At 41.8% G+C, this 71,196-nt stretch overlaps 1 pseudogene; it reads left to right on the forward strand.

The window, feature by feature from the left end:
- The first annotated feature begins 6,924 nt into the window (after positions 1-6,924).
- Positions 6,925-7,255, forward strand: LOC138085700 (large ribosomal subunit protein eL33 pseudogene; annotated as a pseudogene).
- Positions 7,256-71,196: the final 63,941 nt, after the last annotated feature.

Consider the following 71,196-nt stretch of genomic DNA (forward strand, 5'->3'; position numbering starts at 1 on the left):
GAGAACTCTGCAGTTAGAGATGGTAGTTCCTACATCCCAAAAGGATGCCGAAACCTGTGTCAGACACCTCTGACAGCTTAAAGCTGCTTCTTCTACCCAGGGTACCATCAGGAAGAAATAAGTTTCCCCCTCTATCCCTTTTGAGTTCTTGTGGCTGAACTAATCATAAAATTGACACAAGAGAGATTAACAGAAGAAGAGATGAGCTTAATTCACGTTCATGGAGGTTTCATTGAAATGGGACCTAAGAAGTAGCCAAAGAAGACAGCTTTTATACTTTTTAGACAAGAAACAATAAATTTGAGACGAATTGGAAGGAGGAAGAAACTTAGGTTTGGGTGCTTAATTAGTTAGGAATTTAAGCAAAGTTTGGGCTTGGGTGGAAGATTAGTAAATAAGTAATAAAGTTTGTCTACATAGGCTTCTTGGCTTTGAATGCCTTGTCTCTGGTCATAAGGATGTCCTACCTTTTGGAGAAGGAAATGGCACCCCACTCCAGTACTCTTGCCTGGAGGATCCCATGGATGGAGGAGCCTGGTGGGCTGGAGTCCACGGGGTCACAAAGAGTCGGACATGACTGAGCGGCTTCACTTTCACTTTCTACCTCTTAGTATAGGGAGGGCACTTTTCATATGGGAGATTTATTTCCTACTTTCAGGGAGACAGAAAGGAAGGTCAAAGTGTCCCTCTTGTGTAATCCATTTCTTAAGTAACTTTAATTCAAAAATAATATGCCATTGAGACATGTTTTGGGGTGGTCTGCCCTGGGCCCCAACAGTACACTCACACATGCTGATTATGTCCTATGTCTATCTTTTTGTCTTTAGGGTCTACTTAATAAACATGTAATGAAAAACCAACCAGAACTTGGTAAAAACATTTTCAGAAATGATTGCCTAAAATCTCTAATTCATAGGTTTTTCAACTTCTCTTACTAAAAGTTCAAAGTTTCTTAATGGAATACTTATTAAAGCACACTGGGATATAGTCCCTTCTTTTCTTGGAACCAAATCAATGCCTCAGTCAGAATTTGTGATGAACCAACATGTACAAATCTTCAGATCTGGCTTGAGGTGGCCTATAGGCCCCAAAAGGAAAGCACCATTTCTCATGAAGTCCCAGAAACAGGATGGTGAGGCCATAAGATGCTGTCTCTTTTTACACACCAGTTCTGTAGTCCAGGTAGAGCTGCCATCCATTTGAATCGCGGCAGACAGGTTTTTCCTAAGTATGGCTAACGGAGTCACAAACTATAGCACCCCACTCAGTACATTTGCTTTTTTTCCTACCAAAATAAAACTCTCCATTAAAACTGAACAGCAATTGGACAATTTCTAATCTTAAATCTCTAATCTTATGCATGAAAGGCAACCTGCAATTTAGAGCAAGATTTAAAGAGGTAGACACATCTCTTAGACTTTTTTCTTACCAATCTGCTTCAATAGATGGGAATCTTTGTTTAAACTGACTCCAGATCTTTCTTTGTATTTGAAGAAAACACTAGTCTTTTGTGGTTTCTCCATGTCCCAGTTGCAACTTCAGGAACCCTGATAAGTGCCATCAAAGTTGTAATTTATAACTTTTGGGAGGTCCAGGCCTCCTCTGAGTGAGACATTTATCGGTCTGTGTTATCAAACCACTTGTTTCTTTCTTGTTGCTCTATGTGGTAAAGAAAGCAGTTTTCTGCTCCTGGCAACTTGGCAAAACACTGAATAAGAGAGCAGGATTATGGTCATAGCAGGTGCGTACAGCAGGGTTCTTCCCAAACTCCTTCCCTGTGGTCCTTTTCTAAATAGGAGTCATTGATTTCCCTATTCAAAGAGGCTGATCTATTTTGGCCCGGAATGAGACAGAGAGTAGCTTAATGAATACATTTAGTGTCAGAATGCAGCAGATTCTCCTACTTTCAAAAGTTTCCAGGACTTCTCTGGTGGTCCAGTGGTTAACAATCCACCTGCCAATGCAGAGGACACTGGTTCAACCCCTGGTCTGAGAAAATTTCACACGCTGAGGAGCAACTAAGCCTGTGTACTGTAGCTACTGAGCCCGTGAGACGAGAGCCTGTATTCCTGAACAGGAGCAGACATTGCAAATAGAAGCCTGCACATCACAAGGAAGGGTAGCTCCCCGCCGCCCTCCCCATCCACCAAAACTAGAGAAAGCCTGGGCAGCAACCAAGACCAGCACAGAAAAAAAGAATCAAAAACCAAAAACCCACACAGAACAAAACAAAATAAGTTTCCAAATTATTATTTTTAAAAAATTGTCCATTTCGTTTTGGCTGTGCACAGGCTTTCTCTGGCTGCAGCAAGCAGGTTCAGTAGTCGCAGCTTGTGGTCTCCAGAGCTTGTGCTCAGTAGCTGTGGTGCACAGGCTCAGGTGTCCCACGGTATGTGGGAAATCCTCCCCAGACTAGGGAAGGAACCCATGTTCCCTGCATCGACAGGGGGATTCTCAACCACTGGACCACCAGGGAAGCCCCCCAGATTACTTCTACCACGGCCATATTAATTTCTTGAAATTAATTTTTACTTTTATCTAGAAACATATAGCTTTAAATATTAAATTATTACAAAAGTCTCATAAGGAAAAATAGCTACCCTTGTCCAGTTAACTTTATTTTTTAGTTCTTTCTTTTCTTTACTGTTTATCTCTATTTTTCTGTGGATATGCATATATGTAACTGGGTGGATGACTTAACTATGGGCTTTCTCATTAGTTAAATGAATATTGCTTTCCTGCCAATTCCTTCTTTTTGCCAGTACTCAAATTCTTGGTTAAATCCATTTCCAGTATTATAATTATTATGACTATATAAATACTGTTCATTGCAAAGCCAAAAACTATTCCTCCTTTCCTGTAAACATTTTGATATTATTAGGGCTAACAATTGCTCCTCCACCCCTCTGCCCTCTTTTGCTTAAATGTCTTGGTTCTAATAGTCGGATTCTTAACACAATTGTTCATATAGTTAAATGTATCAGATAACTTCTTAGATAACTTTCAGACAACTTTTCTGCCTCCATTATCCTGATCCAAGCAAATGTCTTATTCTCCGGGCCAGATATGTAGCTACAGCTCTGGAACTTCCCTTCATAAACCTGGAAATTGCCTGTGTCTGAGTCTGATACCTAGATGACATGACTTTCTCTTTTGGGGTTTATTAACTACCTCATTTTTCACAGATCACATTTTCAAATAGCTTCTTGAAAAAAAATACATGGGAGAAAAGTCTTTTGAGACTTTTCAAGCCTGAATTTTCCTTTATCTTCATAGCTGATAGATAATTCAATTGAGTATAGAATGGACTGAAAATGTTTCCCCCCCCCCCTTAGAATTTTGAACACATTGTTCCATATTTTCTAGTTCCTTATATTACAGCGGAGGAATGGCCCTTCTTATTTATAGTTATTTTGATGTAACTTTTTCTTTCACTTTAGAAACCTCTATTCATCCCTGGTGTTCTGAAATGTTATCATGATGTGGACTGTTTCTTTGTACTGGCATTCAATGAGCTCTTTTAATCTTGAAACTCAAGTCTTTTGGTCAAAGAATTGTTCGTAAATTATTTGCTTGATGAATATTTTCCTTTCTCAATTTTCTATTTTCTATTTCTAGAATTCCACTTGTTCTCATTGTTGTTTTTCACCTTGAGGATCTTTTTCAAATGTCTGTGAATCTTTCAGTTCAGTTCAGTTCAGTTCATTCACTCAGTTGTGTCTGACTCTTTGCGACCCCATAAATTGCAGCATGCCAGGCCTCCCTGTCCATCACCAGCTCCTGGAATTCACTCAGACTCACGTCCATCAAGTCCGTGATGCCATCCAGCCATCTCATCCTCTGTCGGCCCCTTCTCCTCCTGCCCCCAAACCCTCCCAGCATCAGAGTCTTTTCCAATGAGTCAACTCTTCCCATGAGGTGGCCAAAGTACTGGAGTTTCAGCTTTAGCATCATTCCTTCCAAAGAAATCCCAGGGCTGATCTTCAGAATGGACTGGTTGGATCTCCTTGCAGTCCAAGGGACTCTCAAGAGTCTTCTCCAACACCACAGTTCAAAAGCATCAATTCTTTGGCACTCAGCCTTCTTTTCTTCACAGTCAAACTCTCACATCCATACATGACCACAGGAAAAACCATAACCTTGACTAGACGGATCTTAGTTGGCAAAGTAATGTCTCTGCTTTTGAATATGCTATCTAGGTTGGTCATAACTTTTCTTCAAAGGAGTAAGCGTCTTTTAATTTCATGGCAGCAGTCACCATCTGCAGTGATTTTGGAGCCCAGAAAAATAAAGTCTGCCATTGTTTCCACAGTTTCCCTATCTATTTCCCATGAAGTGATGGGACCAGATGCCATGATCTTCGTTTTCTGAATGCTGAGCTTTAAGCCAACTTTTTTACTTTCCTCTTTCACTTTCATCAAGAGGCTTTTTAGTTCCTCTTCACTTTCTGCCATGAGGGTGGTGTCATCTGCATATCTGAGGTTATTGATATTTCTCCCAGCAATCTTGATTCCAACTTGTGTTTCTTCCAGCCCAGCGTTTCTCATGATGAACTCTGCATAGAAGTTAAATAAGCAGGGTGACAATATACAGCCTTGAGGTACTCCTTTTCCTATTTGGAACCAGTCTGTTGTTCCATGTCCAGTTCTAGCTGTTGCTTCCTGACCTGCATGCAGATTTCTCAAGAGGCAGGTCAGGTGGTCTGGTATTCCCAGTGATTCTGGTATTCACTGTGCATCTTTGGCTGTTTGTTAAGGTTTGATTCAATCACTAAAAGTTAATCAGGGCTCTGTGTGCATATGTAGGATTCTTCTGGTGATCTTCACTGTAGGGCAGTGGTTCTCAATAGGGACAGATCCCATAAAAGGCATTTTGGAAGTTGTGAGAATTTTTAAAAGAGTTATTGGGGTTCTGTGACATAAAAAGAGATGTACATATTTGGTCTTTGCTCCTGGTTCCTGACACGAAGCTCCAAAAGCCTTTCCAATTTCCTGAGTAATAAGCATGCTAGGAGTGTCTTACTCACAATGCAGGATGGTCACCATAAGGTCCAAGTCATGATTAGAGGCTTGGAAATTTCCTCATCTCCTATCCTCTGGGGATAGAAGAGGGGTTGGATATTGAATTAATAACGAATCATGTCTACATGCAGAAGTTGCTATAAAAATTCCTAAACTATAGCATTCAGAATGTTTCTGGGTTGGCAAACAACACTGAGGTGTTGGGAAGCTGTGCGTGTGTGTTAGTTGCTCAGTTGTGTCCTACCCCATGGACTGTAGCTTATGGATGTAACCCTCCAGGCTCCTCTGTTCTTGGAATTCTCCAGGCAAGAATACTGGAGTGGGTAGCCATTCCCTTCTCCAAGGGCTGGGAGGGTGACACATCCCAAATTCCTTGGGGACAGAAGCTCCAGTGCTCAGGACCCTTCCAGAATTCACCTTATGCACTTCTTCATCTTGCTGTTTGTCTGTATCCCTTATCATACTCTAAAAAATAAACTTTTAAATGTCAGCTAATGTTTCTCTGAGTTTTGTGAGCCACTACAGAAAATTATCAAACCTGATGAGGGGGTTGTGGGAATCCCAATTTGATCAGAAGTACAGGTGACAACCTAGGACTTGTGATTGGTGTTGAAACTGGGGGCAGTCTTGTAAGACTGAGATATTAACCTGTGGGGCCTGCACTAATTCTGAGTACTTAGCGTCAAAACTGAACTGTAGTATGCCTAGCTGGTGTTGGAGAAATTAGTAGGTGTGAGGGGGGCCCTCACACATTTGGTGACAGTGTTACGAATGTAGAGAAATGAGGTGGCCTGCTAGTATATAGTATATGGGGGACAAAAATGCTAGCTGACTTGCCAAACAGTCCCATAAAACAAAGACTGCCATAGGTCTAGGGTTGCCAGATAAAATAAGTCCACTCAGTTGAATTTCAAATTTCAGATAAGCAACAAATATATTTTTTGTATCAGTGTGTCTCAAATATTGCCTTTTTATCTGGCAACTTCCTCTGTGTTTTATTTTACTCTCTTAATGTGCTCCTGGACAGTTATGAAGTCATTTTTAGTTATTGGATTCAGGATATCAACACTATTTAATATAAAGTGAGTGAAGTGAAGTCGCTCAGTCGTGTCCGACTCTTTGCGACCCCATGAACGGCCTATCAGGCTCCTCCGTCTATGGGATTTTCCAGGCAAGAGTGCTGGAGTGGATTGCCATTTCCTTCTCCAGGGGATCTTCCTGACCCAGGAATCGAACCCGGGTCTCCCGCATTTCAAGCAGACGCTTTACCGTCTGAGCCACAAATATGACTCACACACCGATTATTTTTTGCATAGATTTGCTGTACCTTGAGATTTCCATAGATTTTCATTTCTTCTTTTTTTTCATTTCTAAGAGTACCATATAAAACCAGGGGTGACTGGGCTTTGTCTTGTTTTGAACTTAATCAGAGGTTGTTGTTCACCATTTAGAGAGACATATCACGGACAATAGCCCTGCTTGTGATCAAATACGCTGATATTGGTCTGCAGTTGTAGTTGTCTTACTCATGGGGATTCAAATATACGAAGTACAAAGAATCATGAGAGACTGCTAGTAACAATTACACTCCAACAAATTGAACAACCTAGAAGAAATGAATAAATTTCTAAAAACAACAATCTGTCAGGACTGAACCATGATGCAATAGAAAATATGAACAGGGTAATTACTAGTAAGGAGGTTGAGTGATTAATAAAAAAAAACCTCGTGAGGCTCAACTATTTGCTCCTACTGAGACACTGGTGTGGCTCCAAGGCTCTACCAGCTAATGGTTTCTGTGGATTCCAGCAACAGAGAGGACAGGATCGAGGGTATATGGGACTGATGGTGCTGGTCCCCTGACCTTCAGCCTGCTGGGAACAAGACTTCTAAAACAAAAAATATGTCTGGAAGGCTGTGGTCCAAGGCTATTGTTGCTGGTTTTAATCAGGGTCTATGGAACCAGAGGGAGCACACAGCTCTCCTGAAAATTGAAGGTGTGTATGTCCAAGATGAAATGGAATTCTATCTAGGCAAGAGATGTGCTTATATGTACAAAGCAAAGAACAACACAGTAACTCCTGGCAGAAAATCCAACAAAACCAGAGTTATCTGGGAAAAGATAACTCACACTCAGGAACAGTGGCAGAGTTCATGCCAAATTTGGAAGCAACTTTTGTGCTAAGGCCATTGGACACAGAATTCATGTGATGCTTTTTCCTTCAAAGATTTAAATTTATTGAAAAGTGAATAAAAGTGTGGATTTAAAAAAAACAAGCTCAGTTCAGTCACTCAGTCGTGTCTGACTCTTTGCGACCCCATGAATCGCAGCACGCCAGGCCTCCCTGTCCATCACCAACTCCCGGAGTTCACTCACACTCATGTCCATTGAGTCAGTGATGCCATCTAGCCATCTCATCCTCTGTCGTCCCCTTCTCCTCCTGCCCCCAATCCCTCTCAGCATCAGAGTCTTTTCCAATGAGTCAACTCTTCACATGAGGTGGCCAAAGTACTGGAGTTTCAGCTTTAGCATCATTCCTTCCAAAGAAATCCCAGGGCTGATCGCCTTCAGAATGGACTGGTTGGATCTCCTTGCAGTCCAAGGGACTCTTAAGGGTATTCTCCAACACCACACCTCAAAAGCATCAATTCTTCGGCGCTCAGCCTTCTTCACAGTCCAACTCTCACATCCATACATGACCACAGGAAAAACCATAACCTTGACTAGACGGACCTTAGCTGGCAAAGTAATGTCTCAGCTTTTCAACATGCTATCTAGGTTGGTCATAACTTTTCTTCCAAGGAGTAAACGTCTTTTAATTTCATGGCTGCAGTCACCATCTGCAGTGATTTTGGAGCCCCCCCAAAATAAAGTCTGACACTGTTTCCACTGTTTCCCCATCTATTTCCCATGAAGTGATGGGACTGGATGCCGTGATCTTCATTTTCTGAATGTTGAGCTTTAAGCCAACTTTTTCACTCTCCACTTTCACTTTCATCAAGAAGCTTTTTAGTTCCTCTTCACTTTCTGCCATGAGGGTGGTGTCATCTGCATATCTGAGGTTATTGATATTTCTCCCAGCAATCTTGATTCCAGCTTGTGCCTCTTCCAGCCCAGCATCCAGGGCCAGATGTCTTCACTGGTAAATTCAACCAAACATTCAAAGAAGAATTAGCACCAATCTTTCTCAAACTTGTCACAAAATAGAAGAGGAAGGACTCTTCCAAACTCATTTTATGAGGCCAACATTACCCTGATGTCAAAATAAGACAAGGATTCCACAAGAAAAGAAAATTACATGCCAATATCCCTGATGAACATAGAGGGAAAATCCTCAACAAAATATTAGCAAATCAAATTCAACAATACATTAAAATGATCATTCACCATTATTAAGTGGGATTTATCCCAGGAATACAAAGATGTCTAATCATCCACAAATCAGTCAATGTGATATACTACATTGACAAAATGCAGGGTAAACATTGTATGATCATCTCGATAGATGCAGAAAAACCCCTTTCTTTAACAAAATTCAACTTATGATTAAAAACTCAACAAAGTGGATATAGAGGAAACATGCCTAAACATAAAAAGGCCATATATGACAAGTCTATAACTAGCATCATACTTAATGGTGAAAGCTGAAAACTTTTTATCTAAGATCAGGAACAAGACAAGAATTTACCCTCATCACTTTTATTTAACATAGTATTGAAAGTCTTAGCCAGAGCAATTAGGCAAGAATAAGAAATAAAAGTTGTCCAAACTGGAAAGGAAGAAGTAAAACTGTCACTATTTGACATGATATTATATGTAGAAAACTCTAAAGGCTCCATCAAAAAATTGTTATCTAATGAACAAAAAATCAGTTATCTAATGAATAAATTCATGATATTTGTAAGATAGAAAATCAGTACACAAAAATGTGTTGCATTTCTAACAGTAATAATGAGCTCTTGGAAAGGGAAATTAATAAAACAATTCCATTTGCAATTGCACCAAAAAGAATAAAATATCTAGGAGTAAATTTAGCTAAGGAGGTGGAAGACCTATGTACGGAAAAGCACAAGGCATTAATAAAAGAAATTATAGAGGCTTCAAATAAATGGAAAGATATTTCATGCTCATGGACAGAAATGATTAATAATGTTAAAATGTCCCTAATACTCAAAGCAATCTACACATTCAGTGCAATGCTTATCAAAATCCCAATGACATTTTCCATAGAAATTGAACAAACAATCCTAAAATTTGTATGGACTACGAAATACTCTAAATAGCCAAAGTAAACTTGAGAAAGAAGAACAAAGCTGGAGGCATCATGCTTCCTGATTTCAAATTATATTACAAGCAATAGTAATCAAAGTAGTATGGTATTGGCATAAAAACTGACACATAGATCCATGGATCAGAATTCCGATAAAGGGATCAGAATAGGAGCCCAGTTTATAGCCATACTACCCTGAATGGACCCAATCTTATCAGAATAGGGAACCCAGAAATAAACCAGAAATAAACGGTCAACTAATTTATGACAAAGGAGCCAAGAATACACAATGGAAAAATTGGACAGTCACATGGAGAAGGGTGAAAATGGACCAATCTTACACCATATACAAAATTAATTCAAAATAGATTAAAGACTTAAACATAAGACCTGAAACCATACAACTCCCAAAAGGAAACATACGTGGTAAACATGACATCAGTCTTGATGATGATTTTTGAATCTGACACTACCACCAACAACAAAAAAAAAACAATGAAAACAAAAATAAACAAGTGAGGTAACATCAAGTTAAAAAGCTTCTGCACAGTAGAGGAAATCATCAACAAATTAAAGTCAACCTACTGAACTGGAAAATATATTTGCAAATCATATATCTGATAAGGGACTAATACCCAAAGTTATATAAAGACCTTATAAAACTCAATATAAAACTCCCCACAAACAATCCAATTAAAAAATGGGCAGAAGATCTGAACAGACATATTTTCCAAAGACATACTGATGATCACCATGTACATGATAAGAAGATACTCTATATCATTAATCATCAGGAAGATGCCAATCAAAACTGCCTACCCACATCACCTTATACTTGTTAGAATAGATATTACCAGAAAAAATCAGAAATAACAAGTTTCAGTGACAAAGTGGGTAAAAGTGATCCCTTTTGTGCTGTTGGGAATATAAATTGATACAGCCACTGTGAAAGTTCTTCAAAAAAGTAAAAATAGAGCTACAATATTATCCAGCAACTATACTTATGGATATTAATCTAAAGAAGATGAAAACATTAACTCAAAAGGATATAGACACCTCCATGTTCACTGAAGCATTGTTTCCAATAACCAAGATATAGAAACAACCTAAGTGTCCCCTGGTAGAGGAATAGATAAATAAATTGTGGTACATGAATGCAATGGAATATCATTCAGCCGTAAAAAATGAATGAAATCTTGCTATTCGTGATAACATAGATTGACCTTGTGGGCATTATGTTAAGTGAAATAAGTCAGAAAGAGAAACACAAAGACTGTTTTTTCTCTCTTATATGTGAACTCTAAAAAATAAAAGAACCCTCCCCACCCCACCCCCCACTCCCCCGGCAAACAAAACACATTTAGAGAGAACAAATTGGTGGTTGCCAGAGGTGGTGGATTGGGTAGCAGGAGAAATGAGCAAACTGTTTTATATTTTAGGTTAAATAAATTGAACTTAAAGGAGAGAACTGTCTTCCCCTGAGATAAGAAGAGTGAAGTTAAAAGTGTGTGTGCAGCCCATGCTTCTCCACATAGCCGGAGATAGGTAAGCCACTGATCAGAGAAAGGATTGGGAATGAGAACACGGGGAGAGGAGAGGAGATCTAAACGAAATGCTCTGGGCAGTATGGAGGGAAGAAATCATTAAGAAGAGAGAGGCCCATCAGCAAGGGCCTACTTGAGTCTGCAACCTCTTATAAGAATCCTCTACAACAGAGGAGAAGAAGCAGAGAAAGTTGAGTCGAGTGACCGTGAGTTAGGAATTGACATGGTAAGCCTGGCCAAAGAATTTCAGGAGGTGAAGAAATACCAGACAGAGTACTGAGGAGTTTTCAGTGGACTCTGTTTAGCTAGAGACTAATGAATAAACTGGGTTGGAAGTTGTCCGCTCCAAGAGACTCCCCATGGACAGAGGATACTGGCGGGTTACCCCTCATGCAGTTGCTGAGTCAGATATCACTGAGCGACTAAACATAGGTCAACACATCTTCTTTGCATCTAAAGATGGTGAAGCTCTATACAGTTAGTAAAAACAAGACCTGGAGCTGACTGTGGCTCAGATTATGAGCTCCTTATTGCAAAATTCAGACTTAAATTGAAGAAAGTAGGGAAAATCACTAGGCCATTCAAGTATGACCTAAATCAAAGTCCTTATGATTATACAGTGGAGGTGATGAATAGATTCAAGGGATTAGATCTGGTAGACAGAGTGCCTGAAGAACTATGGACAGAGGTTGGTAACCTTGTACAGGAGGCAGTGACCAAAACCATCCCAAAGAAAAAGAAATGCAAGAAGGCAAAGTGGTTGTCTGAGGAGCTTTTACAAATAGCTGAGGAAAGAAGAGATGTGAAAGGCAAGGGAAAAAGGGAAAGATACATCCAACTGAATGCGGAGTTCCAGAGAATTGCAAGAAGAGATAAGGCCTTCTTAGATGAACAATGCAAAGAAATAGAAGAAAACAATAGAATGGGAAAAACTAGAGATCTCTTCAAGAAAACTGGAGATATCAAGCGAACATGTGATGCAAAGTTGGGTACAATAAAGGACAAAAAAGATTAGCTTAGGGCCCAACAGAAGCAGAAGAGATTAAGAAGAGGTGGCACGAATACACAAACGGACTATACAAAAAAAGCAGTTAATGACCAGGATAACCATGATGGTGTTGTCACTCACCTAGAGCTGGACGTTCTGGAGTGTGAAGTCACTTGGGCCTTAGGAAGCATTACTCTGAAGAAGGCTAGTGAAGGTGATGCACTTCCAGCTGAGCTGCTTAAAGTCCTAAAAGATGATGCTCTTAAAGTGCTGCACTCAATATGTCAGCAAATTGGGAAAACTCAGCAGTGGCCACAGGACTGGAAAAGGTTAGTTTTCACTCCAATCCCAAGGAAAGGCAATACCAAAGAATGTACAAACTACTGTACAATTGCACTTATTTCACATGCTGGTTATGCTCAAAATCCTTCAAGCTAGGCTTTAGTAGTACACGAACCGAGAACTTTCAGATGTACAAGCTGGGTTTCAAAGAGGCAGAGGAATCAGAGATCAAATTGCCAACATTTTTTGGATCATGGAGAAAGCAAGGGAGTTCCAGGAAAACATCTACTTCTGCATCATTGATGATGCTAAAGCCTTTGGCTGCACAGATCACAGCAAACTGTGGAAAATTCTTCAAGAGATGGAAGCAACAGACCACCTCACCTGTCTCCTGAGAAACCTGTATGTGGGTCAAGAAGCAACAGTGACAACTGGACCATGGAGCAACTGTCTGGTTCCAAACTGGGAGAGGAGTAAACAAGGCTGTGTATTGTCACGCTGCTTATTTAACTTCTATGCAGTGTACATCATGTGAAATGTCGGGCTGGATCAATCACAAGCTGGAATCGAGATTGTTGGGAGAAATACCAACAACCTCAGACATGCAGCTGATGCCACTCTAATGGGAGAGAGTGAAGAGGAATTAAAAAGCCTCTTGATGAAAGTGAAAGAGGACAGTGAAAAAGTTGGCTTAAAACTCAACATTCAAAAACTAAGATCATGTCATCTGGTCCCAACACTTCATGGCAAATAGATGTGGAAAAAGTGGAAGCAGTTGCAGACTTTTCTTTCCAAAATCACTGCAGACAGTGACGATAGCCATAAAATTAAACAATGTTTGCTCTTTGGAAGGAAAGCTATGACAAACCTAGACAAAGCATTAAAAAGCAGAGACCTCACTTTGCTGACAAAAGACTGTATAGTCAAAGCTATGATTTTTCCAGTAGCTATGTATGGATGTAAGAGTTGTACCATAAAGAAGGTTGAGCACCGAAGAATTGATGGTTGCAAATTGCGGTGTTGGAGAAGGCTCTCACTGAGGGTCCCTTGGACTGTAAGGAGATCAAGTCAGTCAAGCCTAAAGGAAATCAACCTTGAATATTCATTGGAAGGACTGATGCTGAAGCCCAAACTCCAATACTTTGGCCACCTGATGTGAAGCGTAAACTCACTAGAATAAAGACCCTGATGCTGGGAAAGATTGAAAGCAAAAGGATAAGAGAGCAGCAGAGGATGAGATGTTTAGATAGCATCACTGATTCAATAGATACGAATTTGAGCAAACTTAGGGAGAGAGTGCAGAGAAAGCAATGGCACCCCACTCTAGTACTCTTGCCTGGGAAATCCCATAGACAGAGGGGCCTGGTAGGCTGCAGTCCATGGGGTTGCTAAGAGTCGGAAATGACTGAGCAACTTCACTTTCACTTTTCACTTTCATGCATTGGAGAAGGAAATGGCAACTCACTCCAGTGTTCTTGCCTGGAGAATCCCAGGGACAGAGGAACCTGGTGGGCTGCCATCTATGGGGTTGCGCAGAGTCAGACATGACTGATGCGACTTAGCAGCAGCAGCAGCAGCAGCAGGGAGATAGTGGAGGACAGAGGAGCCTGATATGCTATTGTCCATGGGGTGCTAAGCACTCCTATTGTTTGTCAGGATTCATGTGAAGTAACTGAAATAATTTATGAAAAGTGCTTAGCAAGGTGCCTGGCACAGAATAATTGCTTACCAAATGGTTGTTGACATTGTTCAGTTGCTAAGTTGAGTCCAACTCTTTTCGATCCCATGGACTATAGCATGTCAGTCTCCTCTGTCCTGAATTTGTGGCTAGGCTTCCCTTATGCCTGCAATGAATCCACCTGCAATGCAGGAGACCTGGGTTTGATCCCTGGTTTGGGAAGATTCCCTGGAGAAGGGAAAGGCTACCCAGTCCAGTATTCTGGCCCGGAGAATTCCATGGACTGTATAGTCGATGGGGTCACAAAGAGTTGGACATGACTTTCACTTCATTTCACTTCACAGATGAGGCTACTGAGACTCAAAGATCTACAGATGACATCACTTGCATAAGTGAAGAAGAACTAAAGAACCCCTTGATGAAAGTGAAAGAGGAGAGTGAAAAAGGTGGCTTAAAGCTCAACATTCAGAGGCATCCGGTCCCATCACTTCATGGCGAGTAGATGGGGAAACAGTAGAAACGGTGTCAGACTATTTTTTTGGGCTTCAAAATCACTGCAGATGGTGACTGCAGCCATGAAATTAAAAGACTCTTACTCCTTGGGAGGAAAGTTATGACCAACCTAGACAGCATATTAAAAAGTAGACATTACTTTGTCAACAAAGGTCCATCTAGTCAAGGCTATGGTTTTTCCAGTAGTCATGTATGGATGTGAGAGTTGGACTATAAAGAAAGCTGAGCGCCGAAGAATTAATGCTTTCGAACTGTGGTGTTGGAGAAAACTCTTGAGAGTCCCTTGGACTGCAAGGAGATCCAACCAGTCCATCCTAAAGGAGATTAGACCTGGGTGTTCATTGGAAGGACTGATGTTGAAGCTGAAACTCCAATACTTTGGCCACCTGATGTGAAGAGCTGAGTCATTTGAAAAGAAGGGATGCTGGGAAAGATTGAAGGCAGGAGAAGGGAACAACAGAGGATGAGATGGTTGGATGGCATCACTGACTCAATGGACATAAGTTTGGGTAAACTCCGGGAGTTGGTAATGGACAGGGAGGCCTGATGTGCTGTGATTCATGGGGTTGCAAAGAGTCAGACACGACTGAGTGACTGAACTGAAGTGAATGTGCCCCAAGTCACTGAGACAGAACCATATCCAGACAGACGGGCTCCAGAGCTGGGGATTCCACCTGAATTCAAATACTATCCCCTTAAAAACTAACCGAGAATTTTAAGTAGAATTGGGCATTAAGGGAAAACTCTCTGGAGGTCATCCTGGCTAGGGCTGTGTGAGGAAAGCAGGCCTGCAGAGGCGACAGTGCGGCCGGAAGGACTTGGCTCCCTGCCCCAGATGCACACAGCTAGTAGTCTCAGTGGATCAGTGTGTCTGTCATACGGCTTGCCATCAGGTGACCCAGGTTCAAGTTCCTGGTCTGCTACAATTTCCCTGTGTGGCTTCGAGTGGTGGCTAATTTCTTACTGCACACTGAGGGGGAAGATTTGACTAGACAGGCCGACAGTTTTTCTCAACTTTATAATGCTGGAATTCCATGTATTACTTTCCCCAGAGGTATTTGTGATGTGGAATACAAGGCCTTTTCCTGATGTCTCAGGGAGGTGTTTTTTAGGTCAGTTGTCCCTTCCTAATGCCCTGTATTTGAGCATCTTGAGTTTCTGTCTACCCAAGGGCAGGCCTCTCCTGTGCTAGGCTGTGGAAATAGAAGGGTTAAATACCACTCCCTGCTCTGCTTCAGGCTGAAGGGTTCTAAGGACCGACTCTGGTTTCAGCTCTGCTGGCTGGCAGTTGTGACTCACTGTGATTAAGTAAACACTCGGGAACGGGCACCCCCAGACTTCTCCCGTCAGATTCATTACTAATTTTTTTTTTAATCCTTTGTTTGGATACAAGCTCCTTTGAGCTCATCTTTGGAATGGAAATGAAAGCATTACAGTGGAACAGGCAGAACAGGAATTGCTCATCAATTGAGGTACAACTAGAATATGGAATCCCTGGGCCTTGAGCCTGCGTTGTTTAGCCCTGGCTTACTGATCTCCTTGCCTCCCTGTCTTCTTCCCTCCCTGTCGTCTTCCCTCCCTCTCACTCGTGTGGTCTACCCTCCCTCGTTGACCCCGCAAGGTAGCCCCACTCCCCCAGGAGCCTCAGGAAAATGAGACAGCCCCACCCCCCCACCCCCGCAAGAAGTGACCATCCCTGGGGACAAGAAGTGAGTGAGTATGTGTGTGGACGGGGAGGAACAGGAGCTGGAATAGCGCTGCTGGGGCAATGACCGCAACAATATTTCTTCTTTGGTTCCTCCAATCAGATTGCACTTCAACCTCAGCTGTCGTTCCAGGTGAAGACTGTAGCTTAGATTTTAGCTTTCTCCCTATCTCTGTGGTCTGACGTCTTTTTTTGGGGGAAGGCCAAAGATTCATTCTACCTCTGGATTTCGTTCTCTTTGTGTCTCTTCACCTATCTGAAGCTCATCTTCCTCATCCACTCCCTACAAACTACAAGAAAACAAACAAATGAAAAAGCAAATAAGCGTCTCCTCCCTCACTTAACCGTCACTTTCTCTGCCTGTCCTTTTGCAGATTTCTTGAATGCATGAGTCTGGCCTAGCTGTCTTCACTTCATCATCTGCTGTTTATATCTCATTCTACAGGGCGGTGAACTGTCCTCATGGCCCCCCGTGACCTTCTCATCACTCAATCCCAAGACCTTTTTTTAGTCCTCATCCAATTTAACCTTTTGACAACATGTGACATGCCGGACAGCTGCGCTTTCTCTCCTCTTGGCTTCTGTGACCAATCTTTTTACTGCTTCACCTACCCCTCAGAAATAATCACCTCTTTCTCAGTCTCTCTTGCCACTTTTTCTTCCCTGGCATGGACACAACATATATGTGTACCTACACATGTGTGTTCGTTGCTCAGTTGTGTCCGACTCATTGCGACCCCATGGACTGTAGCCCACCAGGTTCCTCTGTCCATGGAGTTCTCCAGGCAAGAATACCATTCCCTTCCCCAGGGGATCTTCCTGACCCAGGGATTGAACTCAGATCTCCTCATTTGTAAGCAGGGAAGTACTGAGCCCCTGTCTTCTCCTGAAAAGAATTTAAACAGACTACAGACATATACACTTCATTAGAGTAGCAAAAAAGGGAATGAGATGGAAGTGGTGGGGAAGAGTACATTGTAGCCATAATAAATGAGGAATGCAAAACTTTATCCAAATGTACTATAAGAACATTAGTCTACTCAACAAATCTGATTGTGTGACTCTCCCATCAAAAAGTCCGTGAGTACTCGTTATTGCTCAACTCCTTAGCCTAGCCTTTTATTTGTTTATTTATTTGGCTGCCTTGGGTCTTAGTTACGACACACCGCAGGATCTTCGTTGTGGCCCACAGGCTCTCCAGTGGTGGTGTGAGGGCTCCAGAGGGTTTGGGCTTCGGTGGTTGTGGCATGCAGGCTTATTGCTCCACAGCATGTGGGATCTTAGCTCCCCTGATCAGGGATTGAACCCACATCCCTTGCATTGCAAGGCAGATTCTTAACCACTGGACCACCAGGGAAGTCCCCACAGCCTTTCATACTTGAATCCTCGCTTGCTTTTCCAGCTCATTTACTACTCTTGGACCTTGGTACAGCTGATTCCTCTGCTTAGAATATACTATGCTCAACAAACAGAAAAAGAGCAACCCTAAACCAACTAAATGAAAAGATACTAAACTTCATTAATCATCATGGAAATATAAATTACAGCCGCAATGTGGCTTAAAAAGACAATGGAAAGTTCCAAATCAAGCCTAGTGAAAATGCAGAGCAAAATGAATTCTCCTAAACTGCTGATAGAAGTGTAAATTGGTACAATTATTTTGGTAAATTGTTTGTCAGTGTTTACTAAACCTGAGCATATGCATACAAAAACTAAAATTGTTTCTGAGGATAAGCATTTCTATGTGTGGACCATCACATAGAATACGTGCGTGTCTTTCCTTACCAAGGCTCAGTTTCTCCCTGGACCATCTGCTGTTTAAAAAGCACAAAACAAATATTAATACAATACGGTGGAATGAAACTTGACAAAAAACTTTCTGGAAGCTACATTGTGAAGTAAATTTCAACTCTCTGCTTTGTTTCCATTTACTTCAAATGGTGAATTATTTTAAAAGAGATTTAATGTTTTCTTAATCATGTACCACAAAACAAAAGACTTTGGAAAGCATATTTAACAAGCTAATAAATCTCTGAAAAGGTTTTATTCCATAAAAAAGAATATACCGGGCTCTCTCCCTCTCCCTCACATTGTCCACTCAACAAACATCGACTCATGGTTAAAGACGGTTCCAACATCACCTCTTCTGTGAAGCCTCCCCCAGCAACTCCTGTGATAACTTATTACTCCTTTTTGGTAGCAAATAAACTTCCACAAGCTTCAGTTTCTGCATCTGGACGATGGGAATGATAATGGAACCTACTTCATTGTAAGGATTAAATGAGACACACATGAAAAGTGCTTAACACGCACCCTGGCATATTGTGCGCCTTTACTAGATGTTAACAAGTAGGTATTTTACCCTTTGTATAAGTGGAGAAGACATAGCCAAGAAGACTAGGCTATTTTCTTAAGCTAATTAGGACCCAAGGATAGAGTTTAGAATAAGCCCCTGATTCCTCTTGCCTGGGCCATAGACTATTCAATCCTTGCCCACAAAGTCTTGAAACGTTGCTCTTCGTCAGTACCTGGCTGTTCCTCTCTGGAAAATCTCTCCTACCCTGAATGTCAGACTCTTCAAGTTTAGCACTACTAGGGTTCATGACTTTATCTGGGTAAGTGTGAGTAGGATCGCTGTTTAGTTCTAATCTAGTTGCCTCGGTCTTGCTGAGATCATTGTCTCTGCAATTCACTGCTAAAACAGTCTGGTCTCAGGGTGCAATGGGATTGTCAAATGGATTCAGAAGGCATCCCAGTGCCAGTGGTTAGCCAGGTACAGGGGCCACCAGACCCAGCCGCACAAGTCATTTGCTGGCCCTGGTGCCAAGAAAGCCTGGATGACCTAATGTCTGGCTCGGCTGCTGGGGGTGGGTTCTCAAGGGCCACCTCCTCAGCAGCCCTCTGACTGTGGGCACTCGGCAGTGCCTGTACACTTATGCTTGTGTGTGCTTGGTTGTGTCTCTCTGTGTGTAACTATCCCTAGGACTCAGGGACTTTATGGGTTCCCCTAGAGGAATCTCATAATAATTAAACCAATACTAAGTGGAAGTTGGTATCCATGCATATCCAGAGAGAGGAAATAGGAGGCTCCGGGAGGCCAACTGGCTCACCCAGAGTCACTTGAATTTTAAATGATGTTCATAAGTGGTCTGCCTCACCTTGATCCCAGGCTGTTTCTGGCATGCTTTATACCCCTTTCAGAAAAGCAGAACACACGAGGGTTCTTGGGTAACCACATGAGACACCCTCCTGTATCGCTACCTTCCTTCCCACGGCTCCAGGGCTAGCCTGCCCTTGCAGTGGGCTCCCAGGGAACATTCTTGGAGTGACCTGTATGTGAGGTACCCTGAGGAAGGGGGATCACAGGCCTTGGAAAGCAGGAATTGCATATTACAGTTGGAAGGGTGGGCTTAGTGAGCATGTGGGGAGTGGCTTGCTGGTGCTGAGAGGCTGCGAGCCAGCTCTGGGATCTTAGGCAGCTTTCTCCCCATTTGCCCATTTTGGGAGAGATGACTTTACGGTTCCCTTCTTTAATGAGAGCTTTTCATATGGTATTGAGTCTCCCCCTTGAGACAAGCATTATTAAAAACTTACTGTGAGCACACAGTAGCTTACATGTGTGTGGAGCTTCATCAATACTTTCCATTGCTTGTTTGCATTTGGAAGTGCATTATAGCTTATTTTACACAGCACAGTTTTTCTTGTCATATTACATGGTGACTGAGTAATGAATTTTTCTGTCACCTTGTGGCAGAACCCCTATCACTTTGAAAGCAAAAATTTTACCACCTATGGGTCTCAAGGAGCAAAACAGGTGGTATCCACCAAGGGGACAGGCAAGGACAGGCCTGAAGAGGGGCGTGTGGTGAGCAGGCACTGAAGACTCCAAGGGGTCACAGTCAGACAGCCCAGAGAACCAGTGCAAGCAGGTGGCCTGCACGTGGGTCTGGTCAGGACCACACAGCATTTTAAAGAAAGTAGAAATTGCTGCTAAAATTGAAAATTAGGATATTCCACATTAAACGTCAGTGCTTTGGGGTTCTGTTGAAAATTAGGAAGGGGATATCCCTGTATTCCTACTTGGCCATCTTTTGTCAGATGCTCCTTCGTTGGGGGTGGGGGGGTCACACTGTCCAGTCCATCCCAGGGCCTGCTCCTCACGCTTCCCTCTTTTCTGTCACTTGCATTTGTGAGCATGTTACCCTAGTATTCAACTTCCCTGGTGGCACAGACGGTAAAGCGTCTGTCTACAATGCGGGAGACCCAGGTTCGAGCCCTGGGTTGGGAAGATCCCCTGGAGAAGGAAATGGCAACCCACTCCAGTACTATTGCCTGGAAAATCCCATGGACGGAGGAGCCTGGTAGGCTACAGTCTAAGGGGTTGCAAGGAGTCGGACAAGACTGAGCAATTTCACTTACCCTAGTGTTCAGCCCACTGTGTCCACTTCTGCAGGAACGGAGTCATAATCAACAAACTTATGGACAATTAAAGTTCCTAAATGTGACTGCAATCTAACCCAAAATTAATTGTACCACAAAGGAGCTACCAAAAGATGTGAGATTTTGTTCATATCGGTGGATCTTATTTTCCAGAATTGACTATGAAATCAGGCCCTCTATGCTGGGATCATGTTCTGTGTTCTAAGCATTTTAACTGCCACAACCACCACCTGCATGAGGTAGCTACCAATAGTCCCCTTTCATCATGGAGAAACTGAGGCACATAGAGGTGAAGCGACTTGCTCTGTGTCCAGGGAATGGCAGGACTGGGATGGAAGCCATAGGCAGTCCTACTCCAGAGAGTACCCTCCCACCTAACCCCCAGCCCTGCCCCCAGCCACCTCATGTCATGAGAGCCTGCCAGTCATCGTTGCCTCGAGAAGGGAGCAAGTGAGATCATGTGTGGTAAATTGCATCGTGCTCTATAAATGTTAGCTGTTACTAGTAATTACTCTAACCTGCAGGTCAGGAGTCAAGCCATCAGCCTGTGGTGGAGGTTGTGAGTTTGTCAGTCTCTCTCCAGCTCTGACTCTGGTGGCCTCTAGATGGGGAGGGGTTGTCACTAGCACTGATTCTTGACATTCCAACATGATGTGAACAAAGAATCATTTAGACAACACAGCAGGGTGGTAGCTGAGGTGTGGGGCCAGTTTTCAAAGGCACAGAATAGTTTATTTCAACACTCCCTCCTCTCACCGTGGAGTTAAACCCACCCACGGCCTCTGCTCCTGTTGGGAGGTCCAGGCTTACTCCGTACTAGGGAGAACCAAACGGTCTGTCACCCTCTCTCTGGGCAGTTTCCGAGACATTCGTGTGCAAGGCACACAGTTTGTAGACTGCATGCAGTTGCTGACCAAAGGAGTAAGCAAGCATACAAAGGTGCCGCCTGAGTCCCCCTGGTTTGTCAGCCCAATTGGTCTTCCTAGATGTACATCATTTTCAGCTCATATGCGGGCACCATGTAGGCTAGAGGGGCCCTGGTTTTGTAACGTAAAAAGACAGGTGGCAGACTCCTTTGCTGCCCGGGAGCTCAACCTCTTATCTCCAGCTCCCAATTCTCCTCTTTGTCTGGGCCCCTGAGTCCCCTCCCTGGCAGGCTCATCCCTTGCATGGCTCCCCATCTCCTGCCCTCCCCCATCTAATCATAGACAAGGTGATCCAGGGCCAACTCCCAAGGTCCAAGGTCGGAACCCCATTTCCTTCACCTCTGGCCTCTGTTCCTGGGTTCCTTTTTGGGTAACCTCCTAGGACTCCTGCTTATAACTTCTAATTCCACAGTCCCAAGACTGGAGACTTCTCTTAAATCTGAAGCTTAGCCACAGATTCCTGGCTGTGGACAGCCTGTCTGACCAGACTTCCAGATGTGGCTCCATTGATATTGCCTGCACCCCACACACCTGTGAGGCTACCCTCTGCTTGCGTCTACATGATTCACAGTCTGCTTCCACCAGAGCTGGGGACTCCCCTTGACAGTGACACTGGACCTCATCTGCCTGGCTGAGCATGAGGGATCAGGTTGGGCCAAAGGGTCACTTCCCGCAGCACGCGTACCACCCCAGCAGTGAAGTTGTGCTGGTTCGGACCCTCCCTGCAGGACTGATCTGTGAGTAAATAAAGTGCCACGTTCAGACAAGTCCAGAGTGATGACCCAGCAGAGCAATGGTTCTTTACCTGTGTCTTCCCAGTGCCCTGAGGGATCCGCACATGGCACCAGCTCACAGGAAGTTCTCAGTAAATAGTTACTAAACCATTTTGGCTGCAGATACTGTAGCCATTCTTACCTGGAAGATGATTCAGAATTTCTGTGGGTGGGTGTGGTGGTGGTTGGAGGGATTTAGAAATTCTCCCCTCTTCCTGCTGAGAAGCACAAATACCCCTATGTCCCCTTAGAGGCATGTCCTCTTGGAATCACTGCACTAGCGTTTCCTTGGTGACTTTAGCACCAGGGTGACAAGCTCTAGATATGAGAAGGGGTAATTCCTCTGTTTCCAACTTGCTGCTTTCTCCAGTACCATATGCTTTTATTCTTATCAGCTTGGTTCCTTGCCTTTGGTCAGCAGATGATTTTGGAGGACTGAGGGGTTTGTACCCTGAATTTGCCACAAGCTTGGGCTGGTTCTTAAGCCCTCAACACTGAGCTGAATTGGATTAGAGATTCAGCATCCCTCAACTTCCTTGCCTCAGACCCAAGCTGGCCTAGGAACTGAAGGGCAGTGGTCTTCAGAAGGGTGCCCTATTCCACTCTGCCAGAGGCTTGTGGAAGCCCCCCTGAGATGTAATGACCTCAGTCTCCAACTAAGGAGTGCCCAGTGCCAGCCAGTGGGACAAGAAGTCAAGCTTGGGATGTCAGGGGTGCTGGCTCTAACACCTTCTAGGCCCTCCCCTTACCCACAGGGGTAGACAGAATCAGGACACATTATCCCTGTTAATGCGCTGGTCTGGGAAGTGACAGGGCACGTAAGAGGTTCAACCCAGAAGAGAAGCCAGAAATCCTACTGCCCAGCGGCGCCCCTCTCCAAGGCTTTAAAGGGGCCGCTCTGGGGCTTCTTCCGTAGTTGGGCTTTCTCCGGTGACCTCAGTGCTTCAGGGTTGTGCAAGTCTCTCTGCTTCCTCCCACCCACATCCTACCCTGACTCATGGCCACGTGATTGGGCAACCAGTTTTTGGAGACTGACCTTGGCAAGAGGAGCAGTGAGATGTGACTCAGGGCTGACTGGGAGCAGCGCCCATCAGGTGCTCACCCAGGAGGGTGTATGCATGAAATAAGAGATGTAGATGGTGTTTTCTTTTCCCTCTTACTCCTCTGATCCACCCCTCACCCACCTTCTGGAACCCAGGGCCACACATTGCTGCCCCCTTCTCCCCAGTGGTCAAATCTTCTGCCTAGTCCCCACCTGGGGCTGAAAACCGTGTGTCCAGCTCTCCTCTTCCCAACTTCCTCACTTGGCCCCACCCTTCCTTACGCTTTCTCTGTGCATCTCACCTCTTTCCAAGCCCTTCCTCTGCATACCGCATATCCTTCCATGTCTTCCTTACACGTCTCCTCTTGGCCTACTCATAGGCACGTGGGCACACACTTTTCTGGTGTCCTGATTATCAGTATTTCCTCTCAGGTAGCCATTGGGTTGAAAGGGCACTGACGAACTAGGTCACTCTACCTGGGGAAGAAAATCATTGTTGTGTATTGCTATCATTCCCAGTAACATCTGCATCCGCTGACTGTAAGAGCCGAGAAAGCTCTACGGAAGTAGGGTCTCCTTCACTGTCGATAGGTCAGTTGGGAGAAAGTCTGCAGCTAGAGGAGTCTTCCTCTCTTCACTATCAAATCAGGCTTTGCATCAAGAGAATTACCCAGATTGCCTAGAGAATTACCCAGATTCCCTGTACTCGGGCTCATCTCTCTAGGCTTCTGAAACCCTGAGCTCAGAAATGCGTGTGTTCAAACAGGGTGCTATTGCAATACTGGCTAATGTGTGTTTGAGGTCTGGTACAATTCTCAGCATATTCTCCCATCTGTTGAAACTGGTGTATGTCCAACTTTGTCGTTTCAGTCAGATGCTCTCAATCTGACTGTTTAACAGATTGTGAGTGAGAAAGAAAAACGAAAGGGAAAAACAACACTTTTCTGTAAACATAATAATATTTTAACATGAAGTTGAGTAAGAAAGGGCTATAACACATTAAACGAGTATATAAATTAAATGTCCCAGAGAATCTGGTAATTTCTTAGGAATGAACTAAATTATTACTCTATCATGAACTGTGAATGTAATAGTGTTGCAGATAGAAAAACTGGAAATGTTTTTCTGGAATGTTTGATATACACAAATGATCCGAACACATGTACCTAACTGTGTTACTAATATGATAGAAACACCAAAGAATTGCTAATATGTAATTTTTAGAACTGTTCTGCTTCCATTTTATTTGGCAAAAAAAAAAAAAATCAAGATTTTGTCAAAGGGTGACTCATACTGGAAGATTCCTGAATAGGATCTGAATATGGAACTATGGCTGGGGTGCCTGAAGGCAGTGTGGGGCCTAGCACCTGGATGAAGCAGTGCCTGTGAACCCCAGCCAAGAGTTCAGCTCAGTCTGTGCAGCAGGTTGTCAGTTTGGAGTTTTGTCGACATTTGTAATCTGATGTTTGGAAAACTCAGAGACAATCATGCAAGACACAGAGAAGCCTGGAAACTACCCAGCTCAAGTTGTTGGGCCTCAGTTGTCCAACTGCAGGGCCCAGTGTATTTTCTGGGCCATTTTGTTGCTTGAACTGGGATGTTAGAGGCAGTCAGTATATGGATAAGACTGCAGATTTTGGAGTCTTGCTTGGAATCATCTTCTTATGTCTATACTCACTATCTGTGTGAACTTGGGCAGGTAACTTAAGCATTCTGATCTGGATTTCCTTACTTGTGCAGCAAGATAATAATGGTGCTATGAGGAGGAAAGGAATTAATATCAATAAAAGAGTACCCAGCGTCTAGCAGGCACTTAACAAGCATTAGCTTTTTAAATTACTTTTACTACTTAAAAAAAGGTCTCAGAAATCACACTGGACTGCTAGCAAAGTCTGTAACTGTGATATGATAATATGAGCTTTATTATTATTCTCATTCTTCTTCATATTTGGTGGTAAAAAAAAGTCTGGAGGTATGAAGTCCAAAATTGGTAAGTGGAACCCATGATAGTCACTCTGTCCATCTGCTCTGCCATCCACAGCGGATGGCTTCCATCTCTGTGTTGTTCATGGTCTAGTGGAGCTGCTGAAGATCCAGCCATCACATTAATGTTCCAGGAAGGAAGCAGAAGGAAGTGTGGAAGAAGGAAAGGAGAGAAGCAATCTCTAGCTGCCTGTTTCCCTTTAGCTTTTTTTTTCTGTGCACTGCAAGGACTGATGCTTAAGCTGAAGCTCCAGTACTTTGGCCACTTGATGCAAAGAGCTGACTCACTGGAAAAGACCCTGATGCTGGGAAAGATTGAAGGCAGGAGGAGAAGGGGACGACGGAGGATGAGATGGTTGGATGGCATCACCGACTCAGTGGACATAAGTTTGAGCAAATTCCCGGAGATAGTGAAGGCAGGGAAGCCTGGTTTGCTGCAGTGCGTGGGGTCACAAGAAGTCAGACATGAATGAGGGACTGAACAAAACTGCCTCCACAACAGCTTCCACTCCCATTTCCTTAGCTAAAATAGTGTCACATAGCCACATGGTTTTAAAGAGGCTAAAAACATAGTCATTCTAAATAATTAAAGTAGGGTTGCTTTACCCAGGAAGAAGAGGAGGGTCATACTGGTTGTGTAGACAAACAGTAGTTGTTGCCTGGTTATATCCAACACAATAATGTTGTACTTTTAGACAGTCTTGATTAGTTATCTTCATATGTTGAGAATTTGGAAAAATGCTGAGATGAAACGTATCTGCAGATACATGAAGGCCACTGATGAAACCGTCCTCAGGTGCAGAAATTAATAGGGCTCTTCAATACTTTATGAATTCTCTTGACAATTGATCTGCTCTGTTTGGTAAATGTTAAAAACAACAACTGAGGGGAATTTTGGATTAACAGCCCCAGTACAGCATCCCTCGCCTTTTCAATAAAGCGTGAAGCCATGGCAAGAAGTCATGATGGGAAAGCTTATATCCACCCCAGAGATGAAATCTAATGGGCAGCACAAACCTAAAATTTCAAAGGAATCTTTAACATAGACATTAGACAAATGAAGGTTAAGACAAATCTTCGTGTCATTTGGACCGTGAAACAGCAGAGGTGAAAACCATAACCTCTTGACTCAAAGACCCAGCTGGCCCTCAACTGTGGGGTTACTGTGAGGCAATGGTGGTTGATTCTCTTCCTCTCTCCTTGTTGTCTGTCTGCGTGTATTTAAAGACAGCATCACCTCAGAAGTTAACTAGCAGTTGGTAGTGGGATTGTGTGTGTGTGTGTGTTGGGACACACTGGGGTGAGGGGCTGCCGTAGTGTCTGCATCCAGGGGGATATAACCCTGACAAGTAGCAAGCTATTAGAGTTGGCATTGACAGAAAGAACTCTTTTGGAACCAATCAGAATTGTTGGAACCAATTCTTGTAGCTTCTTAAGAATCATATTGGTTGGAGTGTGCTAGGTTTACATGGATGAATACCCACTGGAAATCAGAACTGGGCCAGATGTTATGTACGCCAACATGTCACTCATCCATGGAGTTTGACCTTCACACAAATCGAAATGGAGCCAGGGAAAATCTACACACATTTTCTGTTGTTAAATACCAAGTTTAAATTGCATTTACCTTTAAAAATGATTTAAATATGACTGAGAGACAAGATGGCATCAACACTCTGGAGCCAGACTGTCTGTGTTCAAATCCTGATCCAGCATTTTGACCTTGGGCAAATTACCTAACCTTGGTGTCTCAGCATTCACATCTATAAAAGGAGGTTAGCAACGTTTCTTTCTTCACTGTTGTTGTGAGGATTGCATGAGTCAATATATGAGAAATGTTTAAGACAGTACATAGTAAGCACTCAATAAATGTGACCTATATTATAATGATGAAGGTTATGATTAAAGAGAAAAAGAATTTAGTATAGAACTTGTAAATAAATTACAGCCAAGGGAAACAAGGGAAACAAGAGAAACAAGGGAAACAAGGGAAAGGATATAGCTGGCTGAAGCTTCAGAGGTCAAAGATATCTTCAGAAATAATGTACTGCAGGCTCTAAAAGAAAATTTCAGGAAGCTCTTTAGTATCTTCAGCAGGGTGAAAAAAGATGTGGACTTTACAAAACAGGACAGAAACCCACAACGAGAGATAACAAAATTGTAAAATGTATGTTGAGCCAATGAGCAGAACTGATGACCTAGAAGATGAAAGCAGGAATTTGTGAAGAAAAAGCTTGAGGAATTCTTCCAGAACACAGAGGAAAATATAAAAAAATGATGTAGGAGAATATGATGGCTGTAGGGAATAGAAATTTGAGACATGACCTAAAAACAATTGACTCTGAAGCAGAAAACAGAACAAATGGGACAGAATACTTCACTATGAAGTAAAAGAGTATCTTCTGACTGCCAGAAAGAGAGATCTCTGTGTTGATTAAAACAATTTTCTCCTGCTATACCAAATCAATGATAAGAGACTTACAATTAGGTGCACACCAGAAAAATTTTCAAAGCATCCAGGACGAGGAGGTATGCTTAAAAATTGGACTGGCTATACACATCACCTTTGTAGTACTAAACACTTAGACAAAAGCATGGAAGTTTGTCAGTGATGTTATTATCTATCCAGAAAATTAAATTCTGTTCATACAGAAGTTGCAGAAAAAATTTTCCAGAATTTATAACCGAGTTTAGCACCATGATCATCTTTTAAACTACTTTGCACAAATAACAATTTCTTGTTTTCCAGCAATAAGCAGTTTACCGGAGTGCTTGCCTGTCCTGGAGTGGGTGGCTAGGAGGCTGAGTGATATCTTTCCATCTCACAGGACTATAGAACAAGGCCTGGCTTCCAGAACAACCAAAAGGAAGTCTGACGAACACACCTCCCTTTAGGCTGAGAACTCTAAGGGGTGTCTGTACCCTAGAGTAAGATTGAACGAGGCATAAATAGGCTTTCAGGGGGATTGCAACTGAGCCTGAAGTATTCAGTTACTGAAATTGGGTCAGGGTGATTCCAGGTTACTAGTGCTTCTCCAGGCACAAGGCGAAAGGAAACTCATTCCAGGGAAAGAGATAACTAAAGGTTTAATTCACTAAAAAGATGTAACAATGCTAAATATGTATGCATTTAATTTTATAAAATATTCTTAGTGGGATAATAATAAAAATACTATATGTACATCCAATGTTGTACAATGCAGATAGCTGTGCCTAGAGAAAATTTATATATAAATATATATAAATAACATATAATGTACATAATTACACAGATATTTATAACATAATATCCCTGGTGTCTCAGATGGTAAAGAATTTGCCTGTAATGTAGGAGACCTGGGTTAGATCCCTGGGTTGGGAAGATCCCCTGGAGAAGGGACTGGCTACCTACTCCAGTATTCTTGCCTGGAGAATCCCATGGACAGAGGAGCCTGGTGAGCTATAGTCCATGGAATCACAAAGAGTCAGATATGACTGAGGAACTAACACTTTCATTATATTTATGTAAATTTATGTATTTAACATAAATAAATGTATGAACAAATATATAATAAATACATATTAATATAAAATTAAATAATATAGCACATACAATTATATATGTTTATGTAAACAAGAATAATGTGGGAGAAACTATTGTCAATATTTATTAAAAACTATAGTAATGAAGATTTTGTGGAATTGACTCAGAAAGAACAAATATATCAACGGATATAAAGCCTTGATTATGTCAAATGGGGCATTGTGTAGGAGTAAGAAAAGGAAAGTTTTTTCATGGAATATTCTAGGATATTGGAATACCCATTAGGAAAAAGATGAAAATTAATTTCAGTCTCACACATACACAAAAATAAAATTCAGGAAAACTGTCATTTTGAAGAAAGACATAACAATAAAAAAACAGTATAAAACAATGTCTTCATGATCTCAGGATGAAGAATGACTTCTTAAATAGAACATAAATACTAACCATAAAGGAAAATTTTCATGTATATGAATACATTAAAAGAAAAACTTCTGTTCATCAAAAATGACGTTAAGAAAATTAAAAAAATCAATAGAGGGAGAATATGCAACACATATGACTAACAAAGGGCTTATATTGCTTTGAATATATGTAGGATATAAAACAGTACATATAAAGATCCAAGGTTTATAGGATCTTCGGGTATGTATAGCTTCAACTTATATCTCAAATTCTTAAGAGATATAAGTTTAGATAGAGTGCTGCTGCTACTGCTAAGTCACTTCAGTCGTGTCCGACTCTGTGTGACCTCATAGATGGCAGCCCACCAGGCTCCCCCGTCCCTGGGATTCTCCAGGCAAGAACACTGGAGTGGGTTGCCATTTCCTTCTCCAATGCATGAAAGTGAAAAGTGAAAGTGAAGTCGCTCAGTCGAGTCTGACTCAGCGACCCCATGGACTGCAGCCTACCAGGCTCCTCCATCCATGGGATTTTCCAGGCAAGAGTACTGGAGTGGCGTGCCACTGCCTTCTCCTTAGATAGAATAAGTTATCTAAAATAAGTGCTAACAGTTATCTAAAATAAGTACCCCCAAAAAACAATAGCTGGAGTAAAAATTACTAGGAAGAGGGCTACATTGTAAACCAAGGTTAGTTAGAAATCCCGAGATTAGGGGGGAAGCAACTAGAAAAGACCTGATAGGCAATGAAGAGGAGATGATAGTGGCAGAGCATGAGATAAGAATGAAGAAATAGTACCGTGTTAAGGAAATGAAGATTAAAAAGAAGTAAAGAGAAAAAAGCAGATGTAGAAAACAAAGGAGATCAAACGTAGGCAGAATTGATTTCCCTGCAAAAGAAAATCAAAACAAAGAAAAATATTTAAAATATAATAGAAGAAAAACAGTTGGTTTATTTCTTTTTTTAAATTGAACTATAGTTGATGTACAATATTACATGTTACAGGTGTAAAATATAGTGATTCACAATTTTTAAAGGTTATATTCCATTTATAATTAATATAAAATATTGATTATATTCTGTTTTACAATATACTTTTGAGCTTATTTTATACATAATAGTTTTTATAAATCCTTTTAATCCTCTACCACTATAATGCCCCTCTCCCCTCTCTCCAGTAACCACTAGTTTGTTTTCTATACCAAATAGGTGGTTTCTAATGAAATTAAATATACCCTTACTTATGACACAGCAATTCTATCCACTCCTAGGTATTTACCAGAATAAATGAGAACATATGTCCACATAAAGGCCTGTGTATGAATGCTCATAACAGATATAGGGGCTTGACAAAATAATAATATATTTCATTCAAAGAATAGATTTAAAGATAATAAGGTTTTCAAAGTGATAATGGAGCAACTTTAACCATTAGCATTTTAAACATATTTTAAAACTACATTTTTCTAAAACAATATGATACTGTTTTAGGAATAGGTCAGTAGATTACTAGAACTAAATAGACAATCTAATCACACTAGGACCACAGCCTTGTCTAACTCAGTGAAACTAAGCCATGCCCTGTGGGGCCACCCAAGACGGGCGGGTCATGGTGGAGAGGTCTGACAGAATGTGGTCCACTGGAGAAGGGAATGGCAAACCACTTCAGTAGTCTTGCCTTGAGAACCCCATGAACAGTATGAAAAGGCAAAATGATAGGATACTGAAAGAGAAACTCCCCAGGTCAGTAGGTGCCCAATATGCTACTGGAGATCAGTAGAGAAATAACTCCAGAAAGAATGAAAGGATGGAGCCAAAGCAAAAACAATACCCAGTTGTGGATGTGACTGGTGATAGAAGCAAGATCCGATGCTGTAAAGAGCAATATTGCATAGGAACCTGAAATGTTAGGTCCGTGAATCAAGGCAAATTGTAAGTGGTCAAACAAGAGATGGCAAGAGTGAACGTCGACATTCTAGGAATCAGTGAACTAAGATGGACTGGAATGGGTGAATTTAAATCAGATGACCATTGCATCTACTACTGTGGGCAGGAATCCCTTAGAAGAAATGGAGTAGCCATCATGATCAACAAAAGAGTCTGAAATGCAGTACTTGGATGCAACCTCAAAAACAACAGAATGATCTGTTCGTTTCCAAGGCAAACCATTCAATATCACAGTAATCTAAGTCTATGCCCCAACCAGTAATGCTGAATAAGCTGAAGTTGAACGGTTCTATGAAGATCTACAAGACCTTTTAGAACTAACACCCAAAAAAGATGTCCTTTTCATTATAGGGGACTGGAATGCAAAAGTAGGAAGTCAAGAAACACCTGGAGTAATAGGCAAATTTGGCCTTGGAATGCAGAATGAAGCAGGGCAAAGACTAATCGAGTTTTGCCAAGAAAATGCACTGGTCATAGCAAACACCCTCTTCCAACAACACAAAAGAAGACTCTACACATGGGCATCACCAGATGGTCAACACCAAAATCAGACTGATTATATTCTCTGCAGCCAAAGATGGAAAAGCTCTATACAGTCAGCAAAAACAAGACTGGGAGCTGACTGTGGCTCAGATCATGAGCTCCTTATTGCCAAATTCAAACTTAAATTGAAGAAAGTAGGGAAAACCACTAGACCATTCAGGTGTGACCTAAATCAAATCCCTTATGATTATACAGTGGAAGTGAGAAATAGATTTAAGGGACTAGATCTGATAGAGTGCCTGATGAACTATGGACAGAGGTTCCTGAAGTTGTACGGGAGACAGGGATCAAGACCATCCCCATGGAAAAGAAATGCAAAAAAGCAAAATGGCTTTCTGGGGAGGCATTACAAATAGCTGTGAAAACAAAAGAAGTGAAAAGCAAAGGAGAAAAGGAAAGATATAAGCATCTGAATGCAGAATTCCAAAGAATAGCAAGAAGAGATAAGAAACCCTTCCTCAGAGATCAATGCAAAGAAATAGAGGAAAACAACAGAATGGGAAAGACTAGAGATCTCTTCAAGAAAATTAGAGATACCAAGGGAACACTTCATGCAAAGATGGGCTCGATAAAGGACAGAAATGGTATGGACCCAAGAAGCAGAAGATATTAAGAAGAGGTGGCAAAATACACAGAAGAATGTACAAAAAAGATCTTCACGACCCAGATAATCACGATGGTGTGATCACTCACCTAGAGCCAGACATCCTGGAATGTGAAGTCAAGCGGGCCTTAGAAAGCATCACTACGAACAAAGCTAGTGGAGGTGATGGAATTCCAGTTGAGCTGTTTCAAATCCTGAAAGATGATGCTGTGAAAGTGCTGCACTCAATAGGCCAGCAAATTTGGAAAACTCAGCAGTGGCCACAGGACTGGAAAAGGTCAGTTTTCATTCCAATCCCCAGGCAATGCCAAAGAATGCTCAAACTACTGCACAATTGCACTCATGTCACACCCTAGTAAACTAATGCTCAAAATTCTCCAAGCCAGGCTTTAGCAATACGTCAACTGTGAACTTCCAGATGTTCAAGCTGGTTTTAGAAAAGGCAGAAGAACTAGAGATCAAATTGCCAACATCTGCTGGATCATCGAAAAAGCAAGAGAGTTCCAGAGAAACATCTATTTCTGCTTTATTGACTATGCCAAAGCCTTTGACTATGTGGATCACAATAAGCTGTGGAAAATTCTGAAAGAGATGGGAATACCAGACCACCTGACCTACCTCTTGAGTTATCTGTATGCAGGTAGCAACAGTAAGAACTGGACATGGAACAACAGACTGGTTCCAAATAGGAAAAGGAGTACATCAAGGCTGTATATTGTCCCCCTGCTTATTTGACTTATATGCAGAGTACATCGTGAGAAATGCTGGGATGGAAGAAGCACAAGCTGGAATTAAGATTGCCGGGAGAAATATCAATAACCTCAGATATGCAGATGATACCACCCTTATGGCAGAAAGTGAAGAGGAACTGAAAAGCCTCTTGATGAAAGTGAAAGAGGAGAGTGAAAAAGTTGGCTTAAAGCTCAACATTCAGAAAACAAAGATCATGGCATCTGGTCCCATCACTTCATGGGAAATAGATGGGGAAAGAGTGGAATCAGTGTCAGACTTTATCTTTTTGGGCTCCAAAATCACTGCAGATGGTGACTGCAGCCATGAAATTAAAAGATGCTTACTCCTTGGAAGAAAAATTATGACCAACCTAGATCGCATATTGAAAAGCAGAGACATTACTTTGCCAACCAAGGTCCATTTAGTCAAGGGTATGGTTTTCCCAGTAGTCATGTATGGATGTGAGAGTTAGACTGTGAAGACAGCTGAGCACCGAAGAATTGATACTTTTGCACTGTGGTGTTGGAGAAGACTCTTGAGAGTCCCTTGGACTGCAAGGAGATCCAACCAGTCCATTCTAAAGGAGATCAGCCCTGGGTGTTCTTTGGAGGGAATGATGCTAAAGCTGAAACTCCAGTACTTTGGACACCTCATGCGAAGTGTTGACTCATTGGAAAAGACTCTGATGCTGGGAGGGATTGAGGGCAGGAGGAGAAGGGGATGACAGAGGATGAGATGGCTGGATGGCATCACAGACTCGATGGACTTGAGTTTGAGTGAACTCTGGGAGATGGTGATGGACAGGGAGGCCTGGTGTGCTGCGATTCATGGGGTTGCAAAGAGTCGGCCACGACTGAGTGACTGAACTGAACTGAACTGATGATGTGTATTTGTTTTGTTAAATTGAAATAAAGTTGACTTGGCAATATTATATTAGTTTCAGGTATAAGGTAAGGTAAGGTTAGATGAAGTCGCTCAGTTGTGTCCGACTCTTTGCGACCCCATGGACTGTAGCCTACCAGGCTCTTCTATCCATGGGATTTTCCAGGCAAGAGTCCTGGAGTGGGTTGCTATTTCCTTCTCCAGAGGATCTTCCCAACCCAGGGATCAAACCCAGGTCTCCCACATTGTAGGCAGATGCTTTACTGTCTGAGCCACCAGGGAAGTTTCAGGTATACAACATAGTAATTTGATATTCTCATAGATTATACTTCATTTAAGGTTATTTTAAGATATTGCTTATATTCCTTGTGTGACAGTGCATCCTTATAACTTATCTGTATTGTACTTAGTAGTTTGTACCTCTTAATCCTCCCCTCATTTTGCTCCTCTTCCATCCTCTCCCCACTGGTAAACACTAGTTTTTCCTCTAACTCTGTGAGTCTGTTTCTGTTTTGTTATGTTAATTATTTATCTTATGTTTTAGATTCAAAAAATGTGTGACTACATATAATATTTGTCTTTCTCTGTCTTACTTCAATAAACGTTATGCCCTCCAGATCTATCCATGTTGTATAAATGGCAAAATTTCATTCTTTTTATCCTGAGTAATATTACTGTGTATATCTACCACGTCATCTTTATTCAATCATCTGTTGATGGATGCTTAGGTTACTTCCATATTTTGGCTATTATAACACACCGCTATGAGTACTGGAGTGCAGGTGCATATGTGTTTTCAAATTAGTGCTTTTGTTTTCTTTGGCTATATACCCAGTAATAGAATTGCTGGATAATATGGTAATTCTATTCTTAGCTTGTTGGGAACCCTCCATACTGTTTCCATAGTGGCTGCATCGATTTCCTTTCCCAGTAATGGTGAACCTAGTTCCCTCTTCTCCATACCCTCAGCAACACTTGTTATTTGTTCTTTTTGATGATAGCCTTCTGACAGGAGCGGTATCTCATGATTCCGATTTGCCTTTCTCTGATGATTAGTGATGTTGAGCATCTTTTCATGTGTCTGGTGGTCATCTGTATGTCTTCTTTGGAGAAATGTCTTCAGGCCTTCTGTCCATTTTTTACTTGGATTATTTTTCAATTGAGTTTTATGAATTTTTCATATATTTCAGATATTACTCCCTATCAGACATATCATTTTGCAAATATCATCTTCCATTCAGAAGACTGTCTTTTCATTTTGTTGATGGCTTCCTTTTTGTGCAAAAGCTTGTAAGTTTGATGCAGTCCCATTTAAAATTTTTTAACTTTCATTTCCCTTGTCTAAGGAGACAGATTAAAATAAAAAATATATTGCTAAAACTGATGTCAAAGAGTGTACTGCAGATGTTTTTTTCTGGGAGTTTTACGGTTTTCAGGTCCTACATTTATTTAGGCATTTAATCCATTTTTTTCTGTATATGGCATGAGAACATGTTCTAATTTCATTCTTTTGCACGAAGCTGTGCAGTTTTCCTAATGCCACTTATTACTTATTGAAGACTGTCTTTTCTCCATCATATAGTCTTGCTTTCTTTGTTATACGTGTGTTTGTGCTTTTATACCTAATAAGTATGACACTTAACTCAGTAGGAAAAGGTATTGGTTATTTAATAAATAGAACTCGAATAAGTTTTAATGCCAAAAGTTGACAAAAATTTTCAGTAAAAATATCAGATAGTAAGGATTTTAGGTTTTGTGAGCCACACCATCTCTCTTACAGCTTCTTAACTGAAACTGTAGAGTGAGAGCAGACACGGATAATACATATACAAATGAGAGCGGCTGCCTCCCAGTACATCTTTCCTTATAAAAATAAGCGCTGCCTGGATTTAACCCAAGGGCTATAGTTTGTCGACTATATATGCCATATACATGCATATATGCTTGCCATATACAAACATATATGACTATATATGCCATATACAAACATAAATAAAACAATAAACATACTAGAAGAAAATTTAGATGGATAATTTCACAATCTTAGGGAGAAGGAGAATATCGATGCAAAGGCAAAAATAAAGTAAAAGATTGATAATCTAATTTTTTAAGAGCTAAAGCCTTTTTCACATTAATGCATAAGAATTTTTTCCCCTCCTTAAGTTAAACCTTCAAACTGTATTTGAAGAAGCAAATCTTACAAAATCCTGAGAGATTTTGGTAATGATGTTGATAATTTCAAGGAAATTAATCAAGTACCTATTTGATTTAAAAGTGTATTATATTTAAGAATTTTGATATCTCACCATGGAATATACTAGCCCAGCTCAGCAGAAAAGTGCAATATTTATAGCATATTTTGACATTTAAAATTTCTATTAATTCCATAACCATTTTGAAGTGCTGGGAAAACTTAAAAAAAAATCCTGCATGAAGTTATTTGCATTTAATTCAATTAATCAGGCATTTGGAAACCTCATTGAATAATAATTAATATTGTTATCTATTATTATAACAATAAATAATATTGTTAAATTTGGTAACATTTTAATGTTATTTTTACTCTCCTGTGAAAAGTTTTTTATATGACACATCCTAGTTTGTTTTTATACTACACATCTTTTGTTTTTATGTCTTATTTTGGGCTTATGAATTTACTGTGGATATCCTGAGCCAGGAACACAATTAGGTTTCAGGCCAGTTTGACACTGTCTATTGTTAATTCTCATATGAATGTAGGACTTCAGACTTCAAGTGGGACTGTGCTGTCTGTGGAACTTAAATTATGTAATCGTTTCTTTCAGACTTGAGGGAGGATGATAAAATTTGGAGTCATGGAATATTGGTGTACAATTTAAGGACTGAAATATTTCCATAAATTTTAAAAACACTGACAAACATTAAAAACAAATGAAAAACTGAAGAAAGATCGGTGTATAAAAAGAGCTTTGACAAATTGGTTTCCCACTGAGTCGAAAATTGAACATAAACATTTTGTAGAAGAAAGTTTATAACTGACTTCAAATTCACACTAACATCTTGGAAACATCAGAACACAGAGAATAGCATCAAATACTTGAAATTAATACGCTAACAAACATGGCAGTTTGCTTTTATTCAACTGGTACCTGATGGTAGAATTAAATTGACCAAAAGAGGTCTCCAAAAATATACTTTAAAGTTTAATTAGCAGGTGAAGTCAAAGGTATGGTTTTCCTAGTAGTCATGTATGGATGTGAGGGTTGGACTATAAAGAAAGCTGAGCACCGAAGAATTGATGCTTTTGACCTGTGGTGTTGGAGAAGACACTTGAGAGTCCCTTGGACTGCAAGGAGATCCAGCCAGTCCATCCTAAAGGAAATCAGGATGAATCAGAATTCTGAATATTCATTGGAAGGACTGATACTGAAGCTGAAACTCCAATACTTTGGCCACCTGATGTGAAGAACCAATTAACTGGAAAAGACCCTGATGCTGAGAAAGATTGAAAGTGGGAGGAGAAGGGGACGACAGAGGATGAGATGGTTGGATGGCGTCACCGACGCGATGGACATGAGTTTGAGCAGGCTCTGGGAGTTGGTGAGGGACAGGGAGGCCTGGTGTGCTGCAGTCCATGGGGTGGCAAAGAGTTGGAGATGACTGAGCGACTGAAATGAACTGAACTGAACTGAAGTCAACTCATGAAAAACCTTTTAAGAAATCCTGCTGGGAATAAGCCATAAAACCAGAACAATGTGTTTGAATTTTATTTTTAAAATAATGGTATCCTATATAAGAAAAAAGAATGCATTCTTTGCTTATAATTCAGGCAGGAACAATTTTTAATGTAACATTAGATAAATATGAAAGAATATTATTCACATATTGGTACAAAATAAAGCATGGTAATCATAAATCTGTGAGGCCACCACCCAGTTTATAAACTAGATTATTACCCTTTCTGTTGATGATCTGTGCGTGCTGCTTTCATTCTCCTGACTTCGTATTACCAGGAGAGAACCTTTATCCATTTTTGTGCTTTTCATTTCCTTGATTTTTCTCCCCCTTAAAGTCAAAGTAGTATTTATTTAGTTTAAGATTAAATCTGATAATTAACAGTTTTGTTTCATGACTCATACTAAGAGTGAAAGAAGAAACATGATTTGGAAAATAGTTATGTTTAAAATTTTAAAACTCTATATAGCCTAGAAATAGTTTATGCATATACATATATATGTATGTATATACTTACACATGTGTATATATACACATGCACACATATATATATATATAAAACTTCCCTGGTAAACTTCAGATGGTAAAGAACTCCAGGAGACCTGGGTTTGATCCCTGGGTCAGAAAGATCCCCCGGAGAAGGGAATGGCTAACCACTTCAGAACTTTTTCCTGGAGTCTTCTATGAACAGAGAAGCCTGGGGAGCTACAGTCCATGGGGTCACAAAGAGTCAGCCATGACTGAGCAACTAACAACTTCATATATATATATACACATATATATACATATACATATATACACACATATATATACACATATATATACATATACATATATACACACATATATATACACATATATATACATATACATACATACACACATATATATACACATATATATACATATACATATATACACACATACATACACATACATCCTTAATGTGTTTTCTAATGCTGAGGAACATCTCCTTGAATTAATATGGGGTAGATCATGATGTCAAAATTTGTTTGATAAGAATGGGATAGTTTTGGTTGTGATTTTTTTTGCTTGGTCCTTTTTGAACGTGCTTAAGAAGCATTTGAAACTAATCACTGACAAATATGGTAGCCAGCTTTAATTTAATTGCCATCTGCTTGTACAGATCGTTGACCGACAGAGGTCACCAAAAACAGATTCTACCTGAAACTATTAATTAGTATGGGTTAAGGTTAAGGGTAGGATGTGAAGAAACAAAAGTTATGCTTTGGGGTATGAGAATTTAAACACTGCATATATGTTTGTCCAGTCGCTCAGTCGTGTCTGACTCTGCGACCCTTTGGACTGTAGCCCTCCAGGTGCCTCTGTCCAGGGGATTTTTCAGGCAAGAATACTGGAGTGGGTTGCCATTTCCTCCTCCAGGGGATCCTTCTGATCCAAGGATCAAACCTGCGTCTTCTGCACTGCAGGTGGATTCTTTACCACTGAGCCATTGGAGAAGTCCTTAAGAGCTGTACAAGGAGACATTTTCAGCGGAGATTTTCACCTGCAGCGAATGGAAAGTTTCTGAATGAGCTCATTTTCTACCTGGCTGCCTGAAGAATTCTTCTGAATTGTTCCTTGAGGCGGAGGCGGGGCGAGGGGGGGGGCGGGGGGGGCGGGGGGGTGGGGAGTTGCGGAGAGAGCAAATTAGCCAAGATGGAGTGAAATAATGACTATGTAACAGCTGAGGTCAACAAAGGTCCATCTAGTCAAGGCTATGGTTTTTCCTGTGGTCATGTATGGATGTGAGAGTTGGACTGTGAAGAAAGCTAAGCACCGAAGAATTGATGCTTTTGAACTGTGGTGTTGGAGAAGACTCTTGAGAGTCCCTTGGACTGCAAGGAGATCCAACCAGTCCATTCTAAAGGAAATCAGCCCTGGGTGTTCTTTGGAGGGAGTGATGCTAAAGCTGAAACTCCAACACTTCAGCCACCTCATGCGAAGAGTTGACTCATTGGAAAAGGCTCTGATGCTGGGAGGGATTGGGGGCAGGAGGAGAAGGGGACGGCAGAGGATGAGATTGGCTGGATGGCATCACCAACTCGATGGACGTGAGTCTGAGTGAACTCCGGGAGTTGGTGATGGACAGGGAGGCCTGGCATGCTGCGATTCATGGGGTCGCAGAGTCGGACACGACTGAGCGAGTGAGCTGAACTGAACTGAACTGAACAGCTGAGGTCATCTGTAGCACCGCGCATGTGCATTGTGAGGCATTTGCTCGGTCTTTGTGCGGTGCGCATGTCTGTGAACTCCACCTAGAAAGAGGTGGCATATTACTGCAGCATCACGGCTGTGTCCATTGGGTCGGTCATGAGAGGAGAGAATATAGTGTGTCTACCGCTACAGCGCTGAGCCAGCCAGGAGAGAGGCTGTGTTGTGTTATGCTATGGTATGCCACTATGGTTGCTATGCCAGCCAGAAGAGAATAAAAGTGTCTGCAGTTCCTATGGCTCCTCGAATCTCCTTCCAGTCTCTTAGCTTGCACCTTGCCTACTCTGGGTTCAGCGAACAGTGTGGACAGTGTGAGCAGTGAGACAGCTGGCGTCATGAACAGGATCAGTGACACATTCCTCCATTAATGAATCCAAACACATGCCTTGTGGTGGGATGTGGATCTCAGGGCACGCGTGTGTGCTCAGCTGTGTCTGACTTTTTGCAGCCCTATGGCCTACAGGCCTACAGGAGCCCACCAGGCTCCTCGGTCCATGGGATTTTCCAGGCAAGAATACCAGAGTGGGTTGCCATTTCCTCCTCCAGGGTATCTTCCCAACCCAGAGATCAAACCAGGGTCTCCTGTATCTCCTGCATTGCAGGAGGATTCTTTACTGCTTGAGCCATTGGGGGAACCCCCACAGATTTCAGGGATCCAGGTCAAAGTCTTATATCTAGAAAGTAAGGGCAAGAAAACGTAAAGACCCCTTTGGGAGTAGTTACTAAAGTCGGAAATTTGATTGTCTTAGTAGCGAAATGTCAGCTTTCTGTTTATGGCATGCTGAAATCTCTAGTAAGGGCCAATGAATCTCCATGCCCAAACGTTCATATACGCATTGGAGGGGAGAAAGGAAGAGTAGAAGAAAGCGGAAAAGAGGAGTTTTGATGTAAGTCAAAGTCAAGGAAACAATTGGGCCACAGTGGTAGAATCAGTAAAGGATTAAAAGTTCCCTGCATTAGTTCTTTTTACCTCTTGCTATTTCTTTAGATTCTTTCTTTTGGGACCTCTTGGCGCTTGGTCCTCTTCCTTTAGAGCAGCTGGCTTAATTAAAGACTCTCTGCTCTGGGACAGGCCTTGGCTGGCTCTGTTTTAGAAGTTAGAAAAAAACACTGCTACTTGGGTTAAGACTAAGTTTGGTCCAGGACTAATTTTGGCCCTGTATTTAGTCTGGGCTTTGGACTAAGGGGTTCAAAATCTTTATTGTGTCTATGAATGGTCTGACTGAGTTCACAAAGTTTAGGAAATCCATGTGACATTGAGGGGGGCAAAATCCTCTCATAATACACTATATGTGTTTATTTTCTCAGAAACTTATGGAAAGATGAGTAGCTGAACATACATTTGGAGATTTGGCGTTATAGGAATCTCTCTCACTTTCTATTGGGAAAGATTAACATTATATGACCAAAATAGTTTGCTGAGAGTTTTTGTTGTTGTTGTTGTTGCTGCTAAAAATAGGAGTATTTGACGGAAAGAATCAAGAAATGGATTCTCTTGAAGAAATATGACAGAGAGAAACCAATCCTTGGTGACAGCACACTAGACAGTTGAATTGACTTAAATAACACACACAAGTGAATGCAAAGAGTAAAAAAAATACCTAAATCTGTATGAAGATAATTGAATCATGGGTGTCTCAGGATGTCATGCATGACTTTCTTTGGAAAGCTGATGGTCATGGCATATATGATGGAAAACAACCCTGGAAGCACAGAGAAGCTGATGATCACAGACTGTAAAGGAGAAAGAAAAACTGATCTGCTTAGGTAAACAAAGTGTATGCAGAAGAGAAGGGAACATTCACATAATTCTTATTCCTTTTGTCTCCTGCATCATCACCTTCTCTTCCTATACAGACATTCTCCCAGTGTCATACAAGCATGCCATAGTGTATCTCTCATTTTAAAACCATGAAATCTTCAAGTCACTCTTTATCACATTGGTATGTTCAGTTTCTTTAAAGCACTTGTTATCTGAATGTTCTTATGTATGCATTTGCTTATTATTTTCCTTCCTAATCTAGGAAATTAGCTCCATGAAGGGAGAGATCTTGTTTTTCTTGTTCACTGTTAATTCATCATGGTCCTAGAATAGTATTTGGAACATAGCTTGGGCTCAGTAAGTACTTCTTGACTGACTGCAAGAGGTTGAGTGGCATGAAAATATGGGATATAATTTCTAACGTAAAAATAGATTTCTTTCAAAGGTGATTATAGATTCCAAGGACAGAGGCTAAACTGTAATCCTGGGAATAATAGGAAAGTCAATTCCATGATCTAGTTGGTTATAGACCAAGGATGGCCAACACACGGCATACCACACTCCGTCACTTCCCCATTCTGATTCTAAGACAGACGTCACTAACATATCACAGTTCGTTTTCTTACATAGAGTGTCTACCTCCTCTCTGATTAATGAATTCATAGTTCAAGTGGATGGATGAGATTTTTCCCTAGAAAAACAGTGTTGGGGGAAAACCATATTAATATGGAAGGCCAAAGTCCTTCTATTAATAATGCTGCCTGATTATCAACTCTAGATTGCAAATAAGGAAAAGAAAGAAATAGTTTCATGACTTCACTTTTACTTTTTCTCCTTCCTAAACAAACCAAAGGACACCACACTTCATTCATTACACATGCACTGATCAAGGGGAACAGTTAGGCAGTGCAGCATTTAGCCAAGGGCAGATGCCAAAACCAAGTGAAGAAAACCCGCTTGGTGACTTCCAAAAGTACTAGACAGAAATATGCCCCACTGGCTATGACTAGCAGCTGTAACTCACCTGTTTGAAGAGCTGCTGGCTTCAGAGACATGCTTAGATAGAATAGGGAGAATGAAAAGAAAGCATGGGTGAGACTCAGAATGGGGCAACTCTTTGCCAGTTTCTGAATGTTTTTATTGGGTTGGCCAAAAAGTTCCTTTGGTTTTTTAATGTAAAAATAAAAGACACATTTTTGTCAAGAACTTTATTGAACAATATATTTACCACTTTGTTCCACTAGCTTCTGCCATTTTTCAGGCAACTTCACAATTACATCTTCCCAAAACTTTTGACCTTTCTGAACAAAGAACTGTTCCAAGTGCCTATTACAGTCTTCCAGAAAATGGAAATTTTTTCCATTAAGAAATTTTGTAAAGACTGAAATAAATGGACATACATCCAGATGTGCAATGTCTGGTGAATATGTTGGATAAACCAGAACTTCCCAGTCAGAAGCATGTGCTCTTACATTACCCTAATGGAAGACTATGCTTTTTATGCTTAATTCAGGATGCTTTTTGTCAAGTGCTGCTTTCAGTTGGTCTAATTGGGAGCAGTACTTGTTGGAATGAATCACTTGGTTTTCTGGAAGGAGCTCATATAACACAGAACTCCCTTCCAATTCTACCATAAACACAGCATCGCCTTCTTTGGCTGAGGACTGGTCTCCGGGTGGTTGGTGGTGGTTCATTTCAGGTGCTCCACAATCTCCTCCATTCCACATTGGTGGACAGTATCTTCTTTTCATCACCCATCACAATTTGTTTTAAAGAGGGGATGTTTTTGTTACACTTCAGTAGAGAATCACATGCAGAAATATAGTTAAGTAGCTTTTGTTTTACTTATGTAAAACCCAAACATCAACACAATGAACATAACCAAACTGGTGCAAATGATTTTAAGCACTTGATTTGGATACTTTGAGTACATTGACTATTCCTGCATGGTTTGAGATTGATTGTTCTCAATCACTGTCTCAATTTGATCCCTATCAGCCTCAACTGAGGTTGACCATGGGGTATCATCCAGTGAGAAATCTCTAGCATGAAACTTCACAAACCACTTTTAACCTGTAAGACCAGTCACAGTGCCTTCTCCTTACACTGCACAAATCTGTTTTTGCATTTCAGTTGTGTTTTTACCTTTCTTGAAATAGTAAAGCCAAAATATTGACTTTTAAAAATTCTATCTTTACTATTAAAGTGGCCACACAAAAACTCACCAATATTCAGTTTTCTTTTTAAAATGCATGCTGATATGACAGCTCTCCCAATACAATCTAACAAAATGATTTCAAATGAAGTTAAGGACAACTAAGCACGACTAGGGCCATTTTACAGAAAAAACCAAATGAACATTTTGGCCAACACAATATTTGGGGAAGGAGGCAAATGGGATAGGGATAGCAGCTGGGATGTTGCCTTTCATTAAAGAGTGGGGGCTAACAGTTAAATTGTAAAGTGGGGCTTCCTGCAACAAGCAAGAGCCACCAAGTATTTAAAACTTACAATGGCCTGCATGGGAATCAATGTCGAGAAGCAGAGAGTCCCTCCCATTGTTCTGCTGCCTCCTCCACCACAATGCATTGCCCAAGAACATGCAATTGATACATGAGTACCCCCAGAGCAGAACACTGCTCATGGCCAGTGGAGGACAGGCTTTGGCCAAGAGGCAGAATTCTGCCCAACAGAAGTGATCTGAAGGAACATCACAGAAATCTTGTCAAGATAGTTAACATGTCAAGCAAACGAAGAAGCAAAACTATAGAGTAGAAGTAAACTCTCCATTTGCTTGAATTCCCTGCTCTTGTCCCTGCCCTTGACCTCATAATACAGTGATGGGGCCCTTAGATGAACTTCCAAGCGAGGTTAGGCAAACGGCTCAGTTAGACAGTGCTGAGATTCTGCTCTCTCGCTCCAATAGGTCTCTCTGTGGATGAATCATCTGAGGCAGGACCACCAAGAGAATAGGTTGGCATGTCTCCTCTGGAGTGGCACTAGATTCACTAAACAGGTGAAGGTAAAAATAGGGTGTGGTATGAGGAAGGATGTGTTTGCTTAGGGAAATCTGTATAGGAAACGAATGGCACTTTGGGTAAGCCATGAACTAGGAATAACATCTTCTGTGTGTATCTTCTTGCCTGGATCATTTCCCTTTTGTCCTCTGCCTTCACCTACTGTGCCTTCTTCTCCCCTCCTCCTTCCTCAGTGTCCTTTACTATTGCCCTTTACTTATTCTTCAAGAAGCCACTTTCTGTTCCCAAGTCACCCTACATCATCTTTTTCCACACCCAAACTGCTTGGACTATGTTGTCTACACTGACCATCTCTTTTTAATATCCAGATTTTCAGACACTCTGCAAGGCAATATCTAGAATCACTGCGTTTAGTCCTCTCAACAATCCAACAATACCTTGGTGAGCTAGCTATTACTTACCTCCTGCTAGGAAGCTCAGAGTTGTTGCGCTTTCTCATGGTCCAAACAACAAGGTGATAATAGTTGGCATTCAAACCTAGGAGTGTCTACTGTAAACCTCTATTCTTGTGTTTTCTAAAGTATGTCATTTAGAAAATAAGTATCCAGTGACATTTAAATAGGGATGCTACAAAGGCATTTGGAAATTTTGTGCTTTGAAAATAAACATTATGTACTGTACCTTGTTATCATGAAACATAATCTGCCTCTAAAAATGGTGTCATATTTTACACTAGTATTTCCTAATGGGTGCTATTGATCTGGAGAATCTACAGTGGCCAGTGGGGTCCATAGTAAGCAACTAAGAGTGCTCCCCTAAGTCCAGGTCTCCCCTGGGGATGTGAATGCTAATGCCTCCAGCAGAGGATAACTGATCCTAGGCTATGATTACCAAGAAGGCAGGGTCTGTGTCTGTTTACTCATCACTGCATCCCTAGCTTTTTGGCTCATTGTAGGCCTTTAGTAGACACCAGGAAGTGGGCTAATACATGAATCTGTGGTGAATAATAAATGAGCAGCATTTAGCCATGATGTTGGATGTTGTCTAATCTGATCTCACTGCATATCTGGCTTAAATAACCCAAGTATGCTTGTGATATTATTTGATGTTTGTTATATATGCTATATATGAATCAAATCTTAAATTGTTTCTTGCAGCAATTAAATCATATGACTACTTTAATCTAAGTGTTGACATTTTCTATCATGTGAGTTTTTCTTGTTGGCATCCGTATACCTCAAAGTACAACACTTTCATTTTAGCTATTTTTTTATTTTTTAATTACGAAAGTATGACACATTTATAGGAGACTTGGAAAACACAGAACAAAGTTACATATAGTTCTACTATGTTGTTGTTCAGTTGCTAAATCTTGTCCAACTCTTTGCAACCCATGGACTGCAGCATGCCAGGCTCACCTGTCTTTCACTATCGCCTGGAGTTTTCTCAAATTCACGTCCATTGACTGGCAATGCTAATCTAACCATCTCATCCTCTGCCACCCACTTCTTTTGCCTTCAATCTTTCCTGGCACCAGGCTCTTTTCCAATAAATCAGCTATTCTCATCAGCTGGCCAAAGTATTGGAGCTTCAACAACAGTTCTTCCAATGAATATTCAGGGTTGATTTCCTTTAGGATTGACTGGTATGATCTCCTTGCAGTCCAAAGGGCTCTCAAGTTCTACTATATATTACAATTATTTTTTAAGTAGACAAATTAAGACTTTTAGTTGGAGTTTTAATACCAAACTCTCAGAAATTAATAGAATACATAGACACAAAGAAGGATACAGTAGACCTGAAAAGCGTTATGAACAATTCAACATAATTAAGATTTATTTATTTTCATACAACAGCAGGATACAAATTCTATTCAAGTTCCTATAGACTATAAACCTGGAGACATTGGAACATATCCAGGGACACAAAGTGAGATGCAAAAATTTCATGGTCTACTGAAATCAAAAGAGTTTATTCTCTTATCATTATGGAATTATGTTAGAAATCAATATCAAAAGATAATTGAAAATATCCCACATATTTCCAAGTGCAATGTGACATTTGCCAAAAGAGATCTTTGATTTAGCCATTGAAAGTCTCAATAAAGTTAAAAGACTGAAAAAACCATAGAGGGTGATTACAGAGAAGAAAGTAATTAAATGAGAAATTAATATCAAGGATACTTAAAAAAACCCATATATTTGAAAGTTAAATGCCCATTTTTAGATGATGGGTGTATCTAAGAAGCCATAGCAAGGAGAATTAGAAAATGTTTGTAACAAAATAAAAATGAAAAGTGTATTTATCAGAATTTGTTGCAGGCAGCTGAAGCTGCTCAATACAACTAAATACAAAGTGCAATCACGACTAAGGTATGAAAACAAATAATGTACATTAGCATAAATTTTTGTGAAATGTGAGCAAAATCTTACTTTAGTTAATGATGCTGTAGCACATATTAATTTCCTGGGTTTGTTGTTATTGTTGTTGCTTATCCTTTATTTCCTGCTTTATTTTCCAGGTTTCCTGCTTTGTTTTCTTACAAAGTAATATTTCTTTATAGACTCAGAATTGGATTAGAAGTTTCAAGACTCATTCAAAAAAAATTTTTTTTTAATCACTAAGATAATAAGCTTTTGAGATTTTTAAGTTATACTAGATGCCAGAAAAAAGGGAACTATATCAAAGTTTTGAGTGAATATGAATTAGAAATCTAGTATTCTATTCTACTTAATCAAACAAGTGAAATCAAAATGCATACACCATGGAGTATTACTCAGCCATTAAAAAGAATACATTTGAATCAGTTCTAACGAGGTGGATGAAACTGGAGCCTATTATACAGAGTACAGTAAGCCAGAAAGAAAAACACCAATACAGTATACTAACACATATATATGGAGTTTAGAAAGATGGTAACGATAACCCTGTATGCGAGACAGCAAAAGAGACACAGATGTATGGAACAGTCTTTTGGACTCTGTGGGAGAGGGCGAGGGTGGGATGATTTGGGAGAATGGCACTGAAACATGTATAATATCATATATGAAACGAATAGCCAGTCCAGGTTTGATGCATGATACTGGATGCTTGGGGCTGGTGCAATGAGATGACCCAGAGGGATGGTATGGGGAGGGAGGTAGGAGGGGGCTTCAGGATGGGGAACACATGTATACCTGTGGCGGATTCATGTTGATGTATAGCAAAATCAATACAATATTGTAAAGTAATTAGCCTCCAATTAAAATAAATAAATTTATATTAAAAAATGTCATAGTCTTTAGCTAAGCAAAAATTCATAAGTTTTTGAAAAAATATATGTACATATATATGTGTATATATGTGTGTATATATATGTATATATATAATAGGTATATATCAGACTTCCCTGTAGCTCAAATGTTAAAGAATCTGCCTGTGATGTAGGAGATCAGAGTTCAATCCCTGGGTCATGAAGATCTTCTGGAGAAGGGAATGGCAATCCATTCCAGTATTATTGCCTGGAGAATTCCATGGACAGAGAATCCTGGTGGGATACAGTTTGTGGGGTTGCAAAGAGTCAGACAGGACTGAGCGATTAACAGTTCAGTTCAGTTCACTCACTCAGTCCTGTCCTACTCTTTGTGATCTCATGGACTGCAGCACACCAGGCCTCCCTGTCCATCACCAACTCCCGGAGTTTACCCAAACTCATGTCCATTGACTCGGTGATGCTATCCAACCATCTCATCCTCTGTCGTCCCCTTCTTCTGCCTGAGTACTTCCCAGTATCATGGTCTTTTCCAATGAGTCAGCTATTCTCATCAGGTGGCCAAAGTATTGGAGTTTTAGCTTCAACATCAGTCTTTCCAATGAACACTCAGGACTGATCTTTAGGATGGACTGGATGGATCTCCTTGCAGTCCAAGGGACTCTCAACAGTCTTCTCCAACATCACAGTTCAAAACCATCAATTCCTTGGCGCACAGCCCTCTTTATAGTCCAATTCTCACATACATACATGACTACTGGAAAAACCATAGCTTTGACTATATAGGACTTTGTTGGCAAAATAATGTCTCTGCTTTTAAATAGGTTGTCTAGGTTGTACTCATCTCATACACTAGTAAAGTAATGCTCAAAATTCTCCAAGTCAGGCTTCAGCAGTACATGAATCGTGAACATTCAGATGTTCAAGATGGTTTTAGAAAAGGCAGAGGAACCAGAGATCAAATTGCCAACATTCACTGGATAATAGAAAAAGCAAGAGTTCCGGAAAAACATCTATTTCTGCTTTCTTGACTATGCCAAAGCCTTTGACTGTGTGGATCACAATACACTGTGGAAAATTCTGAAAGAGATGGGAATGCCAGACCATCTGACCTGCCTCTTGAGAAACCTGTATGCAGGTCAGGAAGCAACAGTTAGAACTGGACATGGAACAACAGACTGGTTCCAAATAGGAAAAGGAGTACGTCAAGGCTGTATATTGTCACCCTGCTTATTTAACTTCTATGCAGAGTACATCATGAGAAACGCTGGGCTGGAAGAAGCACAAGCTGGAATCAAGATTGCCGGGAGAAATATCAATAACCTCAGATATGCAGATGATACCATCCTTATGGCAGAAAGTGAAGAGGAACTAAAGAGCCCCTTGATGAAAGTGAAAGAAGAGAGGGAAAAATTTGGCTTAAAGCTCAACATTCAGAAAACTAAGATCATGGCATCCAGTCCCATCACTTCATGGGAAATAGATGGGGAAACAGTGGAAACAGTGACTGACTTTATTATTCTGGGCTCCAAAATCACTGCAGATGGTGATTGCAGCCCTGAAATTAAAAGACACTTACTCCTTGGAAGGAAAGTTATGACCAACCTAGATAGCATATTAAAAAAGCAGAGACATTACTTTGTCAACAAAGGTCCATGTAGTCAAGACTATGGTTTTTGCAGTAGTCATGTATGGATGTGAGAATTGGACTATAAAGAGGGCTGAGCACAGAAGAATTGATGCTTTTGAAATATGGTGTTGGAGAAGACTCTTGAGAGTCTCTTGGACTGCAAGGAGATCCAACCAGTCCATCCTAAGGGAAATCAGTCCTGGGTGTTCATTGGAAGGACTGATGTTAAAGCTGAAACTCCAGTATTTTGGCCACCTGATGCGAAGGGCTGACCATAAAAGACCCTGATGCTGGGAAAGAATGAAGGCAAGAGAAGGGGATGACAGAGGATGAGATGGTTGGATGGCATCACCGACTCAATGGACATGAGTTTGGGTAAACTCCGGGAGTTGGTGATGGACAGGGAGGCCTGGCATGCTGCAGTTCATGGGATCACAAAGAGTCAGACACGACTGAGTGACTGCACTGAACTGAACTGAACTAGGTTGGTCATGACTTTCCCTCCAAGGAGTAAAAGTCTTTTAATTTCATGGCTGCAACCACCATCTGCAGTGATTTTGGAGCCCCCCAAAATAAAGCCTGCCACTATTTCCATTGTTTTCCCATCTATTTGCTATGAAGTGATGGGACTAGATGCCACGATCTTCATTTTCTGAATGTTGAGATTTAAACCAACTTTTTCACTCTCCTCTTTCAATTTCATCAAGGGGCTCTTTAGTTATTTTTCACTTTCTGCCATAAAGGTGGTATCATCTGCATATGTGAGGTTATTGATATTTCTCCTTGCAACCTTAATTCCAGTTTGTGCTTCATTCAGCCCAGTGTTTCTCATGATGTACTCTGCATATAATTTAAATAAGCAGGGTGACAATATACAGCCTTGACGTACTCCTTTTCCTATTTGGAACCAGTCTGTTGTTCCATGTCCAGTTCTAACTGTTGCTTCCTGACCTGCATACAGGTTTCTCAAGAGGTGGGTAAGGTGGTCTGGTATTCCCATCTCTTTCAGAATTTCCCACAGTTTATTGTGATCCACACAGTCAAAAACAGACGTTTTTCTGGAACTCTCTTGCTTTTTTGATGATCCAGCAGATGTTGGCAATTTAATCTCTGATTCCTCTGCCTTTTATAAAACCAGCTTGAATATCTGGAAGTTCATGGTTCACATACTGTTGAAGCCTGACTTGGAGAATTTTAAGCATTACTTTGCTAGCGTGTGAGATGAGTGTAATTGTGTGCCAGTTTGAACATTCTTTGGCATTGCCTTTATTTGGGATTGGAATGAAAACTGACTTTTCCAGTCCTGTAGCCACTGCTGCCTTTTCTAAATTTGCTGGCATATTGAGTGCAGCACTTTCACAGAATCATCTTTTAGGATTTGAAATAGATCTACTGGAATTCCATCACCTTCACTAGCTTTGTTCATAGTGATGCTTCCTAAGGCCCACTTGACTTCACCTTCCAGGATGTCTGGCTCTAGGTGAGTGATCACACCATCATGATTACCTGGGTCATGAAGATATTTTTTGTACAGTTCTTTGTATTCTTGCTACCTTTTCTTTATATCTTCTGCTTCTGTTAGGTCCATATGATTTCTGTCCTTTATTGAGCCCATGTTTGCATGAAATATTCCCTTGGTATCTCTAATTTTCTTGAAGAGATCTCTAGTCTTTCCCATTCTGTTGTTTTCCTCTATTTCTTTGCGCTGATCACTGAGAAAGTCTTTCTTATCTCTTCTTGCTATTCTTTGGAACTCTGCATTCAAATGGGTGTATCTTTCCTTTTCTCCTTTGCTTTTTGCGTCTATTCTTTTCACAGATATTTGTAAGACCTCTTCAGACAGCCATTTTACTTTTTTGAGTTTCTTTTTCTTGGAGATGGTCTTGATCCCTGCCTCCTGTACAATGTCATGAACCTCCATCCATAGTTCATCAGGCACTCTGTTGGTCAGATCTAGACCCTTAAATCTATTTCTCACTTCCACTGTATAGGGATTTGATTTAGGTTGTACCTGAATGGTGTACTGATTTCCCTTACTTTCTTCAACTGAAGCCTGAATTTGGCAATAAGAAGTTCATGTTCTGAGCCACAGTCAGCTCCCAGTCTTGTTTTTGCTGAGAACTTCTCCATCTTTGCTTGCAAAGAGTATAATCAATCTGATTTTGGTATTGACCATCTGGTGATGTCCATGTGTAGAGTCTTCTCTTGTGTTGTTGGAAGAGGGTGTTTGCTATGACCAGTGCATTTTCTTAGCAAAACTCTATTAGCCTTTGCCCTGCTTCATTCTGTACTCCAAGGTCAAATTTGCCTATTACTCCAGGTGTTTCTTGACTTCCTACTTTTGCATTCCAGTCTCCTATAATGAAAAGGACATCTTTTTGGGGTGTTACCTCTAGAAAATCTTGTGGCTCTTCATAGAGCCATTCAACTTCAGCTTCTTCAGCATTACTGGTCGGGGCATAGACTTGGATTACCGTGATATTGAATGGTTTGGCTTGGAAATGAACAGAGATCATTCTGTCATTTTTGAGATTGCATCCAAGTACTGCATTTTGGACTCTTTTGTTGACTATGATGTCTACTCCATTTCTTCTAAGGGATTCTTGCCCACAGTAGTAGATGTAATGGTCATCTGAATTAAATTCACCCTATCCAGTCCATTTTAGTTCACTGATTCCTATAATGTCGATGTTCATTCTTGCCCTCTCCTGTTTGAGTACTTCCAATTTGCCTTGATTCATGGATCCAGTATTCCAGATTCCTATGCAACATTGCTCTTTACAGCATTGAACTTTACTTCCATCTCCAGTCACACCCACAATTGGGTGTTATTTTTGCTTTGGCTCCATTTCTTTATTCTTTCTGGAATTATTTCTCCACTGATCTCTAGTAGAATATTGGGCACCTACTGACCTAGGGTAGGTGTACTACTTTTTTGCCTTTTTATACTGTTCATGGTGTTCTCAAGGCAAGAATACTGAAGTGGTTTGCCATTCCCTTCTCTAGTGGACCACGTTTTGTCAGAACTTCCCACCACGACCTGTCTGTCTTGGGTGACCTGTCTGTCTCCACAGCATCACACATAGTTTCATTGAGTTAGACAGGGTTGTGGTCCATGTGATCAGATTGGTTAGTTTTCTGTGACTGTGGTTATCATTCTGTCTGCCCTCTGATAGATAAGGATAAGAGGCTTCTGGAAGCTTCCTGATGGGACAGACTGACTCAGGGGGAAACTGGGTCTTATTTTGATGGGCGGGGCCATGCTCAGTAAATCTTTAATCCAATGTTGTGTTGATGGGTGGAGTTGTGTTCCCTCCCTGCTATTTACCTGGGGCCAAACTATGGTGGAGGTAATGAAGATAATGGTGACCTCCTTCAGAAGGTCCCATGCATGCACTGCTACACTCAGTGCCCCCAACCCTGCAGCAGGCCACCACCCACCCACGCCTCCACTGGAGACTCCTGGACACTCACAGGCAAGTCTGGGTCAGTCTCTTGCGGGGTCACTGCTCCTTTCTCCTGGGTCCTTGTGCACAACGATTAACACACACGGAGGCATATATATGCATATGGACTTCCCTGCTGACTCATATGGTAAAGAATCCGCCTGCAACGTGGGAGACCTTTGTTCATTTCCTGGGCTGGGAGGTTACCCTGGGTAAGGCCACCCATTCCAGTATTCTTGCTTGGAGAATCCCCATGGAGAGGAGGCTGTTAGGCTACAGTCCATGGGGTCACACAGAGTCAGACAGGACTGAGGAACTTTCACTTTCACTTTCAAGGAACAAAAGAACACAGAAATTGTTATGGCAAACAAGTGAAAGATAGCAAAGATAACATATCAGTTCTAAAGACTCCCAGTTCTGTTTCAATGATAAAGATTAGCCTAAAGTCTTCAACCACCAGAGCAACTGGAACCCAAGGGATAATGATGTTGACCTTCTCTGACCCAGGGACTTCCATCAGCTAAAGCTTAGACTGTCCTGCCTAAGTCCCTTCATGAATATACATGTCTCCATAAACTTTCCTCAAAGGGGGAAAAATAAATTTAAAAACAAGAAAGAAAACTTCCTCAGTTTGCTGTGTAGGGAGACACTGCTTTTGGAAAGATCCCTGGTGTTCTCCTTATTTGCTGCAACTAATAAATCCTTCTCCTGATATTTGGCTTGGTTGTATCTGTTGCTCTGATACCCATTATAGGCAAATCCAGTTTTTAGGTAACAAAACCCTGGCTAATATGTTGGTGTATTTTTTTGCTCTGCTTAATGCATACTGATTTTTATCTGGTTAAGTTAATTTTATATTCTCTTTTCTCTGAAACTGAACTCTTTTAAGGTCTGATTTGTAATGATTAGGGATTCCCTGGTGGAGGCTGCGACGATGAGCAGAGCGCGGCTGAAGAGGAGCTACCCCACGTCCGAGGTCAGGGGCAGCAGCTGAAAGGAGTTATCCCGCGTCCGAGGTTAGGGGCGGCAGCCGAGAGGAGCTACGCCACGTTCGAGGTCAGGGGCGGTGGCCCAGAGTGCCAGGGTGTGACAGCGCAGGAGCAGCCCAGAGGAGCTACCCCCCGCCCGAGGCCAAGGGCAGCGGCCGGGAGGAGCAACCCCAAGTCCAAGGAGCGGTGGCTGCGCGGGCGCAGGCCGGACTAGAGGAGCTATTAACGTTCAAGGTCGGGAGGGGCGGCCGTGAGGAGATACGCCTCCTCCAAGGTAAGGAGCAGCGGCTGCACTCTGCTGGAGCAGCAGTAAAGAGATACCCCACGTCCAAGGTAAGAGAAACCCAAGTAAGGCGGTAGATGTTGCAAGAGGGCAGACACACTGAAACCATAATCACAGAAAACCAGTCAATCTAATCACACTAGGACCACAGCCTTGTCTAACTCAATGAAACTAAGCCATGCCCTGTGGGGCCACCCAAGACAGGCGGGCATGGTGGAGAGGTCTGATGCAGTGTGGTCCACTGGAGAAGGGAATGGCAAACCACTTCAGTATTGTTACCTTGAGAACCCCATGAACAGTATGAAAGGCAAAATGATAGGATACTGAAAGAGGAACTCCCCAGGTCGATAGGTGCCCAATATGCTACTGGAGATCAGTGGAGAAATAACTCCAGAAAGAATGAAGGGACGGAGCCAAAGCAAAAACAATACCCAGCTGTGGATGTGACTGGTGATAGAAGCAAGGTCTGATGCTGTAAAGAGCAATATTGCATAGGAACCTGGAATATCAGGTCCATGAATCAAGGCAAATTGGAAGTGGTCAAACAGGAGACGGCAAGAGTGAAGGTCGATATTCTAGGAATCAGCGAACTAAATGGACTGGAATGGGTGAGTTTAACTCAGATGACCATTATATCTACTACTGCGGGCAGGAATCCCTCAGAAGAAACGGAGTAGCCATCATGGTCAACAGAAGAGTCTGAAATGCAGTACTTGGATGCAGTCTCAAAAATGACAGAATGATCTCTGTTCGTCTCCAAGGCAAACCATTCAATATCATGGTAATCTAAGTCTATGCCCCAACCAGTAATGCTGAAGAAGCTGAAGTCGAACAGTTCTATGAAGACCTACAAGACCTTTTAGAACTAACACCCAAAAAAGATGTCCTTTTCATTATAGGGGACTGGAATGCAAAAGTAGGAAGTCAAGAAACACCTGGAGTAATAGGCAAATTTGGCCTTGGAATGCAGAATGAAGCAGGGCAAAGACTAATCGAGTTTTGCCAAGAAAATGCACTGGTCATAGCAAACACCCTCTTCCAACAACACAAGAGAAGACTCTACACATGGACATCACCAGATGGTCAACACCAAAATCAGACTGATTATATTCTTTGCAGCCAAAGATGGAAAAGCTCTATACAGTCAGCAAAAACAAGACTGGGAGCTGACTGTGGTTCAGATCATGAACTCCTTATTGCCAAATTCAAACTTAAATTGAAGAAAGTAGGGAAAACCACTAGACCATTCAGGTGTGACCTAAATCAAATCCCTTATGATTATACAGTGGAAGTGAGAAATAGATTTAAGGGCCTAGATCTGATAGATAGAGTGCCTGATGAACTATGGACAGAGGTTCGTGACATTGTACAGGAGACAGGGATCAAGACCATCCCCATGGAAAAGAAATGCAAAAAAGCAAAATGGCTTTCTGGGGAGGCCTTACAAATAGCTGTGAAAAGAAGAGAAGTGAAAAGCAAAGGAGAAAAGGAAAGATATAAGCATCTGAATGCAGAATTGCAAAGAATAGCAAGAAGATATGAGAAAGCCTTCCTCAGTGATCAATGCAAAGAAATAGAGGAAAACAACAGAATGGGAAAGACTAGAGATCCCTTCAAGAAAATTAGAGACACCAAGGGAACATTTCATGCAAAGATGGGCTCAATAAAGGATGCAAATGGTATGGACCTAACAGAAGCAGAAGATATTAAGAAGAGGTGGCAGGAATACACAGAAGAACTCTACAAAAAAGATCTTCATGACCCAGATAATCACGATGGTGTGATCACTCACCTAGAGTCAGACATCCTGGAATGTGAAAGTCAAGTGGGTCTTAGAAAGCATCACTATGAACAAAGCTAGTGGAGGTGATGGAATTCCAGTTGAGCTATTTCAAATCCTGAAAGATGATGCTATGAAAGTGCTGCACTCAACATGCCAGCAAATTTGGAAAACTCAGCAGTGGCCACAGGACTGGAAAAGGTCAGTTTTCATTCCAATCCCAAAGAGAGGCAATGCCAAAGAATGCTCAAACTACCACACGATTGCACTCATCTCACACGCTAGTACGGAGAAGGTAATGGCACCCCACTCCAGTACTCTTGCCTGGAAAATCCCATGGATGGAGGAGCTTGGTAGGCTGCAGTCCATGGGGTCGCCAAGAGTTGGACATGACTGAGCAACTTCACTTTCACTTTTCACTTTCATGCATTGGAGAAGGAAATGGCAACCCACTCCAGTGTTCTTGCTTGGAGAATCCTAGGGACGTGGGAGCCTGGTGGGCTGCTGTCTATGGGGTTGCACAGAGTCGGACACGACTGAAGTGACTTAGCAGCAGCAGCAGCACATGCTAGTAAAGTAATGCTCAAAATTCTCCAAGCCAGGCTTCAGCAATACGTGAACCGTGAACTTCCAGATGTTCAAGCTGATTTTAGAAAAGCCAGAGGAACCAGAGATCAAATTGCCAACATCTGCTGGATCATCAAAAAAGCAAGAGAGTTCCAGAAAAACATCTGTTTCTGCTTTATTGACTATGCCAAAGCCTTTGACGGTGTGGATCACAATACACTGTGGAAAATTCTGAGAGAGTTGGAAATACCAGACCACCTGACCTGCCTCTTGAGAAACCTATATGCAGGTCAGGAAGCAACAGTTAGAACAGGACATGGAACAACAGATTGGTTCCAAATAGGAAAAGGAGTAGCTCAAGGCTGTATATTGTCACCCTGCTCATTTAACTTCTATGCAGAGTACATCATGAGAAACGCTGGGCTGGAAGAAGCACAAGCTGGAATCAAGATTGCCAGGAGAAATATCAATAACCTCAGATATACAGATGATACCACGCTTATGGCAGAAAGTGAAGAGGAACTAAAAAGCCTCTTGATGAAAGTGAAATAGGAGAGTGAAAAAGCCGGTTTAAAGCTCAACATTCAGAAGACGAAGATCATGGCATCTGGTCCCATCACTTCATGGGAAATAGACGGGGAAACAGTGGAAACAGTGTCAGACTTATTTTGGGGGGCTCCAAAATCACTGCAGATGGTGATTGCAGCCATGAAATTAAAAGACGCTTACTCCTTGGAAGAAAAATTATGACCAACCTAGATAGCACATTCAAAAGCAGAGACATTACTTTTCCAACAAATGTCCGTCTAGTCAAGGCTATGGTTTTTCTAGTGGTCATGTATGGATGTGAGAGTTGGACTGTGAAGAAGGCTGAGCGCCAAAGAATTGTTGCTTTTGAACTGTGGTGTTAGAGAAGACTCTTGAGAGTCCCTTGGACTGCAAGGAGATCCAACCAGTCCATTCTGAAGGAGATCAGCCCTGGGATTTCTTTGGAGGGAATGATGCTAAAGCTGAAACTCCAATACTTTGGCCACCTCATGCGAAGAGTTGACTCATTAGAGAAGACTCTGAGGCTGGGAGGGATAGGGGGCAGGAGGAGAAGGGATGACAGAGGATGAGATGGCTGGATAGCATCACTGACTTGATGGACGTGAGTCTGAGTGAACTCCGGGAGTTGGTGATGGACAGGGAGGCCTGGCGTGCTGTGATTCATGGGGTCGCAAACAGTCGGACACGACCGAGCAACTGAACTGAACTGAACTGGTGGCTCAGACAGTAAAAGTGTCTGCCCATAATCAGGAGACCTGGGTTCGATCCCTGGGTCGGGAATATCCCCTACAGAAGGGAATGGCTACCCACTCCAGTATTCTTGCCTGGAAAATCCCATGGATGGAGGAGGCTGATGGGCTACAGTCCATGGCGTCGCAAAGAGTCGGACATGGCTGAGTGACTTCACTTTCACTTTATAATGATTATGTAACATAAATGGCAACCCACTCCAGTATTCTTGCCTGGAGAATCCTATGGACAGAGGAACCTTTTGGGCTACAGTCCATTGGATTCCAAGAGTCGGACATGACTGTTTGACTTTGACTTTGACTGACTACTACATGATATCTGTGTTGGCTTTGCATGTGTGCATTTGTTGAACTGAAACAAATAACAACAATGTTAACAGTGCCATATCAGAACTTCTTTGGTGGTTCAGTGAGTAAGATTCCCTGTTTCCAATACATGGAGCCTGGGTTCAATCCCTATTAAGAGTTCACGTGCTACAACTAAGAGTCTGTATGTCACAACTAAGGATCCCATGTGGTGTAACTAAGTCTGGGTGCAGCCAAATAAATATATTAAAATATATTTTTTAAAGTTTTTAAAAGTGGCATATTGGTATGGTAGGTTACTAAGGCATAGATACTGTTCTAAGTGCTTTAAATTTATGAACTTTTGATATCCTCAAAGCAACTCTATTATTATTATCCCCATGTTATATCTGAAGAAACTGAGGCAGAGAGCATTTCATTTGCCCCAAATCACCCAAATATTAATTGGTGGGAGCAGGAATTTCTCTCTTTTTTGAAGTCAGTTTTGATAGTCCATATTTATTAAATGATATTAGAATAACTGAATAATCATTTGGAAAAAATGAGGTTTGCTTTCACATCAGACTTTACCTTAAAATTACACAGAAGCCAAAGACTTAAATATAGAAGGTGAAATTGTAAACATGCAAAAACAGTAGTTCTCAATCCTGGCTGAGCTTTAGAATCACCATATTAGAAAATACCCTGATGCTGGGAAAGATTAAGGGCAGGAGGAGAAGAGGGGCTATAGAGGATGAGATGATTGGATGGCATCACCGACTCAATGGACATGAGTTTGAGCAAACTCTGGGAGATAGTGAAGGACAGGGAAGCCTGGTGTGTTGCAGTTCATGAAGTTACAAAGAATTGGCCACAACTTAGCAAATCAATAACAAGTGGAATTTAAGAAAAACCATAAAGAGAATACAATTTTGCCATTTGCAAAATGAATAGATTTGGAGGGCATTATGCAAATGAGGGCTTCCCTGGTAGTTTAGCTGGTAAAGAGTCCACCTGCAATTCAATTCTTGGGTCAGGAAGATCCCCTGGAGAAGGGATAGGCTACCCACTTCAGTATTCATGAGCTTCTTTGGTGGCTCATATGGTAAAGAATCTGCCTACAATGTGGGAGACCTGGGTTTGATCCCTGAGTTGGGAAGATCCCCTGGAGGAGGACTTGGCAACCCACTCCAGTATCCTTGCTTGGAGAATCCCCATGGACAAAGGAGCCTGATGGGCTACAGTGCATGGGGTTGAAAAGAGTCCAACATGACTGAGTGACTAAGCATAGCACAGCATGCTAAATGAAATTAGTCAAAGAAAGACATATACTGTATGATATCACTTATATGTGGAATTTAAAAATCAAACTAGTGAATCTAACAAAAAAAGAAGCAGACTCACAGATATGGAGAACGTATATTAGTTACTAGTGGAGAGAGGGAAGGGGGAGCGGCAGAAAAGGGGTAGGGAATTAAGAGAGACAAACCAGTAGTATAAAATACGTTACAAGGATAGTCTATATTGTACAATATGGGAAATATAGCCAGTATTTTATAATAACTATAAATGAAGTATAACCTTTAAAAATTGTGAATCACTGTATTGTACATCTGTACCTTATACAACATTGTACATCAACTATACTTCAAAAAAAAAAAAGAATTATAAGTGTTTGGGTCCCATCCCAAGCTATTTAAATCAAAATCTCTAGAGGTGAAGCCTAGGCACTTGTATTTTTCAAAAGTTCCCCTGGTAACTGGAATGCAGTCAGGACTAAGAAGCACGGACCAAAAGAAAAAAAATTTTTAAACATATATATCTGGGAAAAGAGAAATCTTTTCTATGCATTATATAAAATTCAAAAGTTCAAAAGCAAAAGTGATCATTACAGTAGAGGGGAGTTATTGTTTAATGGATATGGGGTTTCAGGTTGGGGAGATGCGAAGTTTTGGAGATGGATGGTGAGAATGGTTGTACAACAATGTGAATGCATCTGATGCCATTGAATTAATTGTATGTACACTTAAACATAGTTAAAATGACAAACTACATGTTGTATATACATTTCCACAATAAAAATTGCATTACGAAACATCATAGGCACAATCAAGATACAAACAACAAATTGGAAAAAATAGGCAACTCATGCTAAAAAGGGACTTACAAAGAACTTCCACAAACCAATAAGAGCAACCCAATGTAAAAACTGGTAAAAGAGATGAACAGGCAGCTTACAGAAAAGGAACTACAAAATATCCTTAAGCACATGAAATAAAAAGATTATTCTCACTAATTATAGGAGAAAATAAAATTAAACCTACACTGAAATATCATTTTCATTTAGACTGAGAAAGGTAAAAAAATGTTGGACAACTCGTTTGTTGGTAAGGACCTTAGGAAACAGTCATTCTTATTCCTTGCTGGGAATACTCCTTGGTGGGAGTATAAATTGGTCTATGTTCTAGAGTGGGCTTATTTGCCAACATTGACTGAAATCCCCAATGTGCATACAATCACTTCTAGGAATTTATGCTATAGAAACATTCATATTCAAAATAACATAAATAAAACTGCAATATTATTTAAAATAGCGAAAGACAGATGCAAACATCTAGCGATAGAAAGCATGTCAAATAAACGTTGATACGTCTGTTTTGTGTACTTTGAAGTACTCCGTGGGATGTTAGGAAAAATAAGACAGCTCTATACATGCTAATATGGAATGATCCTCATGTGAAAAGAGCAAGAGAAAAGGCAAAGATAGATGTAAATCTGTGCTTGTAAGGAAATGGTTTCAAAAAAACGTAGCCTCTGGGAAGAGGACTGGGATATAAAGGAGACATTTTGTACTTTTTAAAATATTGATTTTTAAAAATGCTCATGAGTATTTAACCTTTTTTCTTTAAAATTTTTTAAAATTTAATTATTTATTATTTTTGACTGTGGTGGATCTTTGCTGCTGTGAGGGCCTTTCTCCAGTTGCAGCAAGGGGAGGCCACTCTCCAGCTGCAGCGTGTGGCCCGCTCATTGCCGTGGCTTCTCTTGTTGCGGAGCTCAGGCTCCGGGGTGTGTGGGCCTCCGTAGCTGAGGCATGTGGGCTCAGTAGTTGCAGCTCCTGGTCTCTAGAGCACAGGCTCAATAGTTGTGGCACACGGCCTTAGTTGCTCCCTGACATGTGGGATCTTCCCAGGGATCAAACCTACGTCTCTTGCATTGGCAGGCAGATTCTTTACCACTGAGCCACCAGGGAAGCCCTTAACTTTTTCTTTTTCTTTAACTCAAACTTCACTGGGGAGCGAAAGTGCAATATACAACAGCATCTAGATATGACAAAGTGTGAAGGGTCTGTCGTTGTCTGCCTGTTTGTTTTTAAACAGCTGGGAAGACAGGGGCATGTTCATGTGATGCAGGGATAACCAATCAAAAGGAAAAGTCCCCTGGAGCCAGTTATTGGAGGAGTGAAATTAAGATCAGGCAGGAGGCCTTAGCTTTCAGCAGGAGCAGACACACCTCCTTCCCTGGGCCGAGTGAGATAGGGAAGGATTGGTACTTAAAAAGATGAAACTGGGTACATGGAGTGGGGCTGAAGGAGCTCCAGCCTCAAGGTCTCTATTTTCTCTGAAAAATATAAGATATCTGTTGCTAGTGAGGGGACGGAGAAGGCGATGGCACCCCACTCCAGTACTCTTGCCTGGAAAATCCCATGGACGGAGGAGCCTGGTGGGCTGCAGTTCATGGGTTGCTAGGAGTAGGACACGACTGAGTGACTTCACTTTCACTTTTCACTTTCATGCATTGGAGAAGGACATGGCAACCCACTCCAGTGTTCTTGCCTGGAGAATCCCAGGGACGGGAGAGCCTGGTGGGCTGCCGCACAGAGTCAGACACGACTGAAGTGCCTTAGCAGCAGCAGCAGTGAGGGAGGAGATGGTGGCCCCACGGGCATGAGGAGAGTGGTTAAACTTTACAGCAGTTTGTGAAAGCAAGCAAGCACTGAGGAGGCTCAGAAGGCAGCAGCGGACATAGTGGACCGCTTTGAGGGTCTCATAAACCGTCAGTGATGGCGGTCTGAGTGGCTAAGTTTTCTCTAGCAGCTTTGAACAGCCTGGGACACCGGGCAGAGGGCCAGCAGAGTGAAGAGCAAAGGGGATGGCAGTTTCGGGGTGTCAGAGTGGATGGGGTCTGAGGCCAAGGAGGGGAGCAGATGAGTTAGGTACTTTTCATCTGCTCAGTGGACTGGGGCCCCATTTATCCTTAGGGCAGGGAGCCTCATCCCATCCCAGGCCTATTTTTCATTGTCCCCAGGGTCTGACAGGGAGCCCAAGCACGGAACACATCTACAGAATGTTTCCTGCATTTCCTGTTTCATTGCCTTTGCAAAAATAAAAACAAACAAAATCCAAGTCTCGCTTTATTAAACCTGTAAAGAGGCTTTTATCCCAAATGGCATTATCCCATTATGCGCCTACTTTGTGCACCAGAGTTTGCTGTCTTCAGATATGAAAACCACTCTCAAAGATATTGAAGATCTAGGTTTTTACATATGCTCCACTGAACAACAACAGGCTACAATAATGATGACGAATAATTTGCAAGCGTCCCCTCGCCTTGGCTAAAAACATTTTCATCATTGAGCTTAATATTCCACTCTCTGATGATTCATTGCTGCCTACCTCTCTCCCAAAGTGTGTGTGTATGATTTTTTGGGGGGAGGGGGCTGGTATGGGAGGAAGGTTCTGTAGAGGGAGGGGAGCCCATACCCCTGGGAGGGGGAACACTTTGGCACTGACTCAGTATTGGTGGCTTGCAGCTCGTAGGGGTCAACAGGCACTTGATTCGTGAGAAGTGAAGCAGGAAGGCCCTTAGAGATGATTTGGAGACCAAAATGTGTCTTCTGTGATTGGAGAGGGCCAAGCTTCCTCTTCTCCAGCCTTTGGCTTTCTCTCACTTCTATAAGCAGAAGAGCTTAGACTCAGAGAAACTGATTGGTTCAGCCATTCATTCAACAGTTTTTAAGCAGCTGCTACATGCCAGCTCTGTGGTAGAAGTAGAAAGGGAGAGGTGCCCAAGTCCTGGACACTACCGAGATGGTCTGCAGACACATGCGTCCAGCTCCAGATGGTTCAAGGGCCCACAAATACCTTTAGAATACCAGTATTAGAAACTCACTGCTGAACCGTGAGCAAGTGAGAGACAGCAGTGCCCTCCAGGGGCCAGCAAAGTGCACGTGCCAGGCAGCACGTAGCTGCTAGGGCACAATGGAGGCGTTGCTACGGAAACGGCCCTGGCAGCCTTTCCTTTCCAGCACCTCCAGGTTCCTTTCTTCGAAACCCTTTATTCCAAGGAGACACTTGCACAGCTGTCTCTCCTCCTTTTCCTCATCTCTGAGAAGCAACAAAGTTGAGGAGTTGTTAGCAAGAGGCCTGGGGAGAGGTTGAACACTGCCTGGGTAGGAAAACAGCTGTGGGGCGGGGGCGGGGACCGGGGCGGTGCTCCCAGCAGACCAGTGGGATGGTGGCTGGCTCCAGGTTTACAGCTCTGCCACAGTGGCTGGAGAAGCCCCTCAGAGCTGATCACATTACATCACACCCACTGCCCGCCCCTCTCCCTGCCCCCACAGGCTGCAGGGCTTTGGGAACAAGGCCAGTCAGAGCAGGATTGCTGTGATTAAGCCTCGCTCAGCTTCCCAGAAGCCAAGCACAAGGGTCCAGGAGCCTCTGAGGCATAGCACTATAGTTGAGAGAACACTGGAATTCGAGTCAGGAGGCCTGCATTCTGGCCCTAATCCTGGCACAGTGTGACAATGTCTTAACTATTCCACCCTCCTTGGCTGTTTGTTCATTTGGAAAATGAGAGGACTGGAGTAGAGCAATGATTCTGGAGTGTGATATCAGATCTGCCCAAGAATCTTTATTAAGAAATGCTTATTTCTAGGCTCAACTTCAGGAATTCGTATTAAATACGTCTGGGGGTGGGCCCTGAGAATCTGTCTTAAGATAAACATAAATTCAAATCATTTGGAGAATCTGTTAATATACTTAAAACAGAACACCTTGAGAACAATCATATCAGGACTGTGAGTCAGAGAGATAAATGTCAAGGATACTCAGATAACTGCAGAGAGTATATTCACTAAGAGTATGTTATTTGATTAGTTCCAGGCTTTTATGGCCCTGATTCCACCTACCTCATTATGTAGTATCTTTTGGTACATACAGAGAAAAAGACCAAAACTGAAACCCTCTTAGGCAGGAGTAACATCAAGGGTGTACTTTGCCTCAGGAATGATGACCTTCACTCACCGACTGGCACACCAGAGCTTCAAGAAGGGAGGGGCAAAGAATAGAATTACTAATTTCTTGAAACTTTCCTGATTTCACTTTAGTAAATCAGTTTCCTCTGAGTCTTTCCTGAGGAAAGGACTTTTATCATTTATTTATTCAACAAATATTGATTGAATGCCTATATCCAGTTAGACTCTGTGCTGGGCCCTGGAGAAACAAAGACAGGGCTGTAGGTCAAATATAATATGATGTCATGAGTGCTACGAAGGTACCTACAGGGGTTCTCAACCCAGGCGGACCCCAAATATCTTTTTGCCCTTCTCCTGCCTCTGAGTATGAGCATTCTCCAAAGCTCGGCTTACTCAGACATTATGGTGGTTTTTTTGGCAGAGAGATGGAGCAGAACAAGGTTGGCATGACCAGTACACTGGATAGACTGAGGGAAAGAACGGGGCCCTGGCAGGAAAAATCTCAGAGTTGGTGGCAAGAAGTTCAGATTGGAGGGCAATCAGCATCCAGATACTCCAAAGAGCTTGAAACAGATGGATATCCTGCTATGCAGATAAAAACTAGAGAGGTAGGTATGTATCCCATGAATCCAGCAGCGGTCGTGTGGATCAGCATCAGGGTCCTAGGGCATAAACTAGAATGGTGTCTTGGGCAGGGAAACTGGGAGACTGAATAGGACATCAGGCATGAACAGAGACATGGACTGTCACAAAGGAAGTAGCAAAGTTTTTCCTAGCCCCAAGGCCTAAGAGAAATACCTCCTGGGGTGCTCAGAAATAGTTTTGCAGAATGACTTGAAACTGCTCAGTGAAAGCTGAGATAGGAGCGGTTAAAACAAAGTTAACTTACCTTGAACTCCAGGATCTCTTGGTGATTTCCAAAATCTCCTGCCAGAGTACCATTATATCTAGATGAATGGGCGATCTGCATACCTTCAAGCCAGGGTCGGACAAACTTCTGTAAAGGGCAAGAGAGTAAATATTTTAGACTTTAGGGCCATTAGGTCTCTATTGTGTGTTAGTCACTCAGTTGTGTCTGACTCTTTGCAACCCCATGGACTGTAGCCCGCCAGTCTCCCCTGTCCATGGGATTCTCCAGGCAAGAATACTGGAGTGGGTAGTCATTCCCTTCTCCAGGGGATCTTCCCGACCCAGGGATGGAACCTGGGTCTCCTGCATTTCAGGCAGATTCTTTACTGTCTGAGCCACCAGGGAAGCCGTAGGTCTCTATGACAACTACTCAATACTGTCATAGGGTAAAAGCAGCCGTAGAGAATTTGTAAACGAATGAGTGTGGTTGGGTTCTAATAAGACTTTGTTATGTTATGGAACACTGAAATTTACATTCCTTATAATATCCATATGTCACAAAATATTATTTGGAAGTTTCTTATTTTTTCCCACAACCATTTAAATGTGGAAAAACCATTCTTCGCTTGTGGGCTGTAGGTTTACAAAAACAGGCAGCAGGCTGATTTGGTTCATGTATTGTTGTTTGCTAACCTTTGCTTCAGGTGTTCCTCCATAAAGAGTATTCTTTTAAATTAAAAAATGTGAATTAATTATTTTTGGCTGTGCTGGGTCTTTGTTGCTGTGTGAGGGCTTCCTCTCGTTTTGCTGAGTGGGGGCTACTCTTTGTTGTGGAGAATGGGCTTCTCATTGTGGTAGCTTCTCTTGTTGCAGAGTACTGGTTCTAGGTGCTGGCCAAAGTAGTTGTGGCCCACAGGCTTAGCTGTCCCTCAGCATGTAGGATCTTCCCGGATCAGGAATCAAACCCAGGTCCCCTGAATTGGTAGGCAGATTCTTTACCACTGGACCACCAGTGAAGCCCAAAAACTGATTCTTATATCTGATTAAGAAATCAGGTGGTGAAGAGTTTGGATAACATTAGCTACTGTCACAGACAAACCAGAATCTCAGTGGCTTACCATGAGTGTATTTCTGCTTACGTAGAGTCCAAACAGGTATTCCTAAAGGGTAGGCAGCTTTCCTCCAAAGGGTGACTCAGAGACTCGGGCTCCATACACTTTCTGGCTCTACTCCCAGTCAGCTGATGGGGAAAGACAAGTTGAAGATGGGGCTGCTTCTCAACCATTTCAGCCCAGAAGTGGCACATACAACCAGGCCATGTGTAGGTGCCAAAGGGTGGATGGTGGAAATGCTGAGAAAGACAGTCGCTGGCCATGTCTGGTAATGATGCTCTCCTGTGGAAGAGAGTGTAAATTTGTTGGGTTACTAGCTGCCCCTGCCACAGTGACGTTCTTGGGTAAGAATTTGAGTGTTGATTGTAGTGTTGATTAAAGGTGGTTCTGTGTCCAGCAGACGAATGGATAAGAAAGCTGTGGTACATATACACAATGGAGTATTACTCAGCCATTAAAAAGAATACATTTGAATCAATTCTAATGAGGTGGATGAAACTGGAGCCGATTATACAGAGTGAAGGAAGCCAGAAAGAAAAACACCAACACAGTATAATAACGCATATATATGGAATTTAGAAAGATGGAAACGATAACCCTACATGGGAGACAGCAAAAGAGACACAGATATATAGAATAGTCTTTTGGACTCTGTGGGAGAGGGCAAGGATGGGATGATTTGGGAGAATGGCATTGAAACATGTATATTATCATACGTGAAACAAATCACCAGTCCAGGTTCGATGCAGGATACAGGATGCTCAGGGCTGGTGCAGTGGGATGACCCAGAGGGATGGGATGGGGAGAGAGGTGGGAGGGGTTTCAAGATGGGGAACACATGTACACTCGTGGCGGATTCTTGTCAATGTATGGCAAAACCAATACAATATTGTAAAGTAATTAGCCTCCAATTAAAATAAATAAATTTTTATTAAAAAGATAAAGGTGGTTCTGTGAACCAAGTTGAGTATAAGGAGGACATTCTTTTATGAAAGTTAAACCTATTGACCAGGCCATGTGCCTGAAGTACATAGAGGGTGATGATTTTTCTCTGAAAACCACTCTGGGTGTGGTCAATACAAATTCTAACATGCAGATGGTGGAAGTCTCAACATTCTTCACACAGAATCATGACTATAACATATTTCATCTGGAAAAGCTTCAAAGAGTGGTAACCTATTATCCAATATGGCCATAAAAAATCATCAACAAAGAATTCGGAGAACCTATAATATTAAGCAATATAACCTCCTGTTGAACTTTCAAAATGCAGTCATCCTAAAATGTATTTCTCAGCTTTGGTATTCTTTACCTTTTGGACTAGATTATTCTTTGTTGTGTGCTTACCTGTGCACCATAGGATATTAGCGACTTCCCTGGCCTCTATACACTAGATGCCAATGGCATCTCCCCTCTGCCACCCTTCCTCAGTTGTGAGAACCAAAAATGTCCTTGGACATTGCCAAGTGTCCCTAAGGGCAAAATTGTCCTGAGTTGAGAACCACTGTGTAACTAAATGATGAAACTTATTGAATGAAGTTGTTTAAAATGAGCCAGCTAAATATCAGAGGTGTAAATATAAATAAAAATGTTAATTATAGAATGGTTGGTCTTGTGTCATGCTTTCTGACAATGATTAGGACTTAGGCTAAGACCTCTCTTGGTAAAAGATGACACTTCATCAGCAGCATAGACAAGAATAGCTGTCTCCTTGTTCTCAGTAGCAAGAGGGTATTTAGCTACACTTCTCAAAATGGTTTCATGTCAAGGATATGGACTGGGTCTAAAATGCACCAGAATTAACTTATTTAACTTAATCGTTTTAAACTATTCTCTGACCTTCCAGGTTGATCCTACCAACTCTGACCCTGGCTGCTGCTCTGTGTGACCCCCTAGACGGCAGCCCACCACACTCCCTTGTCCCTGGGATTCTCCAGGCAAGAACACTGGAGTGGGTTGCCATTTCCTTCTCCAGTGCATGAAAGTGAAAAGTGAAAGGGAAGTCACTCAGTCGTGTCTGACTCTTTGCGACCCCCTGGACTGCAGCCCACCAGGCCTCTCCGTCCATGGGATTTTCCAGGTGAGAGTACTGGAGGTGGCTCTAAATCACAGGTTTCAAATACATGAATATTGCTCAGAGTCCCGAGCTTTACTGTTTTCTGACTGCAGTATCCAAGGTCAAGATATAATCAATTTTTAAAAAAAGATATAATCAATAAAGGCTGAAAACTGAATCCATTTCTGAGCACATGCTCCACAGTGTGATGGAGAATGCATTTAGCCTATGGTTGAAACAAAGCAAACAACAAATTGTTAGTTCTGTCATTATTAATGGTAGGCGCAGGGGTGTGGCTGTGTGGTGTTGGAGCGGCGGCTGCATTGTGCCGGAGCAACTTTGAGGAAATAGTTCATGTCCAAGGGCAAAGGGGAAGCCCCAACAAGATGGTAGGAGGGGCAATATCATGTTTAGAATCAAACCCCATATCCACCAGAGACGCTCAGAGGGCTCAAACAAACCCTGTGTGCACCAAGACCCAGTTCTATCACAGAGACTGAGATAGAACTGTGTTTGGGTGTCTCCTCGGAGGTACGGGCCAGCAGTGGGCTGCTGCAGGGACAGGGCTCTGGGTACAGGAGACCTGGGTATGGCATAAGCCCTCTTGGAGGAGGTTGCCATTAACCCCAACAGAGAGCTACCAGAACTTACACAGGACTGGGAAACAGACACTTGGAGGGCACAAACAAAACTTTGGGTGCACCAGAACCTAAGAGAAAGGAGCAGTGACCCCACAAGAGCCTGACCCAGACTTCCCTGTGAGTGTCCAGGGTCTCTGGTGGAGGCATGGGTCGATGGTGGCCTGCTGCAAGGTTGGGGGCAATGAGTGCAGCAGTGCATGCATGGGACCTTATGAAGGAGGTCACCATTATCTTCATTACCTCCACCATAGTTTGGCCTCAGGTCAAATAACAAGGAGGGAACAAGGCCCATCCATCAACATAACATTCCATTAAAGATTTACTGAGCACAGCCCCGCCCATCAAAACAAGACCCAGTTTCCCCCTGAGTCAGTCTCTCGCATCAGGAAGCTTCCATAAGCCTCTTATCCTTTTCCATCAGTGGGCAGACAGAATGAAAACCACAGTCACAGAAATTATCCAATCTGATCACATGGACCACAGCCTTGTCTAACTCAATGAAACTATGAGCCAAGCCATGTAGGGGCACTCAAGACAGACGGGTCATGGTGGAGAGTTCTGACAAAACGTGGTCCACTGGAGAAGGGAATGGCAAACCACTTCACTATTCTTACCTTGAGAACCCCATGAACAGTATGAAAAGGCAAAAAGATAGGACACTGAAGATTGAACTCCCCAGGTCAGTAGGTGTCCAGTATGCTACTAGAGATCAGTAGAGAAATAACTCCAGAAAGAATGAAGAGATGAAGCCAAAACAAAAACAACACCTAGTTGTGGTTGTGACTGGTGATGGAAGTAAAGTTTGATGCTGTAAAGAGCAATATTGAATAGGAATCTGGAATGTCAGGTCCATGAATCAAGGCAAATTGGAAGTGGTCAAAAAGGAGATGGCAAGAGTGAATATCAACGTTCTAGGAACCAGCGAACTAAAATGGACTGAAATGGGTGAATTTAATTCAGATGACCATTGCATCTACTTCTGTGGGCAAGAATCCTTAGAAGAAATGGAGTAGCCATTGTAGTCAACAAAAGAGTCCAAAATGTAGTACTTGGATGCAATCTCAAAAATGACAAAATCATCTCTGTTCATTTCCAAGGCAAACCATTCAATATCACGGTAATCCAAGTTTATGCCCCTACCAGTAATGCTGAAGAAGCTGAAGTTGAACGGTTCTATGAAGACATATAAGACCTTCTAGAACAAACATCCAAAAAAAGATGTCTTTTTCATTATAGGGGTCTGGAATGCAAAAGTAGGAAGTCAAGAAACACCTGGAGTAATAGGCAAATTTGGCCTTGGAGTACAGAATGAAGCAGGGCAAAGGCTAATAGAGTTTAGCCAAAAAATGCACTGGTCATAGCAAACACCATCTTCTAACAACACAAAAGAAGACTCTACACATGGACATCAAGAGGTGGTCAATACCAATATCAGATAGATTATATTCTTTGCAGGCAAAGATGGAAAAGCTCTATACAGTCAGCAAAAACAAGACTGGGAGCTGACTGTGGCTCACTTCATGAACTCCTTATTGCCAAATTCAGACTTAAATTGAAGAAAGTAGGGAAAACCGCTAGACCATTCAGGTATGACCTAAATCAAATCCCTTACAGTTATACAGTGAAAGTGAGAAATAGATTTAAAGGACTAGATTTGATAGACAGAGTGCCTGATGAACTATGGACGGAGGTTCATGACATTGTACAGGAGGCAGGGATCAAGACCATCCCCATGGAAAAGAAATGCAAAAAAGCAAAATGGCTGTCTGAGTAAGTCTTACAAATAGCTGTGAAAAGAAGAGAAGTGAAAAGCAAAGGTGAAAAGGAAAGATATACCCATTTGAACGCAGAGTTCCAAAGAATAGCAAGGAGAGATAAGAAAGCCTTCCTGAGTGATCAATGCAAAGAAATAGAGGAAAACAATAGAATGGGAAAGACTAGAGATCCTTTCAAGAAAATTAGAGATACCAAGGGAACATTTCATGCAAAGATGGGCTCAATAAAGAACAGAATGGTATGGACCTAACAGAAGCAGAAGATATTAAGAAAAGGTAACAAGAATACACAGAAGAACTATACAAAAAATATCCTCATGACCCAGATAATCACGATGGTGTGATCACTCACCTAGAGCCAGACATCCTGTAAGGTGAAGTCAAGTGGGCCTTAGGAAGCATCACTATGAACAAAGCTAGTAGAGGTGATGGAATTCCAGTAGATCTATTTCAAATCCTGAAATATGATGCTGTGAAAGTGCTGCACTCAAT

Source organism: Capricornis sumatraensis, chromosome 1 (assembly GCF_032405125.1).
Source record: "Capricornis sumatraensis isolate serow.1 chromosome 1, serow.2, whole genome shotgun sequence".
Taxonomy (NCBI): Eukaryota; Metazoa; Chordata; class Mammalia; order Artiodactyla; family Bovidae; genus Capricornis; species Capricornis sumatraensis.